The 72,089-nt window shown below is 48.3% G+C and overlaps 1 long non-coding RNA gene across 1 annotated transcript; it reads right to left on the bottom strand.

Moving 5' to 3' along the window:
* Window positions 1-17,397: 17,397 nt before the first annotated feature.
* LOC113890954 lies at window positions 17,398-64,844 on the bottom strand. The gene is made up of 3 exons (XR_003510627.1): window positions 64,659-64,844; window positions 54,303-54,403; window positions 17,398-18,488 (listed from the first exon to the last, which is right to left on the bottom strand). It is a non-coding gene; the product is annotated as an uncharacterized LOC113890954 (long non-coding RNA).
* Between the last annotated feature and the right edge of the window lie 7,245 nt (window positions 64,845-72,089).

Genomic DNA, 72,089 nt, shown 5'->3' with positions numbered 1-72,089 from the left:
CCGCGCAGGAGGCGCAGTCCGCCCGCTCCGTCAGGCTCCAGCCGTCGTCCAGCCAGACGCGGCCTGCCCTTGAGCCTGACACCGCGGCTCTCAGAAGACCTGCCAAGGCAAACAGCGCCGCCTCGGCCAGTCACAGCCTCTGCCTTCACTTCCTGTCCAACACTTATTTTTAACCTCGGACCCGCACGGCGTCGTGATCGACCAGGCTCGGCTCCGCTGCCGCGGCCGCTGCCTGAAGGCGGGGCTGAAACGGCAGCCTGCCCCAGTGTCCGCGCTACCTGTCGCTCCGGGCTCATCTCAACCGCGCCACGTGCCCCATGGAGCGGACTAAGCAGGAAATCCCACGCATAAGGGCTGTAGGAGCCGGGTCGGCTCCAGGAGACCAGGGCCCTGGACGGTCAGCGGCGTGGGACCCGAGCCTCCCCCGGGACATTCTGCTGCTCAGCTCCGCCGCACTCCCCAGATCTATTTTGACATGAAGTTACCTCCTACTCACAACAGAAAGAGCACAGGGCATGCGCATACATGTGTGTCTACAAAGGGTGTGCTTGCACACGCGCATGTTCTACAATGGGTGTTGTGTGAAGTGTGTGCAGAAAGCCTCACCCTGCTCTGTCACAAGAAGCAGGATGGTCACCTCCCCTCTCTTGCACCAGACTGACGTGTCAGGGAAAATAACTGGAGACGTCAGGATCAGGCGTGTCAAGCTTACTTCTTATACTTTCTATGCTTACTACTTAACAGTGACGAAGAAAGCAGACCAGTTACCCTTTTCTGACTAATGTAAACTGAAGAATATATGCGTAAAGCTATACACCATTTTATTTTGTAATAGTAATTTTTTTGTCTCCTGTGCCATACGGTACTTCTCTACGGGCTATTTTAAACACAGTGTGTGTTCACGTCAATCCTGAACTCACTATTCCCTCCCCTTATTCTTCCCCCAAGGTAACCGTAAGCTCTCTCTAAGTCGGTGAGTCTGTCTCTGTTCTGTAATTAAGTACATGTAGATTCCGCCTACCACAGATACCATGTATTTGTCCTCCTCTGACTTACTCCGCCTAGTATGATGATCTCCAGGCCCACCCATGTTACTGCAGATGGAATTGTTTCTTTTGTTAGTGGCTGAGTAGTAGTCCATTGTGTGTACACACCACAGCTTTCTTATCCATTCATCTGTGCACGGACATTTATTTTGCTTCCGTGTCTTGGCTACCGTAAATAGTGCTGCAGTGAACACTTGGGTACACGTATCTTTACAGATCATGTTTTTCTCCGGATATATGCCCAGCAGTGGGTTGGCTGGACCATATGGTAGCTATATTTTTTGAAGAATCCACATAAGATAGCAATTTTAAATGGCTGGGCTTCCCAGGCGGTGCAGTGGTAAAGAATCTGCCTGCCAATGCAGGAGACTCAGGAGACCTGGGTTTGATCTCCAGGTTGGGAAGATCCCCTAGAGAAGGAAGTGGCAACCTGCTCCAGTATTCCTGCCTGGAGAATTCCATGGACAGAGGAGCCTGGTGGGCTACAGTCCATGGGGTCCCAAAGAGTCAGACACAACTGAGCAACTGAGTGCACACACACACACACACACACACACACACACACACACAATGGCCGACTTAAGATCGACTTATTTTTCACAATATACGGTGAATGAGGAGTCCATGTTCTATGTTCTCTGAGGCGACTGAGTCGTAAAAATACAAAGTTTAAAATTATGCTTCCCTTCTGTAAGTTGCATGAAGGTCTATGTACTGTCTTGGCCACCACATGTACCAATGTTCACGGCGGACCTCTGCGGAATTCATGAGCACACGAACCAGCTCAGGCTCCTCCCGGGGACGGCCCCTCACTCACCCTGGTGGCCAGTCTGCTTGGCTGCTCCCAGCACAGAACCTCATTCCTCACTGTCCTGGGGGAGCATGTCCTCGAGACCTCTCTCCGGGGCTCGCAGACGGCACCCCCCCACCACTACCTCTCCACATGTGCAGCCCTGGGGTCACATCCTCTTCTCAGGGGACACCAGTCACAGCGGACTCACCTCATGTAACTTCAGCATCTCTGTGAAAGCCAGTCTCCAAGCAGAGTCACATGCTAAGTACTAAGGTCAGGACCTCAACATATGGATTTGGGGCATGATTTGGCCATAACGGGCTGGAAAACACCCTTCTCTTCCTTAGAGGTGAACTGGTACACAGAGACCTCTGGGTTCTCAAGAGTAGGGTTTGAACCACAGGTCCAGGAATCGTCCACAGTTCACAGTTAGTGATGAAAGTGGGAGAAAAATGTCAGTAAATGCTGCACTGCGGCGGGTGGGCTGGGGCTATGTGTCCAAGCACTGGACGGGATGGGACTTCACGGTGAGACGTGGAGCTGGGCTTCTGCTCCAGGGATTCCAAAATGGGAGCAGATGAGGGGAGTAAGTGCTTGGGGGAGACCCTGACACTCAGAAGGGTGGTCACGCTGGGAAAACAGAATGTTTCTACACAAAGCTTTCAAACTGTGTTGTTGGAGAAGACTGTGGAGAGTCCCTAGGACTGCAAGGAGATCAAACCAGTGAATCCTAAAGGAAATCAACCCTGAGTGTTCACTAAAAGGACAGATACTGAAGCTGAAGCTCCAATACTTTGGCCACCTAATGAGAAGTGCTGACCCATTAGAAAAGGCCCTGATGCTGGCAAAGATTAAAGGCAGGACGAGAAGGGGACAACAGAGGATGAGATGGTTGGATGGCACCACTGACTCAATGGACATGAGTTTGAGCAAACTCCAGGAGATGGTGAAGGACAGGGAACCCTGGTGTGCTGCAGTCCACGAGGTCACAAAGAGTCAGACACGACTGAGTGAATGAAGGACAACACAAAGCTGAAGTCAGGAGCGTACAGGCTGCGTCTCCACTAAGGACTCGGCATGCTTCCCGCTTCCTGGAAGAGCCGAGGCCCATGACCGCTCACAGACAGGGATCCTAGAGACAGAAGAAGGAGACTGAAAAGAGGGAGCTGTCCTGAACCACAGGCCCCAGGGGGCAGACTTACCGAGCACTGACCCTGTGAGTCAGGGCCTGGGCAGTCCACCCAGTTCTGCTGACCAAGGGTCCCCGTTCCTGCCCTCACTCAGGAGACTCTCTCCACAGACTTTCTAAATTTTATATTATCAGGTTGAATTTACTCTCTCCTCTCATTAGAAGTACTTATAAGAGAGTCTCTTCTAGTTAATACTTCTAAGTTCATGAGAGAACTAAAAATCTCTCAGTCCATGCAAAATATAATATAATTTTAATCATTTCTCAATAATTCAGCCCTTAAGAAAAAAAGAAAACCCTTGACAGTTTTCTAAACGGGAGTAATTTCTTCTTTAACAATCTTCGCTGCCATCTTTGTCCCAGGCAGGGTTGAGCATGGCCACAGGCCACATAAATACTGTTCTCACCTGACTGCCCTGCAAACAGCCAACATCACCCCCAACCCAGCGGCCCCACCCATCTCTGCACGGCTCTGTGCCGCCAGCAGACCTCATGGGAGTGCACCCCCCAACCCCGTGACCCCGAGTTTCGGGCTGAGCCACTGTGAGGGTCGGGAGACAGAGACGTAAGAAGCTGCATAAAGGGACCTCCCCCAGAGACCCCACCCCGGCACCTGCCCCCTGGCCCTGGCTAACAGCTTCCTGCTGGAGCAGCCTCCGGGGTCTGGCCCCTAAACTCCCTCAGTGCCCCCACTTAGGAAGCCCTTCACTATGGTCTCTGCATTTGCGTTCTCTGCTTCTGCCAGAACCTCATCCATAAGACACTGCCGCAGCAAACGAGGAGGCTTCATCCGACCACCGTGTTGTCGCTTCATGACAAGTAAGATGCTTTCCACGTGAAAAATGTGGCAAAGGCACCGGGGGCCTTACTAACGTGAACTCAAGAGAAGAGCCATCGCTGCTGTGGTTTAGCATCTTCAGATGGTGCGTTTCAGGTGCCCACGGCCCCCAGCACAGCCATCCTTCCATCTGGACGTCCTTAAGAAGACGGGCCTGTCACTCAGGACTCAGAGACCCGCACAGCATGGTGGCCACATAGGCTGCCTGCCCTGTGTCCACACCCCTGGGAGAGGGGTGGTCCGCAAGGGCAAATGGCCCCTGGAGCCCACTCTCTCCCCTCCTGTACCTTCATGTGGTTCCACTCCGTGGAAAGACACTGTGTCCTCTCAGGAATGGCAGATAAAAACAACGGTGTGGCCTCCAACCGAACCTCCCCGCCTTCAACTCATTCAAGGACCCCCTGAGAGCCAAGCATTTTGCTCACAGTGACTCACAAAACCAGTATCCACCAGAAAAGCCTTTCTACTTAAGGGCAGACACAAGAAGTCAATGTGTTGATTTAAAAAAATGGGAAAACGCACTTTTTAAAAATTAAACAAGTCTGATAACAGGGTGAAATAAAGAAGTCACTACTTCTGGGACCTAAAAATAGTCTCTTGGAGTAAAAAAAAACTCTCTGGCTGTTGATCTAGTAGGAAAAGAGATTTCTGTTTAAAACAGTGAGTCTCAAATTCCTGATTTCCCTGCGAATGCATCATGAATCATGGAAGACCTGCCAAGGTCTTTCTGCTCCAACCACTCATAAGCCATTCGGGGAATGGTATGCTATTGATCTTCACCGTGTGCTGAGGGTTCTCTACATTTCTTTTTGTGTTCCCATTGGAAAGACTCATCCACCATCAGAGTTTTCAGATCAGGAGCTAACTTCATTAGAGTTGGCATGGCATTATAAAATGCTCTGACACCAAAACAGAACTTCACCTGAGACCAAACATAATGTAGGCTGTGAAAGGTGCCTCCCCAGCAGAACTGGAATTTCACTCGTTAGCGGGGAGTTCTCCCAGTCGGCCCCAAAAGCATACCCTATACTCCAGAACGCCTCAGTATTTTCTCTTTGCCTGGGTCCTTTAGTCTTTTTTCCCAAGGTGTTAGATTTTGCACATTCTCACCTGGCGGAGAGAATGCTGGAGCAGAATTCCAGATATGTCAGCGTCATCTCACCTCTTTATATCTCGATTTTCTCAACTACAGAACACGGTGAGGAGCTTCCCTGGAGGGTCAGTGGCTAAGCCTTTGTGCTTCCAGCACACGAGGCACAGGTTCAGCCCTACTGCTGTTGCTGTTGTTCAGTCTTTGTGACCCATGGACTGCAGCACACCAGACTTCCATCCTTCACTGCCTCCTGGAGCTCACTCAAACTCATGTCCATTGAGTCGGTGATGCCATCCAACCATCTCCTCCTCTGTCATCCCCTTCTCCTCCTGCCCTCAATCTTTCCCAGCATCAGGGTCTTTTCCAATAAGTAAGCTCTTTGCATCAGGTGGCCAAAGTATTGCAGTTTCAGCATCAGTCCTACCAATGAATATTCAGGACTGATTTCCTTTAGGATTGAGTGGTTGGATCTACCTGCTATCCAAGGGACTCTAAGAGTCTTCTCCAACACCACAGTTTGAAAGAATTAATTCTTTGGCACTTAGCCTTCTTTATGGTCCAACCCTCACATCCATACATGACTAGTGGAAAAACCATAGCTTTGACTAGACAAACCTTTGTCTGAAAAGTGATGTCCTTGCTTTTTAATATGCTGTCTAGGTTTGTCATTGTTTTTCTTCCAAGGAGCAAGTGTCTTTTAGTTTCCTGGCTGTGGTCACCATCCACAGTGATTTTGGAGCTCAAGAAGATAAAATCTGTCACTGCTTCCACTTTTTCCCCTTCTATTTGCCATGAAGTGACAGGACCAGATGACATGACCTTAGTTGTTTGAATGCTGAGTTTTAAGCCGGCTTTTTTTTTTTTTTTGGACCCCTAGACTGAGAACTAACATTCCAAAGGCTGAGGGGCAAGGCCAAAAAATAAAAGAAATGGGACAAACGCCCCATCACCTCACAGACGCATTACACAGACATCTGCAACTCACCCAGGAGCACTTCTCATTTCTCAAAAAAGCGAGGCAGAGTAGTCACGCCTCTACTTTTAAAGCGAGGCAGAGTAGTCACGTCTCTACTTTTAAAGCTCTCATGGGCAATGTTCTCATAGTTAGAAGTGGCTTAAGGCTCTCTCTACACTTCAGATGGAGGGTGCAAAACAGGTCCACTTGGTCTCTCTGTCCTTCCCCATCCAGAAGCCAACATTCCCACCCCTCTGTCCACTCTAGTCCCTCTTGAGGTGGTAGCAGGTGTCAGTGCTATTTCTCTGAGGGTTGTTTTGTTTTTGCATTTCAATAGCAAATTATGGAAAACTTCCAGTGTGTCTTATGCTGGAATTTCAAAGTCTCTCACAGGAAGTTCAGCAGGGCTTCGGGAGTCTTTGGAGACACATTTCAGTCTACCCCAAATGCAGACACCTCTCTGCTCTGCTCCAAGGAGTCAAGCCCTTTCTAAAGAGAATGTTGTGATCCTACCCACAAAATTAAAACCTGAAAATTACACAAAATCTAAGACAGCAGTTGCTATAACAAAATCTCATAGGCTGGGCAGTTTATAAAGAACAGAAATTTATTTTTCATGGTTTTAGAGGCTGAGAATCTAATACTAAGATGTCAGTATATTCAGTGCCTGCTGAGGACCCCTTTCCTGGTTCATAGAGGGTCCTTCTCCCCATGTGCCTAAGTGGGGACGAAGGAGCAAGGAGCTCTGTGGGTTTTTTTAAATAAGGGCACTAATCTCGTTCATGAAGCTCCACCCTCATGACTGAATCACTTCTCAATGGTTCCACCTCCAACACCATCACCTGGGGGTTAGGATTCAATGGATAAACCTGTGGGGACACAGACATTCAGATCATACAAAAGGCAACATTTGGATGGAAATCTTTTCCACTGAAAGATGCCCATAGTTCCTCCTGGCTGTAAGATCCATTTGGTCTCTGGAGAAGATTTACGGCTTCATGACTTAAACCAGCTTCCATCAGTGCACCTCAGTCAACCCAGAGCGGAGCCTGTCTGCACCACTCCTATCTCTTTAAGACACTCATCAGCCCTGGAACATCCTCCAGGATAGATCACATGCTACTCTACAAAACAAGTCTCGGTAAATTTAAGAAAACTTATCAAGCATCTTTTCCAACCACAATGCTATGAGACGAGAAATCAACTAAAAGAAAAATACTGCAAAAAACACAAACATGTGGAGGCTAAAAAACAAACACATCACTGAAGAAATCAAAGAAATTTTTTTTAAATACCTGGAGACAAATGAAAATACAACAATCCAAAATCTGTGGGATGCAGCAAGGCAGTTCTAAGAGGGAGGTTTATAGCAATACAAGCCCATGTCAGGAGACAAGAAAAATCTAGAATAAATAAGCTAAACTTACACCTCGAGGAACTAGGAAAAGATGAACAAACAAAACCCAAAGTTAGTAGAAGGAAAGAAATCATAACGACTGAAACAGAAACAACAACAACAAAAAAAGAGCAATGAAACTAAGAGTTGCTTCTTTGAAAAGACAAAACAGAAATGATAAACCTTTAGCCAGACTTATTGAGAAAAAGACAGAAGGTCCAAATAGATAAAATCAGAAATGAAAGAGAAGTTACAACCATCACTACAGAAATACAAGGGATATAAGAGATTATAATAAACAATATGCACCAATAACATGAACAATCTGGAAGAAATTAATGAATTCCCAGAAATATACAGTTTCCATCTAAACTAAACTCAAACAGATTCAAAGATACGGAGAGCAAATGCATGCAGGCTAAGTCACTTCAGCCGTGTCCAGCTCTTTGTGGCTCCAAGGCCTGTAGCCCGCCAGGCTCCTCTGTCCATGGGATCCTCCAGGCAAGAATGCTGGAGTGGGTTGCTGTGCCCTCCTCCAGGGGATCTTCCCAACCCAAGGATCAAAGCAGCGTCCCTCATGTCTCCTGCACTGGCAGGTGGGTTCTTTACCCCTACTGCCACCTGGGAAGCCCTCGAGGGCACATGGGGGGTTGCCAAACGGGAAGGGAGAGGTGGACTGGGAGGGAGGTGAGACAGTTGAGGGGGATTAAGAGGCATGAATCTCCAGTTAGATAATAAAGAAGTCACGGGATATAACATACAGCATAAAGAATATGGTAGATAACATTGCAATACTTTTGTATAGGGACAGACAGTCATGTGACCTACCATAGTGATCATTTCAAAATGTAGGCAAATGTCAAATTACTATGCAGCATGCCTGGAATTAACACAATACTGTATGCAAACTATATTTGAACAAAAAATTAAAAAGCAAAAACAACAGAAGAAGACACTCATCAATCTTTAGCCTGTTCTCTGCTTCAGTGAGATTCTCTTCCAAATTCATGGAAAGCAGTTAAAAAAAATCTGACAAATAGGGTCACTAAATAAATAGTCATTGTTCTTATTAGTATTAATGCTTATTAGGCTATGGTTTTTCCAGTGGTCATGTATGCATGTGAGAGTTGGACTATAAAGAAAGCTGAGCACCGAAGAATTGATGCTTTTAACTGAGGTGTTGGAGAAGACTCTTGAGAGTCCCTTGGACTGCAAGGAGATCCAACCAGTCCATCCTAAAGGAGATCAGTCCTGGGTGTTCATTGGAAGGACTGATGTTGAGCTGAAACTCCAATACTTTGGCCACCTGATGCAAAGAGCTGACTCATTTGAAAAGACCCTGATGCTGGGAAAGATTGAAGGCGGGAGGAGAAGGGGATGACAGAGGATGAGATGGTTGGATGGCATCACCAACTCAATGGACATGGGTTTGGGTGGACTCCGGGAGCTGGTGATGGACAGGGAAGCCTGGCGTGCTGCGGTTCATGGGGTCGCAGAGAGTCGGACATGACTGAGCGACTGAACTGAACTGAATGCTTATTAGTTTTATTCTGTCAGATGAACTTTAAAACAATTTTGTCAACTAATAAAAGTAAAGAAGAGGGATTTCTATCCAATTTTTTTAATTGAATTTTTACCCCCAACAAATAACTGTGGAAAAACTGACATCTGCATAGTATTCAGTTTTCCTATGCATCAACATGGAATGCTTCTTTATTTCTTCCTATTTTCCAATAAAATAAATGATATTTCCTTCTAATAGTTTCTACACTTTTCATCTCAATATCATTATTTCAGGCAGGAATCACTGGCTTCAATAAAAAGAATTACCACTCAAGCTAAGAAGGAAAAAGAGAGATTTTACTGTTAGACTGCCTCTCGTGGAATTCAAAGACAGAAGATAACACAGACCCCATCACAGAGACTGAAACGGGGCCTTCGGGAGCCCAGGCTCTTCCTCCCACCTCCATCTCTGGAGCCAGTGGTCCCTCCTCTCTGCTCGTCGAGAATCTGCTTCATTCTTGTGCTTCTCTCTTCAGACCAACTTCTCTGCTTCCTCACAGCTTCTGTTTCCCTATAATTTTAGTCGGCACATGGCTTGGGTTTTTCATGGCCCAATTCCACCCCTAACTCTTCATGAATTTCTACCTCTGCTTCCTTCCACCAAAGAAGTCTCTGTGTCTCTTAGGTCAAATTCATAAGATATAAAATCCGGTGTGTTATCGGCTAAGTGAAAGTGAAAGTTGCTTAGTCGTGTCCGACTCCTTGTGACCCCATGGACCCCACTATACAGTCCATGGAATTCTCCAGGACAGAATACTAGAGCGGGTATCCTTTCCCTTCTCCAGGGGATCTTCCCAACCCAGGGATCGAACCCAGGTCTCCCAAGTTGCAGGCATATTCTTTACCAGCTGAGCCACCAGGGAAGCCCAAGGATACAGGAGGGGATAGCCTATAGCTTCTCCAGGGGATCTTCCCGACCCAGGAATCGAACTGAGGTCTCCTGCATGGCAGGAGGATTCTTTATCAACTGAGCTATGAGGGAAGCCTGTGTTATTGGCTCAGATCAGATCAGTCGCTCAGTCGTGTCCGACTATTTGCGACCCCATGAATCCCAGCACGCCAGGCCTACCTGTCCATCACCAACTCCCGGAGTTCACTCAGACTCACGTCCATCGAGTCAGTGATGCCATCCAGCCATCTCATCCTCTGTCATCCCCTTCTCCTCTTGCCCCCAATCCCTCCCAGCATCAGGGTTTTTTCCAATGAATCAACTCTTCCCATGAGGTGGCCAAAGTACTGGAGTTTCAGCTTTAGCATCATTCCTTCCAAAGAAATCCCAGGGCTGATCTCCTTCAGAATGGACTAGTCAGATCTCCTTGCAGTCCAAGGGACTCTCAAGAGTCTTCTCCAACACCACAGTTCAAAAGCATCAATTCTTCAGCGCTCAGCCTTCTTCACAGTCCAACTCGCACATCCATACGTGACCACAGGAAAAACCATAGCCTTGACTAGACGAACCTTTGCTGGCAAAGTAATGTCTCTACTTTTGAATATGCTATCTAGGTTAGTCATAACTTTCCTTCCAAGGAGTAAGCATCTTTTAATTTCATGGCTGCAATCACCATCTGCAGTGATTTTGGAGCCCCCTAAAATAAAGTCTGACACTGTTTCCACTGTTTCCCCATCCATTTCCCATGAAGTGGTGGGACCGGATGCCATGATCTTTGTTTTCTGAATGTTGAGCTTTAAGCCAACTTTTTCACTCTCCACTTTCACTTTCATCAAGAGGCTTTTGAGTTCCTCTTCACTTTCTGCCATAAGGGTGGTGTCATCTGCATATCTGAGGTTATTGGGATTTCTCCCGGCAATCTCGATTCCAGCTTGTGTTTCTTCCAGTCCAGCGTTTCTCATGATGTACTCTGCATAGAAGTTAAATAAACAGGGTGACAATATACAGCCTTGACGAACTCCTTTTCCTATTTGGAACCAGTCTGTTGTTCCATGTCCAGTTCTAACTGTTGCTTCCTGACCTGCATACAAATTTCTCAAAAGGCAGATCAGGTGGTCTGGTATTCCCATCTCTTGAAGAATTGTTCACAGTTTATTGTGATCCACACAGTCAAAGGCTTTGGCATAGTCAATAAAGCAGAAATAGGTGTTTTTCTGGAACTCTCTTGTTTTTTCCATGATCCAGGGGATGTTGGCAATTTGATCTCTGGTTCCTCTGCCTTTTCTAAAACCAGCTTGAACATCAGGAAGTTCACGGTTCACATATTGCTGAAGCCTGGCTTGGAGAATTTTGAGCATGACTTTACTAGCGTGTGAGATGAGTGCAATTGTGCGGTAGTTTGAGCATTCTTTGGCATTGCCTTTCTTTGGGACTGGAATGAAAACGGACCTTTTCCAGTCCTGTGGCCACTGCTGAGTTTTCCAAATTTGCTGGCATATTGAGTGCAGCACTTTCACAGCATCATCTTTCAGGATTTGGAATAGCTCAACTGGAATTCCATCACCTCCATTAGCTTTGTTCGTAGTGATGCTTTCTAAGGCCCACTTGACTTCACATTCCAGGATGTCTGGCTCTAGGTCAGTGATCACACCATCGTGATTATCTGGGTAATGAAGATCTTTTTTGTACAGTTCTTCTGTGTATTCTTGCCATCTCTTCTTAATATCTTCTGCTTCTGTTAGGTCCATACCATTTCTGTCCTTTATCGAGCCCATCTTTGCATGAAATGTTCCTTTGGTATCTCTGATTTTCTTGAAGAGATCCCTAGTCTTTCCCATTCTGTTGTTTTCCTCTATTTCTTTGCATTGATCGCTGAAGAAGGCTTTCTTATCTCTTCTTGCTATTCTTTGGAACTCTTTATTCAGATGCTTATATCTTTCCTTTTCTCCTTTGCTTTTCGCTTCTCTTCTTTTCACAGCTGTTTGTAAGGCCTCCCCAGACAGCCATTTTGCTTTTTTGCATTTCTTTTTTATGGGAATGGTCTTGATCCCTGTCTCCTGTACAATGTCAAGAACCTCATTCCATAGTTCATCAGGCACTCTATCAGATCTAGGCCCTTATATCTATTTCTCACTTCCACTGTATAATCATAAGGGATTTGATTTAGGTCATACCTGAATGGTCTAGTGGTTTTCCCTACTTTCTTCACTTTAAGTCTGAATTTGGCAATAAGGAGTTCATGGTCTGAGCCACAGTCAGCTCCTGGTCTTGTTTTTGCTGACTGTATAGAGTTTCTCCATCTTTGGCTGCAAAGAATATAATCAATCTGATTTCGGTGTTGACCATCTGGTGATGTCCATGTATAGATTCTTCTCTTGTGTTGTTGGAAGAGAGTGTTTGTTATGACCAGTGCATTTTCTTGGCAAAATTCTATTAGTCTTTGCCCTGCTTCATTCTGTATTCCAATGCCAAATTTGCCTGTTACTCCAGGTGTTTCTTGACTTCCTACTTTTACATTCCAGTCCCCTATAATGAAAAGGACATCTTTTTTGGGTGTTAGCTCTAAAAGGTCTTGTAGGTCTTCATAGAACCATTCAACTTCAGCTTCTTCAGTGTTACTGGTTGGGGCATAGAGTTGGATTACTGTGATATTCAATGGTTTACCTTGGAAACGAACAGAGATCATTCTGTCGTTTTTGAGATTGCATCCAAGTACTGCATTTCGGACTCTTTTGTTGACCATGATGGCCACTCCATTTCTTCTGAGGGATTCCTGCCCGCAGTAGTAGATATAATGGTCATCTGAGTTAAATTCACCCATTCCAGTCCATTTCAGTTTGCTGATTCCTAGAATGTCGACATTCACTCTTGCCATCTCGTTTGACCACTTCCAATTTGCCTTGATTCACGGACCTGACATTCCAGGTTCCTATGCAATATTGCTCTTTACAGCATCGGACCTTGCTTCTATCACCAGTCACATCCACAGCTGGGTATTGTTTTTGCTTTGGCTCCATCCTTTCATTCTTTCTGGAGTTATTTCTCCACTGATCTCCAGTAACATATCGGGCACCTACTGACCTGGGGAGTTTCTCTTTCAGTATCCTATCATTTTGCCTTTTCATACTGTTCCTGGAGTTCTCAAGGCAAGAATACTGAAGTGGTTTGCCATTCCCTTCTCCAGTGGAGCACGTTCTGTCAGATCTCTCCACCATGACCCGCCCATCTTGGGTTGCCCCACGGGCATGGCTTAGTTTCATTGAGTTAGACAAGGCTGTGGTCCTAGTGTGATTAGATTGACTAGTTTTCTGTTGAGTATGGTTTCAGTGTGTTTGCCCTCTGATGCCCTCTTGCAACACCTACTGTCTTACTTGGGTTTCTCTTACCTTGGGCGTGGGGAATCTCTTCACAGCTGCTCCAGCAAAGCGCAGCCATTTCTCCTTACCTTGGACGATGGGCATCTCCTCACCGCCGCCCTTCCTGACCTTCAATGTTATTGGCTAGTCAACAGCTAATTCAGATTGGCAATTTCACTCCTGAACCAATGTCACATCTTGGGTCTAAGATGGTGCAATGAGCTGAGCAAGGCAGCGAGATGTGACAAGCAGGATGGCTGTGTGCACAGCAAAGGACCAGGCCTCCACAAGCGCCCCAAGTAGGTCAGGAAACGACAGGCCTGTCCAGCGGTGCTGCTATACATTATCCACAAGTCTGCTACCATGAGCAGGGGTCGCTTTTCGTTGTATTATCCACACTCTATCCCTGTACATAGTAATAACCTTGACACTTGTGTTTTTATTATGTATCCAGCAACTTTACATATGAAATCCAATGGTTTTTAAATTATTCCTTTTAGAGTTTTCAGTTCTAACATACTGACTTATTTTTGCACTCTCTTTTTAAATTTTATTCTTCAGATCAATCGCTCAGTCATGTCCGACTCTTTGCAACCCCATGAATCTCAGCACGCCAGGCCTCCCTGTCCATCACCAACTTCCAGAGTTCACTCAGACTCACGTCCATCGAGTCAGTGATGTCATCCAGCCATCTCATCCTCTGTCGTCCCCTTCTCCTCCTGCCCCCAATCCCTCCCAGCATCAGAGTCTTTTCCAGTGAGTCAACTCCTCGCATGAGGTGGCCAAAGTACTGGAGTTTCAGCTTTAGCATCATTCCTTCCAAAGAAATCCCAGGGCCGATCTCCTTCAGAATGGACTGGTTGGATCTCCTTGCAGTCCAAGGGACTCTCAAGAGTCTTCTCCAACACCACAGTTCAAAAGCATCAATTCTTCAGCGCTCAGCCTTCTTCACAGTCCAACTCGCACATCCATACGTGACCACAGGAAAAACCACAGCCTTGACTAGACGAACCTTTGCTGACAAAGTAATGTCTCTGCTTTTGAATATGCTATCTAGGTTGGTCATAACTTCCCTTCCAAGGAGTAAGCGTCTTTTAATTTCATGGCTGCAGTCACCATCTGCAGTGATTTTGGAGCCCCCTAAAATAAAGTCTGACACTGTTTCCACTGTTACCCATCTATTTCCCATGAAGTGATGGGACCGGATTCCATGATCTTCGTTTTCTGAATGCTGAGTTTTAAGCCAACTTTTTCACTCTCCTCTTTCACTTTCATGAAGAGGCTTTTTAGTTCCTCTTCACTTTCTGCCATAAGGGTGGTGTCATCTGCATAACTGAGGTTATTGGGATTTCTCCCGGCAATTTTGATTCTAGCTTGTGTTTCTTCCAGTCCAGCGTTTCTCATGATGTACTCTGCATAGAAGTTAAATAAACAGGGTGACAATATACAGCCTTGACGAACTCCTTTTCCTATTTGGAACCAGTCTGTTGTTCCATGTCCAGTTCTAACTGTTGCTTCCTGACCTGCATACAAATTTCTCAAAAGGCAGATCAGGTGGTCTGGTATTCCCATCTCTTGAAGAATTTTTCGCAGTTTATTGTGATCCACACAGTCAAAGGCTTTGGCATAGTCAATAAAGCAGAAATAGGTGTTTTTCTGGAACTCTCTTGCTTTTTCCATGATCCAGGGGATGTTGGCAATTTGATCTCTGGTTCCTCTGCCTTTTCTAAAACCAGCTTGAACATCAGGAAGTTCACGGTTCACATATTGCTGAAGCCTGGCTTGCAGAATTTTGAGCATTACTTTACTAGCGTGTGAGATGAGTGCAATTGTGTGGTAGTTTGAGCATTCTTTGGCATTGCCTTTCTTTGGGATTGGAATGAAAACTGACCTTTATCAAGTACTCTTATCAGGTCATTTGCGATTCCTAGGATTTTCAGCTGTATGCACGTCAGGAAGCAACAGTTAGAACTGGACATGGAACAACAGACTGGTTCCAAATAGGAAAAGGAGTGCGTCAAGGCTGTATATTGTCACCCTGCTTATTTAACTTCTATGCAGAGTACATCATGAGGAATGCTGGGATGGAAGAAGCACAAGCTGGAATCAAGATTGCCAGGAGAAATCTCAATAACCTCAGATATGCAGATGACACCACCCTTATGGCAGAAAGTGAAGAGGAACTAAAAAGCCTCTTGATGAAAGTGAAAGAGGAGAGTGAAAAAGTTGACTTAAAGCGCAACATTCAGAAAATGAAGATCATGGCATCTGGTCCCATCACTTCATGGGAAATAGATGGGTAACAGTGGAAACAGTGGCTGACTTTATTTTTGGGGGGCTCCAAAATCACTGCAAATGGTGACTGCAGCCATGAAATTAAAAGATGCTTACTCCTTGGAAGGAAAGTTATGTCCAACCTAGATAGCATATTGAAAAGCAGAGACATTACTTTGCCAACAAAGGTCCGTCTAGTCAAGGCTATGGTTTTTCCAGTGGTCATGTATGGATGTGAGAGTTGGACTATGAAGAAAGCTGAGCGCCGAAGAATTGATGCTTTTGAACTGTGGTGTTGGAGAAGACTCTTGAGATTCCCTTGGACTGCAAGGAGATCCAACCAGTCCATCCTAAAGGAGATCAGTCCTGGTTGTTCATTGGAAGGACTGATGCTGAAGCTGAAACTCCAATACTTTGGCCACCTCATGAGAAGAGTTGACTCACTGGAAAAGACCCTGATGCTGGGAGGGATTGGGGGCAGAAGGAGAAGGGGACGACAGAGGATGAGATGGCTGGATGGCATCACCGACTCGGTGGACATGAGTTTGAGTGAACTCTGGGAGTTGGTGATGGACCGGGAGGCCTGGCGTGCTGCGATTCATGGGGTCGCAAATAGTCGGACACGACTGAGCAACTGAACTGAACTGAGGATTTTCAGAATAGCATGAAATAAGAATGAAACTATCGAACATTCATGTTTTTCCTATTTTTAGCAGATCTCCTCTAATGTTTTACTGTTAAATAATATGTAAGGAATTCGAAATGATCACAAATGGCTTAGAAATGTAGATGAGCAATGCTGATGCAACACAGATGTAACAGGACAAGACAGTGAGGACCAGCCTGACGCTCCCAGACCTAAGAGAAGTCCTGAGACCTGAGATGATGAAGAGGATTGAGCCAATCACGAGACAGCTCTGGAAACACCCCTGTTCACTGAGGGTGTGGGAGCGGCCACCCTGAAACCACAGGCTTCACACAACAGCCAAGCCACACAGAAAGCCTGGAGCATGGACAGGGCTCCCTCTGGGGTGGTGGTGGCCGACCCCGCTCTTCCCGATGGTGAAAGTGGCCCAGAGAGACGCATGCAAAAATCAGCCCCTGGGATGACAGTCACCTTTAAAAAATGGGGGGGAGGCAGTGGGGGGAGTTGGGAGTTGAAGGAGAGTGTGGAATGGATAAAAATAATATGCTATGAAAATATTTAATTACCCTGCCCCAGAAATCCTTACATTATATATTATTTTGAAATTGAGGGTTTTTTTGTTTTAAATTACAGCATGCTATTAGTCAAACTCCTTTCTTTTTTAAAAGCCTTTAATTTACTATGGCCAAATATCTTTATTTTGTACATGGCATTGTCAGTTTGGTTGATTATAATATGATTTAATTAGCACTATATTTCTCTATTGCCTTTCCAAATAGATTAAAATCTTGGAGCAGTAGTCATGGCTTGTACTTCTTTCATATTCTACACAACAGCTATCATTTTGCTGTAACTATGATAGGTATTCAATAAATACTTACTAAATATAGACAATATTACCAGACCACTATTGATAGCCAGGGATTCCATTTCTAACCTGGTCATTATCTCATGAACGCTTGTTATGGGTATTAAGTTCAACTGAGCACAGATGAGTGTAAACAGACTGTGCAAGCCCATTACCCACCCCAGTTTGAAAAACATCAACCTGTAACACAGCAGAAGACCAGAGAACATGAGTCTGTCAGTGTGTGTGTGTGTGTGTGTGTGTGTGCGTGCATGCATGTGTACAAATAAATGTTGATTCTTTTCCATAGGTTTTTTGTTTGGAAGAGAAACAGGGAAAGGACAGCCTCTCCAAGGCAAAGCATAAAGTTTGTAAGAGGTAACTTCAGGTTTTCACTCAAAGTGAACTCAGTTCTTCCTTTACATATAATTTTAACAGTCTGTCAAATGTTTACATTTTACAAAATATATAAAAGTGTTATTTTTTTAAAATAAAATCCAACAACATCTGTCATCTCTTGCAAGAACTGGAATATGTTTGGGGCCAGAGGTGGAATACAAACAGTGTTCTCTTGGGTTAGATTTTTATTGTTTTTAAGTAAAAACCAAACAGGCGAATGGGCATCAGACACACACATGTCAACACAAAGCTCAGGAACCCTGAGTCTGGAGGGAGGGGAGACGTGTGAGCACGCTGGCAGCCTGCCCCAGACCAGGAGAACCGAGCGGCCTGCAGCTCCTGCCGGACGTCTGCTCAGCAGCCGCAGCCTCCCACACGCGGGACCCAGGCCGCTCGGATGCACTGACCCGCCACGGTAACTCACCCAGCACAAGGTCTCGGGGGCCTGCGCTTAGATTTATGGTATCTATTATTGGGTTGTAGATCAACCTAGATATTACATGTCAGTGTAAACACCTTTTCACACTCTTCACCATATAACTTGTCATTTTTAATCTCCTACACTGATGTTAAACATCTCCTTACCATCAAACTGTAAATACAGCATGGACCGTATTTTCTATGTGACTAAAAAGAATGATTGAAGAGCTGATTGAAGAAAATATTCCTTGATTTATTTCACCTGAGGTTCCCCAGCAATATGCTATGATTTATGCCCCCGTGCAGGCTGTCTGATTAGTTCACTCTGGGCTAAAAAGGCAGACCATCTAAAAGCATTAAAATCACAACAAGAATGTGATCCGCTCGGTAAGCACAATAGTGACATCTTGTGTCTAGGAGCACAGGAGTTACCAGCAGCCCCGCCGCTCCCAGTTAAAACCCGGGCCTGGTGAATCAGCAACAGGCCCGTGCTGCGCAAGCCAAGCACGGACTGCTCCAAAGTCCGGCAAGCCCCTGGGCCTGCAAACAAACCACAGCGGTAACTCTTCTCTTAGCATACTCAGCAGGCAAACGGGGGTTCTTACAGCCTTCTTCATCATTGAGGAAAGTCTGGATGCAAGAGAATGAGCATCAGACGAAAAGCTGAGAGGCTGGCGCTCCTGGCCCAGCTCTGTTACTGACTCATCGTGCTAGTCCCTCGTCTGAAGGCAACCACACGAACAGTTTCGTGTCCATGGCTCTCACATTATGTTTATTACAAACGCTGTCAAAAGAACACAGAAAGCACACATCATTGTTACATATAACGCTTGGTATCCCTGGATTCAGACAGAGACTCCAGCCCTCCTCCACCACTGGCGACCGTCAGTTACCTACAGGCGCCACGACGCTGCATAAGGAGTACCCACGAGCTTCGGGAGCACAGCACAGGCAGGCAGCTGTCTCGCACGTCTGAAGGTCAGTGAGGGGTCAGCTGATGCAGGCTGAGTCCAGCTGAGCGGCTCAGCTCCTCTGGGGAACAGAGGCCTCCTGCACAATCCCCCCAAGCAAGGATACCTCAGGGTAGGGGCCAAGACACACGGGTCTCCAAGTGCAGGTGCTCACCGCGCCACTGCAGCTGCCACACGTCTGAACCCGCAGCTGAGGGGCAGGGAGGCAAACCTCCATCAGTGGGAGTCTGCAGAGTCATGTGACGAGCCCCATCACTTCCCTCTCTGGACAGAGAAGTGAAGACACGGGCGGAAACACCAGCATCACGCCAACGCGTGCCAGGAAAAGTGAATCAAAGACAGGGATTTCAGTCCATGCTGCTGATTTTCCTGACAGCCAGTGCTCCCACCCAGATGCTGGAACCCACTCACTTAACTTACTAAGTACCTGTCGCAAACACCTCTGAACAAGACGGGGTGGGAGGCCAGGATCACGGACCTGGTGCAACAACCCCTCAGCACCCTGAACTCAGGTCCACATACACTCACTGCCCAGGCAACACGGGCACCTGTGTGGCGCGTGAACACCACTTCTCACTACACAGGATCCTAGAAAACATGCAGAGCGTCAATGTGAGTTTCGTGCAACTGCGCTTCTGAAACACATACTCAAAACGGAAATGAACAGCAAAGAGGATTTGTAATCTGAATCAAAAAGTGAAGAATTTCCTTTTTATAAAGAACTTAGGAATAAGGACATACATGTGAGAGATTTGGGAAGAGTTTAGTCAATGGCCTGGATGTAAGATGGTTTTCAGTTTGCTGGGACTGAAGGAGCCTTTTCTCTCCCACTGCTGCAGCATTTTATCCAAGCATATCTTCGTGAACTAGATGCTCACTTATTCCGAATCCAACACATTTCACAAGTGGATTTGTGACTTGAGAGTCCCTTGGACTGCAAGGAGATCCAACCAGTCCATTCTGAAGGAGATCAGCCCTGGGATTTCTTTGGAAGGAATGATGCTAAAGCTGAAACTCTAGCACTTGGGCTACCTCATGCAGGGTTGACTCATTGGAAAAGACTCTGATGCTGGGAGGGATTGGGGGCAGGAGGAGAAGGGGACGACAGAGGATGAGATGGCTGGATGGCATCACTGACTCGATGGACGTGAGTCTGAGTGAACTCCGGGAGTCGGTGAGGGACAGGGAGGCCTGGCGTGCTCGATTCATGGGGTCGCAAAGAGTCGGACATGACTGAGCGACTGAACTGAACTGAACTGAACTGAACTGAACTAGTGTCAGAGTATAGGCCTGAGAAAACGCATTATTGGGGCCTACAAACAGTTTAAAACATTTCAGTGTCAGCTGAAGAGGAACAAATAAAACACACACTGTCCCTGGGAAGGGGGCTGAGAACGGCAGTGCTGACCTGTGGTTAACCGGACGGATGGGGGTAGGAGGCGTGGAGCGAGGGCACCACTGTGACCCCGGGCACGTGCCCCGGCTGTAACCGCCACCCGCGCGCAGCGAGGAGCAGTTACAGACGACACGGGACGGGGCCGCTGGGGAGGGACGCCATTACCCAGTGGGGCGGGCTGGCTGCAGAGCCCCAGAGCCCCTCGTGGAGGCACACACTCAGGTAGCCTTCAGTTTACATTCAGGGCCCTCACAACAGTGTCTGAGTGTCCCTTATCTCAGTCTTTAAACCTCCCTCTGTGTTTACAATGCTTCCAAACAAAACTTGAAAACAGTAAACAGATATCCAGTGGAGGACTTGTGAGAGTCAGCTTTCCAGGAGCCCTCTCAGCGCTGACAACTAACACCACAGATAAGATCTATCAACCGGGAAAACAGACAGGCTCCAGCTCAAAACCGGCTGCACGGCTTTATGAACCAGCACGACACACGGACGCAGAGCTGAGAGGAAGCCACGGGCTCCCTGGGAGCTGGGTTCAGGACGGTCCGGCCAGCTGACTGTCGGCATCCCTAAGATACCACGGTAGCAAGGGCCGCACAGGGCGAGGTGGGCACAGAGCTCATGACTCAAGCAACAAGGTCTACAGAACACTGATGATGATGCTGGAGGCCAGCGACCCCATCCCTCCTTTTGATCATAAACGCAAAAATCCCAAATAAAATAGTAGCCCATCAGTAGCGTATAAAGATAAGCTCTCGTGGCAGAGTAGGATTTAGCTTTAAGAATTTAAAATGACTCAGCATCAAAATATCTAATCAGGGCATCTACCAATTAACCCAACAGATTAGGGAAGAAAAGCCATGGAGTCACCTCAACGGATTCAGAAAAACCATTTTATAAAGTTAACAATCATTCATGTGTTTAAACCATGTAGAAATAGAAAGGAACTTCCTTAACTTGACACTCCCCCGCCCCAGAAAAAGACAAAACCTAAGGTAGGCTTCCCTCCCAACTATGATGAAAGAGCTTACAGCAAACCAGTGTTCTCACCAAGAACAAACACAAAATCTGGGGAAAACAAAATCCTGTTTGGAAGTGCCAAACAGGCGCTGGAGCGCCTCTGAGGGAACCAGGACTTAGGGGACAAGATCGTGGGGCAGGGAGATCACAGCAGAGCTGAGCTGACATCGGCAGCTTCTCCCACCAAGGCGCCGGCTGGTCCCAGTACCAGCAAGGTTCTGGAGCCCGTGCAAGGCCACAGCTAAGAGTCAGAGACACCTACCAAGGTGGCGACTGTCTTAAAAGGATGGAGCGATTGAAGCTGGAGGCGCGAGGGGCCAGGACCCCGGTGAGAGGGCAAGGGTGAAACTGGCCCCACAGCATGCCAGTCTCTCCCTCCAGAGGCCTGCTGGTGTGAGACCATGAGGGCAGGTAGCATGCAGCCAGAAAGACCCCAGGACACAGTGAGCAAAGTGCAGCCAAATGCAAAGAAATCAGGACTGGAGGCGGGGTCGGGCGGGAGGGGGTACCCCGGTGACCAATGTGGGGAGAGGGGCAGACGAGAGCCTCCCAGCCCAGCCTCACGGCAGCTCAGCCCACCAATGGATAAAGGCCGTCACACACCCTTCCAGCACAAGCAGTGTAAACCCTGCCTTGGACAAGAGGACATCACAGATTTTACAGCCGTTCATACACAACGTTCAGGAAAACAGTGACTCACACATTAAGAGACAGAGCCATCTGACCCCAGATCAAGGAAAAACACACCAACAGAAAGTGACCCACATGTGATGGAAATACTGAAATCATCAGATAAGGAACTTACAAGGGTCACGAACATGCTCAGGGAAATGATGGAGAAGATGATGAATAAAGGATAATCTCATCAGAGAACTGACATTTGTTAAAAAGGACCGAATGGAAATATTAGAACTGAAAAATACAGTAACTGAAATTAGGAATTCCAAAGATGGGTTCAGAGGGAGATGGCATTTAATAGAAGGAAAGATTCATGGACCAGAAGCAGGATGAAAAGAAAGTCTCCCAACCAGAGCATAACAAGAAAAAAGAGCGAGAGGAGATCCACATTATGTTAATATCTACATTTCTTCTTGGAATTGGAGTTCCAAGAAGAAATGGGAGTCACTGCAGGCAAAAGACAGCTGGAAGAGATAAGGACTCAAAATTCCCTAAAACCAATGGAAGACATCACCAAGCCACAGAGTTGAGAAGCCGAGCACCTTCCAAGCAGGACAGATGGGGTGGGGGTCCCCAGGGAGCCCTGCGCTCACTGGGGAGAGTCTGAAGCACGACAGAAGAGGGCAAATGAGTCGCAGCCCAAAAGAAGACTTCTGCAACCTGCAAAACCCACAGAAGATCAAAAACCACATTCCTGTTCTCAAAGGCTGACCATGCAGTTTTTAAAAGACAAGCAGATCACTCACCTTCCAAACCTTGGCACAGCAGCCAGTCCCTCGCTGAGCACTAGGCGCAGAGAGGAAGCAGCAGCTCTCGCCCAGACAGCTCTCCCGAGAGCCACAGACCCCGTGGCCACAGTCTGCCTCCTGGGCACCAGGCCATCGAGAGCAGCGCTGTGTCTCCCACGACCTAGCAAGGGCACCACACTCACAGCCTGCAAAGTCTGCTCTTCACACCTGACCACTTAGTCCGTGCACGTATTTGGGTTTTTTGTTTTTTGATTTTGCAGCAGAAACCCACCTAGAGGTTCACACTTCTAATGAGAGTCTGGCCAAGGAGACCCAAAATGCAGTGGGATAAGTAAGATGGGAGCTTATTTTTCTCTCATTTCACAACCCAGTCAGTCACTGGGTGGAAGACTATGGCATGACGTCACCCAAGGGCCCTGGCTGGCCAGCCAGCTCTGCAGGATGCACTGCAGACAGTCTCTGCACCCAGGACTGCGGCTGTCTTGGCAGGACGGCAGGGACAGTCCGGGCAGGGGACGCTCTTACTTCTGCAACCTTCGCCACCCAGACCTGGTCAGTCACACCCAGCTACCCAAGGTCTCAAAAGCGCAGCTTGAGTTTTCCAACCTCTCCAGAATAAGGAGGGTGAGGACAGGCTGCCAGCCGACCCAGAGCACCTCAGGGCCGGTTCCTGACCCCGCAGAGCACACCCCTTCCCAAGGAGGCAGGTGCCCGAGGAGAGCAGCGCTGGGCCAGTCCCACCGGGGTATCAGCCCCTCCAGACTTGGGGCCACAGCCTGGCTCCTCTGCTGTTCTCACCTCTCCTTCCACCAGGACAAACCGGTTTCAGGAACTTTGTGGGCTCTTGATCTGGACTTCACAGGTGGCTCAATGAGTAAAGAATCCACCTGCAGCACAGAAGATCAGGAGACGTGGGTTCCATCCCTGGGTCAGGAAGATCCCCTCAAGGAGGAAATGGCAATCCATTCCAGCATTCTTGCCTGGAGAATCCCATGGACAGAGGAGCCTGGCAGGCTACAGTCCATGGGGTCACAAAGAGCTGGACAGAACTTAGCAACTAAGAAACAAAAACAAGCTTTCAGTGGCCAAAAAAAAATTTTAAATAAAATAAAAATGGCTCTATGTACAGAAATAGTTGTACACCACCACAGAATCCATAAAAACGATGAGAGAGAACTCTACCAATGGACCTGGAGGGATTACTGCGTTTATTATTTGATTATCTATCATGCATTTATGAGTATATTTTTTATATATATTTATATATTTTATGTATAAGTATTTTTAAAAATCAAGATACAGGGAAACATAATATGAATTGATATAAAACAATGAACAGAAAAGCACATATGCCAAAATATGTGCTAATTATTATTAAGTAGCATGGAGAGCGTTATGAAATTATACACATCGTGTTTTTAATAATATTGTCGTAGGAGGACCCAGAGAGGACTCCAAAAGGATACGGACGTGAGAAATGACAGAAGTAACTGAACTCTGCACGAAACAGTTCCACTCAGTTAAAATCACAGGCGCCTGACTCCCGAGTGCTGAGGTCTGCTGTCACCGAGCAGAGCACATGCAGGTGAGCTTGCGTTTCCTCTGACCGTTTTACAACCTGGATGCCTTATAAAGTCATACTGTGACATAATCTCCATCTTTGGCTGCAAAGAATATAATCAGTCTGATTTTGGTGTTGACCATCTGGTGATGTCCACGTGTAGAGTCTTCTCTTGTGTTGTTGGAAGAGGGTGTTTGTTATGACCAGTGTGTTCCTCTTGGCCGCCACTCCTGACCTGGGACGTGGGGTCCTCCTCTCAGCCACTCCTGCGCCACGCACCACTTCAGCAATACGTGAACCGTGAGCTTCCAGATGTTCAAGCTGGTTTTAGAAAAGGCAGGGGAACCAGAGATCAAACTGCCAACATCCGCTGGATCATCGAAAAAGCAAGAGAGTGCCACAAAAACATCTAATTCTGCTTTATCGACTATGCCAAAGCCTTTGACTGTATGGATCACAATAAACTGTGAAAAATTCTGAAAGAGATGGGAATACCAGACCACCTGACCTGCCTCTTGAGAAACCTTTATGCAGGTCAGGAAGCACCAGTTAGAACTGGACATGGAACAACAGACTGGTTCCAAATAGGAAAAGGAGTACGTCAAGGCTGTATATTGTCACCCTGCTTATTTAACTTATATGCAGAGTACATCATGAGAAACGCTGGGCTGGAGGAAGCACAAGCTGGAATGAAGATTGCCAGGAGAAATATCAATAACCTCAGATATGCAGATGACACCACCCTTATGGCAGAAAGTGAAGAAGAACTAAAGAGCCTCTTGATGAAAGTGAAAGAAGAGAGTGAAAAAGTTGGCTTAAAACTCAACATTCTGAAAACTAAGATCATGGCATCTGGTCCCATCACTTCATGGGAAATAGATGGGGAAACAGTGGAAACAGTGACAGACTTTATTTTAGGGGGCTCCAAAATCACTACAGATGGTGACTGCAGCCATGAAATTAACGGATGCTTACTCCTTGGAAGGCAAGCTATGATCAACTTAGACAGCATATTAAAAAGCAGAGACATTACTTTGTCAACAAAAGTCCGTCTAGTCAAGGCTATGGTTTTTCTAGTGGTTATGTATGGATGTGAGAGTTGGACTATAAAGAAAGCTAAGCACCGAAGAATGGATGCTTTTGAACTGTGGTGTTGGAGAAGACTCTTGAAAGTCCCCTGGACTGCAAGGAGATCCAACGAGTCCATTCTAAAGGAGATCAGTCCTGGGTGTTCATTGGAAGGACTGATGTTAAAGATGAAACTCCAATACTTTGGCCACCTGATGAGAAGAGCTGACTCATTTGAAAAGACCCTGATGCTGGGAAAGATTGAAGGCAGGAGGAGAAGGGGACGACAGAGGATGAGATGGTTGGATGGCATCACCGACTCAATGGACATGTGTTTGGGTAAACTCCGGGAGTTGGTGATGGACAGGGAGGCCTGGCGTGCTGTGGTTCATGGGGTCACGAAGAGTCAAACATGACTGAGCGACTGAACTGAACTGAACTGAATGACGTATTCAGAAAGTAAATTACTTTGGATGATCAATGGGTATGAATCAAATAAAACCTAAAGGAAACAGAAGGAAGAACGTAATAAAGGCAAGAACTTTATAAAATAAAATAAAATAAAATAAAATAAAATAAAATAAAACTAATATCTGAGTAACAATTAGAGAAAAACCAATTTGCTTTTTGAATTACAAGTGAAAGTAATACACTGTAGGAAGAAATAGAAGAAACACAAATTTCCCGTATCAGGAATAAAAAAAAGGAGACGCCGGAAGAAATCTTACAGGTTACAAAAAGATGAGAGGGAAATATGAGGAACTACCGTATGACAACAATTTAACAATTCCAGCAGAAACGAATTTCAAGGAGCACACAAATAATAACCAACTCAAGAAATTTAAAAATGTAGAAAGACGCAAAAAAAGAAACTGATTTTGTAATTTAAAACCTTCCTATAAAAGTTTTATTTTATAAAATAATGCCTAAGGTGGGAAAGAATTTGAAGAAATAGGCATTCTTGTGTTGTTGGAAGAAACGAAAATTAACACAAGCTCTCTGGGGGGAAATTCAACAGCATACATCAATTTTTTTTAACATGTACACCTTCTCACTCGGATGAAGAGCAGGGCTGTTCTGCAAAGCCTTCCGTCTACTAACCCCAGCAGTGGACGAGCAAGAGCATTTGAGATTATCCATCATCAGGCTGTTCATATTTGCAAAAACAGAAACTGGAAACAAACTGATAAGCTATACAATTAAATTAACTAATATGAAAACAATGTAGTTAAATTAGTGTAAACCCATTACATTCTGACAATGAAATGAAATTTCTATGGTGGTGGTGATTACCTGTATTTACTGAATTCAAAATATGTTCAAAAGATATATTTGAAAGGTTATAAAGTAACATACCTGGTAAAAAATAAGTTGTGGTTTCCTTGACGGCACCTCTGTATATTTTCATGGCCAAAAATTAATCTGGAAGGGTTTTTTAACCAAGATGCTAATTATGATTATTAACAGATAGTAAGATCTGAGTGATTTTTCTTTTCTCATCTGAAGTTGTCTCTGTTGAGTATTTTGATACTGATCATACATTAATTTTTAATCTAGGGTTCAGTTCTAGATTTATTATTTTTTTTTTCAGTTCTAGATTTAAAGATACGCTTGAGTCCTTGCCTTTCCAGCATCAACCCCTTATAAAATCAGAGCCGTAAAGCCAGTTAAATTGAGCAGAAGGACCACCGCCCGTTCCCATGCATCCTTCTGTGACCACACTGATACAACAGCTGGGGACTCGGGCGCCGAGAACACTGGCTTCCCTCTCACGCTGATCTCACCCAGGCCGGCCCGCTGCCCGACGCACGAGCCGTGGTATCAGAGCTGGTGAGGACACGTCCCCCAGCGGGCAGGTGTTCAGGCAATGACAACGCGCAAGTCCACCGATGGAAGGAGGGGGAGAGGAGGAGGAGGAGGCAAGAAGGGAGGGAGAAAGGGAGGGCAGGAAGGAGGGAATTCTAAAGAGCACAGAAGGAAACAAAACCTTGGCGTGATGGTTATCTCATGAAAGCACTCAAATTCTTCACAGCCTGTTCCCTGGATGATCAAAGTCCTGCCTGTGATCACTAAACTTGGGGATAAAGTTAAGCAGGTGCCCAGCGGGACATGACGTCTCCTGGGTCATGTGACTTTTCCTCCTTGCAGAAGAGCCAAAAGTGACAGAATCTGTGTCTAGGATCCATCCAGGAGCCAGGGGAAATGTAAGCAGGCGGCTGTGGAGGCAGCGTGACAGGGTGCGAGGCCTGTGTTCAAGCACCAGTTTTATCATTTTTCATCTTGGGAGCTTAGATAAAATAAAGTACTCCCGAAAATAATTAAGGCTGTCGTTCCTCCGACTGGACCTAAAGGGCCGTAAAGGCCAAGTGTCGCCTGTAGGGTCGAAGCCACGGGTGGATGCGTGGGTCCGGGGAGGGCCGCCTTACTGGGTGGTGTGGAGGGTCCCAGTGGGCAGGGGGCTGCATCCTGCAGGGAGATGAAAGCTGGCCAGGTGGGCCTTGCCTGGCTCCTGGACACAGCCAGCGTGCTGCCCGTCAGGAACTGTAACCCGCTGAAAATGAAGACCCAGCAGCAGACACACTGCTGCTGTTTAGTCGCTCGGTCTTGTCCAATTCTCTACAACCCCATGGACAGCCCCCAGGCTCCTCTGCCCATGGGGTTCTCCAGGCAAGAATACCAGAATGGGTTGCCATGCCCTTCTCCAGGGGATCTTCCCAACCCGGGGGTGGAGCCCAGGTCTCCCGCACTAGCAGGTGGGTTCTTTATCCTTTATTCCAGGAAGTCCAGCACCCGTCATGAGCTGGACCAGCTGCAGAGCCGCATGTCTGGGAAGGTGGGGAGGGGACTGAGTGCCACGCCTGCCCTGAAACCCAGAGCCCACCTCACAAGCTCACTCAGCTCTAAGACCTATGGCCTCGCTTCCCCTTTGTTCCAGCCGACTCCACCCCACCCCAGGCCACTGGGAGCCACTCTGCAGGGTCTCTACCGTGGGTGGCCCCAACTCCTCCATACAGCGCTTTCCATCTCCCCGGACAGCAGGCTCCCAGAGATGGAGCGCCTATCATCTAACTGTTAGGTCCCTGGGGTTCACCACCGACGAAGCACATGCTCCATCCACACTCATGCACACTGCTCGAAAAGCCAGGGTAACTCGCGTATGTGTGTGCTCAGTCGCATCCGACTCTGCACTTCCATGGACTGCAGTCCCGCCAGGCTCCTCTGTCCATGGGACTCTCCAGGCAAGAATACTGGAGTGGGTTGCCATTGCCTCCTCCAGGGGATCTTCCGGCCCCAGGGATCGAACCCACGTCTCCTGCATTGGCAGGCAGATTCTTTACCATCTGAGCCTTCAGGGAAGCCCAACCCGGGTAACATTTACTGCTGTTTCACAGGAAATTACCATGGAGTGACGCTCCAGGTCTCTTCCTCCAGCACCAGGAACTTGGGTGTTGGGGGGGAGGTGCTCAGGAAGTTAGAGTTGCAGCAGGTAAGGGGCACCGGGTCCACCCCAGCCTCTCAAGGGACAGCTTTGCAGGGGGTGGGGGGGGGGGGGGCGGGGAGGGCGGATGTGTGGACATGAGAGCTGGGGCGGGCCTAAACCCAGGCCTGGTGGCCTCTCAGAGATGCCAGGCCAGGGGAGGGACAGAGGGGACCAGGGTGACTCGGCCAGAACAGGAGGAAGGTCCAAGGCCAGCTCTGAAGGTGACCCTGCCTGGGATTTATTCACGTGCAGAGGCACCTACATCTGAAATTGCCTGTAAAATCGAAATTTTTTTTTCTGACAATTTTTGCTAAATTGGGTAAAGAAAGATATTAAATCCCATTTATGATATCATAAATTTTCCAAATCTGAAGAACTACTTTCCACTCTACAAGGAGAGTGCCAGGCCCAGGAACCCAGCTGTCCCCCTCACCTGCTCCTCACAGGCACTTTCTGGTGGGAGCATCTCATTTTATGATCCCATCTTTCTAAGTGATATCCTGAATGAAGGGGTAACTCAGATAATAAATCCACTCCAATTACTGTCCATTAGAAGACGGGAAAACATTAAGCCCAACCGAAGCTGGTGGGCTGCCCTTGCAGGGGAAAACTAGCCGAACGTGACCACAGGTAACACCCCTCTCCAGGCAGCACAAGGCCTTTCTTATGGAAAGGGCAGGTTCCATTCCAGCAGCGAGCTTTCCCACAAGCTTTCCCACGGCGCTGGCGGATGGAGAAACCGTGGCGGGAGGGAAGCGCAGCCGCTCGCCTGCTCTGGCCCCCTCTCCTGTCTTTCTCGGACCTTCTCTTCTCAGCTACCTTACAGCTTGGGAGAACCTCGCACACGTCCAGACAGAAGCAGACAGGTGACTGTTTGAGGGGCGGAGGGACTCCAACTTCAGATCTCCTGGAGACCCTGATGGCAGGGCCCAGGCCAGCATCCACCCTGGTCCTGCCCCTCCAGCCTGCAGTGGCCGGAGCACATCAAACAAACAGATCTGCACCCAAGCGCACCTGGACAGGCGAGGGCCGCAGAGAAAGGGGGCTGGCTCAAAGGTCAAGGAAACGCCTCTAGAATGTGTCTACCCCAGTGGCTGTCCCTCACACTCCCCATGCTTTGGATGAAGGCTTTATGCTGACATCTGTTATGAGACCGAGAGATTTACCGGTCATCTCACAGTGACCACGAGCGTGTACTACCTCAGTCATCTACGACCGTGACGGTGCAGGCCCCGGGCAGGGACTCTGCCCAGCCCCGCCTCCTGTGGAGTCCTGACCCCCTCTCACTCCACAGGGGTGAGCAGCTACATAGCCACGATCTTGTTATTCACATTCACAACCATCGTGGGAGACTCATCAGGAACTCAGTCATTCCAAGAGGCTCTCAGAATGACTGATCAGAACCGGGAAGAAGAAACTAGCCAGACTGGTCCAAACATACTCGTCTGTCCCAGAGAATGGGGGGCTCATGCCCCCCAAGTTCACGGAGCATCTTCACGCCCAGCGCTCTCTCCTCCCGGGACGGGGCCGCCGTCGGGGCGCCTGCCTCCAGTGGGCTCCAGGTGCCTCACAGGTGACACTGATTCATGTCACTGCCGTGGACAGCAGTGGGAGCAGGAAGTACAGGTGGGTTTAAGAATGACTGGGGCAAAACAACATCCAAGCCACGAACAGCTCATGGAAGCCAGGACACATGTAACCTTTAAAGATGCTGATTTAAGGACTGATTCTGAACCCGTTCCTCCAGGCAGGATTTAACTGGGAACCACAGCAGAAGAGAAAACTCAGCAGACAGTGGGAACGGCAGGAACAGGACCCTGCAGACAGGCATGAGACACGTGTTGGGGGCAGGCAGGCCCCGCTACTGGGGAGAGACGGTGACTGCCCTCTCGGCTGGGGCGCCCGTCCTCCGGAGCCAGCGCCCAGGCCGCCTCTCCTGGAAGGCCACGGGGCCAGCACTGGACTTGAGGGCCATCCCTTGACAGCAGGGGCTCTGCTCAGGTAGCCTCAGCCCCTGCTGCACGGCGCGGGCAGCCCCAGACGCCACCCACCCTCCCCACTCAGACACTGCGGTTTCTGCTCAGGTAGCCTCAGCCCTGCCGCGTGGCGCGGGCAGCCCCAAACGCCACTCACCCTCCCCACTCAGACACTGCGGTTTGGTGCCTTTCTAATTTGGAAACTTTCTCTGATTTTAAGACACTCTTAAGGATATGAATCATTGTCACTTCTGATAAAACTGTTTCTTCTGACTTTTTTAAATTAAAAACTTTTATTTACAAAAACAATCACCTCTTCAGAAAGACCTTCCCTGAGTGGCCAGCTTGAGGAGGCCCTGGTCACCCTCGGTTACATGTTCTCCTGACTGCACTTGTCACTGCAAACAAATGTAAACACATATTCGTCTGTATTCTCTTGGGACTCGAGCGTGCTGAGGGAAGAAAGGAAGGGATGGGTTTCAAGACACCGGACCCCAAAACTTGGCACCTTGGCATCCTGACAGTTTCAAGCTGGAGGAGTCAGAACGTGCCAGAAGCAGGAAGGTTAACCTGACCTCCCCCGTCCCCCAGGTGGACTCCCAGGCTTTGCCTTCACCACCTCCGTCACCTCCTCAGCAAGAGACCCAGCATTTAACTGAGAAAAGAAACCTCGGCGTCACAGCCGACCCACCACCCTGGATTCAGCCTTCAGCTCCAGGGTCCACCGTTCTGATGAGGAAGAAGGGAAATCAGTCTGGAAACCAGCACTCAGGAAAAGACTGCTGTAGAACACGGGCTCCCAGGGTGTGGGAACTTCATCTTCACCGACCCCATCCCTGGCACACAGATAGAGCTATGTCAACATCATCATGGAAAAGGCAGTGGCAGCCCACTCCAGTACTCTTGCCTGGCAAATCCCATGGACTGAGGAGCCTGGTGGGCTGCAGTCCATGGGGTCGCTAAGAGTCCGACACGACTGAGCGACTTCACTTTCACTTTTCACTTTCACACATTGGAGAAGGAAATGGCAACCCACTCCAGTGTTCTTGCCTGGAGAATCCCAGGGACAGCAGAGCCTGGTGGGCTGCCGTATATGGGGTTGCACAGAGTCAGACACGACTGAAGCGACTTAGCAGCAACATCATCATTATTGAAGGATTCAGCTATTTTCATTGTAGCACATCAAAACACTCACTGACACTCTGGCTCACTCAAATCAAGCTGCCACACTCCGAGGATATCCGGTACGCAGGGCACACTTCTCTCTCTGAGCATCTCCTGTGTGGGGGGCACACCTCTCTCACTCTGAGCATCTCCTGTGTGGAGCACACTTCTCTCTCTGAGCATCTCCTGTGTGGGGGGCACACTTCTCTCTCTGAGCATCTCCTGTGTGCCAGGGCACACTTCCCCTTCCTAGTATCTCCTGTTTGCAGGGGCACACTTATCCTACTGTAATCCCTGCAAGAACATTCAGAGGCACAGATTAGCAGGAGGAACAAAGGAGATTAAGTGATTTGCCCAAGTTCAGAAAGCTGGTAAAGGACAGAGACGATTTTCTGATTTCAGTTAAAAGCTAAAAATGAACGACCCTTCCTGGTTAAGTCTCAGTTAACCCACCCTTTCACTGACACATGGTGTCTCGTTCCCAGAACTGACGACCTCAAGGAGACCAACAGAACCAAAGTCAGCTGGAAACACACCTCTGGAGCTGGGCCGTGAACACAGTGACTTGCATCTCCAGCCTAAGATCCGTTTGCTAGGCGGGCTCGCTGTTCCTGGGATGAGGGAGCATCCATGTCCCATCTTGCCCAGATGGGTCAAGGACAACACAGAGACAGAAGGGGTTTCAGCCCATGACACGACATGGCAGTCGGTAAACACGGTTGCCTAAAAATTTTCCTTACGACGACCCTTCTGGAGCATATGTGGTTTCACGGGCAGTGGAAACAGGAGCTCAGAAAGAATCGGACATGATGCTGACACTGAGTGTTGCTCCTCGAGCCTGCTAATGCACGATGTGACGCCTCCCCCAGCCCGTGCGAGCGCCGGCCCACAGGGGCCTGGCAGGTTCTGTGGTTCCATCAGCTCTGTGCTCGGCCTCCTCCCCAGAGGCGTCCCTCTGCTCCTTCTCCTCCATCCTTCTCCACCTCTGGCCACAGCATCCCGGCCGACGGTGTTAACTGACCAGCCGGCTCTGAGGCTGAAGCAGATAAACGCGTGTTGTGTGTAGTAGACTAGATCTTAGTCAGCTGACGTGGACTCGGGGAACAGCTTTGCTGGGAAACGTGGAGGACGCTTTACTCTGAGCCCTGGGTGGGATGGCTAACACGTCCGGGCTCCAGCTGTTCCTCAGGCGATGGTGGCCCAGAAGTGGGGGCGCATCAGCCCCCCTGTAGTCTGGGAACAGAAGCTTGGCAGGTGTGGCCTCAAGCGTGTCCCCAGGCTGCCCTGCGCCAACCGGGGTCCTGCACCCACACCCCCGGCCCCTCTGCACCAGGGACCCTGCGCCCCACGCCCAGCACCCCCTCACCCTCGACTCAGTCCTGCAAGGCGAGATCTCTCTGCTTCAGAAGCTCCCAGGCCCGACTGGCAGTGAACATCAGGATGAACGTACCACTGGCTGTTTGCTTAAGAACTTCTGATTTCCCAGCTTACACACTGGAAGCTGCACACACGCAGAAGGGTGTATATATTTTAAATTTACATAATGGAGGAAAGGAAACTTTATTTTGAAACATGAATTAAAATCTCAATTTGCTTTTAAGTGTATAAAACACATCTGGGTCCCACTTTTCATCTTATTGGCACATCTTGAAAATCAATTTAACTTTTTTTAACTTTTTATTTTGTTTTGGGGTACAGCCGATGAACAATGTTTGACAGTTTCAGGTGAGCAGCAGAAGGGCTCAGCCATACGTGTACCTGTATCCATTCTTCCCCAAAGCACCCCCTCTCCCATCTAGGCTGACACGTAACAGAAAGTCTGTTTAATTTTTAATTGCTCACTATTGACAAATAGAGACCAGGAGAATTTGTGCTGGGAAAGTCATAGCTAGACTAATAGCTGTAGGGAGCAAACCCTTGTAATTGAAGTAGAAAGCATGAATGCGGCCCACTGCAGTAGAGGTGGGCCTCCTCTCTGGAATTAATACAGCAGAGACCCATAAAAGATTAATCAAGACAAGCAATCAATAACTTCTCAAGTGCTAATAAGCACTGCCTTGTTCCGCGGCGTGTTAAGCAGTTTATCATGTTTAGCCGTACGAAGATTTATAGAAAATCCATAGTTAAAACCAAAGGATGAGGTAATGAAACACTTAGTAAATGAAGCCAAATTAAAACTGATGCCTCATACCACGCACTCCAAAGATTTGCAAAAATCAGTTTTGATTCCCCCTTCTTTTTTTAACAATTAAAAATAGTCACGTCACTTCAGCTGTGCAGTTAGGGAAATAATTTTTTAAGTATACGTTACTGAAATGACTACCTGCCTGTTTTGTGGTGGAGGGCAGGAAATGCCTTGGAAATTAATGAACTTTTTTTCTACTCTCTTTTTCATCCAAGGATCAACTTTTTCCTGGAAATTTTTTGAAAGTTCTGTAAAATATCTTTTAGGATCATTCAGGTCTCTACTCTCCATCAGCTGATGGATCAACAGGTCGTGTGAGCAGATGAGTTAATGGCTAACTAATAGTTCATAAATTGTAGGTCTGGACCAGCAGGTTACATCACTGAACTCCGCTCTGTGGCAGGCTATTAATTAAAAGTGTCAATTGTATGTTTTGTAAATTAATCTCTGAAGCAATATTATAATCACAAGGATATACCTAATCAAATAGATGGGCCACCATAAGTGTTTTCTTAAATTTAGAAACATAAACTAACCATAAGTAATTACAAACATGTGGATGCCGGGCGGAGGGGGGTGTCGAGACTCCTTCAGTGTAAACAATTGGAAAGACCAGAAAATACAAACAAGGTATCTATGAAGCTGCTAGCTGAATCAAGGTTTAAAATGAAGACATACTAAAAACGTGAAAAGCGCCAAACTTTATTAATTAAAAAAATCAAGTTTGCCCCATACCAAACTGGGAGCTTACAAAATAGAGAACGTAATAGATCCCTGAAGATGAAGAAGGCATTTCCTGAAGAAAATCCTCATGTTTATAATGTCTTCTGGCCCATTGTGAATTTTTTAAATCAGAAACTCTGGGTGCATGATGGAGCAGGAAAGCCCCACTAGGATGGCTACCACAAGTAACCACTCCACACACACGCCCACACACACGCACCCGCACACACACGCACACAAACACACGCCCACACACACGCACCCACACACACACGCACACACATGCCCACACACACGCACACACACACCAGCACACACGTACCAGCACACACGCCCACACACACGCCCACACACACGTACCCGCACACACATGCACACACACACACACCAGCACACATGCCCACACACACGCCCACACGCACCCGCACACACGCCCACACACACGCACCCGCACACATGCACCAGCACACATGCACCCACACACACGCACCTGCACACATGCACCAGCACACACGCCCACACCCTCGCTCTGCCCGGGCGCCTGCTGGGATTTACCGGAACCGCCTCTCTGCAAGCGTCCCTCCAAGTCACTTGATTGGACGGCTGTCAGTAGTGTGGGTCTCTTTCCACTCCCAGTTCAGGGGAAGCTGGGCCCGGCCAGAAACCACTCAGCAGGCAACAGGAGGTGGAGAACAGAGGGGACGTTTCTACCACGGGAAGCTGCCTGAGAAACAGCCACCCATCACCAACATCAGCGACTGCGCCTTCGCCTCCACGGAACAGGAGACTCAGCCTGCCACAGTCAGCTGGGCTCCAAAGGCCCATCCGAGGGCCCAGAGACAGCAGCAGGACCCCGACGACCTCCCTCCCACGAGGCCGCATCCCGGGCTCGGCTTCAGGCTCAGGTGGGTCCCCGCGGTGACCTGGGCTCCGTACTTCCCCCTTCGGAAGACGCCACCACAGGAGGCGAGATTTTCCTTCAGTCTTAGGAGAGGAAGAGCTTGCCCTGCAGCCCCCAGCAAATTCTAAGTGTCACTGTCCAAAGCGGGGCCACGTCCCCAGTCCTGAGCAATCCATGGGGAGACACGGCGGTGCTGTCTGGATGTCAGGTCCATGGCTAAGGCCCATCCCTCATGTGCTGCTGACCTTCCATGAGCTCCAAACAGACATGGGCAGATTCAAAACACTCCAAGCACACAGCAGAGTGGTTGCCAGTCACGGCTCAGTGGCCAGCGAGGGTCCCGGGAGTAGCTCTGCTCACACGCGGCTGCCAGAGCCCGCGCACAGGGTTTTATCGCCGTGCCCCTGCGGTTCAGTCCTTATGTGCCTGCTGTTAGTTGCCTGCCGGCCAGGCAAGATCTGGCTCATGATTTAATTACATCAGAAACTGCAAGTAATTATTAAGGCCCAGTTCAGGGTCAAAGCCTCATAATCATAAGATAATTACCTTTGCTGTGTAAATCACATCGTTTCGATGAAATACAAAAGTTGCCTGGCAAATAAACATCGAATTACACGGCACGTTCGATGTAATTCCTATTAAGGAAACTATCGGAGTATAGAACCACCACTCAGTGTGGCTGTAATGGTCAGCCGTGCTGTTGCGGAAGTTTCACTCAGCTGCTTAGGTCTCGAGAAAGGAAACGGTGTTAAAGCCACAGGGTGCTAAGAAACAGAAGCGGTGTCCCAGGGCTCTGGCTCGGGGGCTTTGTTTGTGTCGTTGTTCACGACGGTCAGCTCTTTTCTCACTGCATTTACTTTCGGCCAGGCTGCGTCTTCACTGCTGCACTCGGGCGTGCCGGCTGCCGCAGGCAGGGCCACCCTGTTTCAGCGCTCGGACTCCTCACTGCGGTGACCTTTCTTGCTGCGGAGCACAGGCTGTAGGCACGGGGGCTTCAGCAGTTGTGGTGCGCAGGCTTAGTTGCTCCGAGGCATGTGGGATCCTCCCAGACCAGGGACTGAACACTGGCAGGCAGATTCTTATCTGCTACACCACTGGAGGAGTCCTGTGGATTTTATTTTTTATCAAATAGTCTTTTCATAGGGTTCAATTCTAGGAAATTTAGGACATACACAAGAAGTCACATTGTAAGGGAGAAAACAAAAAACTAAAGGAACATGAAAAACAACGAAACCTCAGATGTAAAAAAAAGAAAAGCAGTTATGTAATCAAGGAGGCAGATTCCCAGTGATAAAGAATCCGCCTGCCAATGCAGGAGATACAGGAGATGCGGGTTCGATCCCTGGGTTGGGAAGATCCCCTGGAGAAGGAAAAGGTAACCCACTCCAGTATTGTTGCCAGGATAATCCCATGGACACCGGAGCCCAGCGGGCTACAGTCCATGGGGTTGAAAAGAGTCGGAAATGACTGAACAGACAGGCAAACAAGGAGGCGATTCAACAAGCGGCTGAAGAGGTGAGGGCTCTGACAAATGAATGGCCACTAGGCTTCTCAGAATCTCAGGATGCAAAAAACAACCTCCCAGGTCTGTCCAAGGAGCAGAGCTGGATCTTTACAAGCCTCTCTTCATTAAAATTACTTACAAAGGAAGGCTCTGGGCTGACTATCCCTACTTTCCCTACCTTCCATAAGGAGCCAAACACACGCCACGGTCACCATGGATCTGCTCTCCCATGAAGCAAGAGCAGAACACCCAACCGCCGGGACTCGGGCCCTTTCGGTCCAGGGAAAAAGGGTTCACCAGTTTGTTCTGACTGACGGCTCCCATACCCCCCGCTTTGTTTGTTTCTGTTCCTCGTCACTTTTTTCCAATTCCTTCATACGATCAGTCCCCTGTCCCTACAGATATCATACATGTCAGCTCTCATCGACCTGGACCCCAGAAGTTTCATACGTTAGAACTCAAACGCTCAGGGCTGCACACACGTCCACCAACACGGTTTCACCACCTCACCCTCGACTGTTTTCAGGCTCCTTCTCCATGAAACAGATCTGGACCACAAGGATGCACGTTCAGCTTCTTCTCTGAAATCTTGCTGAACTTACCATCTGCATACAGTTGGGATCTCCCTAAGTACAGAGCCGTACTACTGCATCACTGTCTCATGTATTTTGTCTCCACCAATGAAATGGTTAAGCTAAAGTTTATTTTTCATTATTCTCATTGCAAGGAGATCAAATGAGTCAACCCTAAAGGAAATCAGTCCTGAATATTCACTGGAAGGACTGATGCTGAAGCTGAAACTCCAATACTTTGGCCACCTGATGCGAAGAACTGACTCATTGGAAAAGACCCTGATGCTGGGAAAGATTGAAGGCAGGAGGAGAAGGGGACGACAGAGGATGAGATGGTTGGATGGCATCACTGACTCAATGGTCATGAGTTTGAGCAAGCTCTGGGAATTGGTGATGGACAGGAAAGTCTGGTGGAGAAGGAAATGGCAACCCACTCCAGTGTTCTTGCCTGGGGAATCTCAGGGATGGGGGAGCTCAGTGGGCTGCCGTCTATGGGGTCACACAGAGTCGGACACGACTGAAGTGACTTAGCAGCAGCAACAGCAGGAAGGTCTGGTGTGCTGCAGTCCATGGGGTCGCCAAGAGTTGGATACAACTGAGCGACTGAACTGATTCTTACTACTGAATATATAGTGGGTATATAATAGCTATTAAACACTATTTGATTCATGCAACAAATATTTCTAGAGACTTGCCAGGTCACCAATGTTATGTTGAGATACAAGGGTGCACGAGGAAGACGTGACCCCCCACTAAGAGGTTTCAATCCAATGAGTGAGTTCCAAGGTAAGCAGTCACAGCTGATCCCTGTGTGGACGCTATGACAGGGACGCCTCTGCACGGTGGGGGCCGGGATGGGGGACACCTGGCCTGGAGAGACTGCAACCCAGACACAGGCAACACCCCAGAGCCAAGAGATCTTCCCATCACCATCTCAGCATCAAGAAACCACCTGCCCCCCTCCAGCAACTGCTCCCCAGCTTTTATAAACTCCTCTTTCAGCAAGTCTGATCACTGGTGTAAGAGACATCTAAGGTTAACAGTCAAAATGCACAATGGTCATGTCAATTTTCATGCACAATTTTGAAAATCAGAAATACAATCAAGTAAAATGTCATGATTTTTTCTTTTGACTTTTCGAAATCTCCAGATCTGTATCTCTTCAGTCTGGAATATTTGCAGTGAAACACAAATAACAGCAGTCACAGCACAAACCACGGGGTCGCAACCACGCTCAGTCACGCCTGGGCTGAGCGCTCACTTCTGCTTCCGTGGGTGACTCACCAGGACCACGGATTTTCGGAAGCATAAATGGAATCCAGCCACACAGTCCCTAAAACACTAAGAGAAGCCACACCAAGCCAGCAGCGAGATTCTGACGGAGTTTACAAAGTGAAGGCCAAGTTCTGCTGCAGCGCCTCGGTGACATCAAGGTCTGCTGCACAGCGTCCGACGGGAAGGGGTGGGGCTGCTTCTGAAAAACGTCACCTGCATCGTGGGTGAGCTGGAAAGCTGTGCCTCCTCCACAAGCACAAACGTCCTCAGACACAGCTTACGCAGCGTAAACCGACCGAGCCTGTGCACCTGCGAGTTAAGTCACCTGCGCTGTGCGACTCTGCAAATGGTATTTTCCTCCACAGTGCCTATCTCAACTCAACTAAAACCATCTGCACAGTCTTCCCAGGATCGCTGTCTTCTAGATCGGAACCCAGACCCCACAGTTTGGGACCACTTCTTCCTGCTCATCACGTCACTGCCCAGTGCCCAGCATGCTAATCTGCGCTGACTAAAAACCACAAGTGTGCCACGTTTCATGGCGGTAGGGGGGAGGTGGCATTTAGAGAAATATAACACAGCATCCTTGTAGCCAAGGAGCTACAGATGGCTGGACAGACAGAACGTCACCATGTCACAAGGTAATTCACAGAGTAGACAGTGTAAGATAAGTGACGAATGGCTTAGATACTAACCCCAACAGACACTGCACACAGAGTACTACAGTACACAACTTTGTGCTCAAAGCCGTTTCGTGCAGAATTACATTCTTATGTGATATTTCCAGAATTGGGCTCAGACGGTAAAGCGTCTGCCTGCAATGCGGGAGACCTGGGTTCGATCCCTGGGTCGGGAAGATCCCCTAGAGAAGGAAAAGGCTACCCACTCCAGTATTCTTGCCTGGAAAATTCCATGGATGGAGGAGCCTGGTAGGCTACAGTCCATGGGATAGCAAAGAGTTGGACACGACTGAGCAACTTCACTGGTTCAATTTCACTGGCTAGTATTCTGTAGAAAAATAACATTAATCCACTTTTTGCAAAAAGAAAAAAAAATAATAATATAAAAATGGTAATATTCAGAATATCCTAAACAAACTTCCAGGTTTCAAATGCTTGTAAGGTATTTTAATAGGAAAATTATCTAAATGTATGAAGCAGCAGACACAGATAAAGGACTTGAAAACAAGTCCTTCCTCATATGTCCAACTGTTATAAAGGACATTAATAAAAAGTCAGTCACTGCTATTATCCCAACACGTAAGAGCTCAGAAGTTGCTCCTCCTGTCCCGACAGCAAGGAAAACGTTTACTGAACGGAAAATCAGTCACCTTTTTTGGCTCCATCAGAAACTGGGGTCACAGGGCAAACCACTGCCCAGAGAACTGGAGACAGAAGAGTCAGACAGTCATGGAGAGATTTTACCTGAAACAGAAGCAGTGCAGCCGTAACCGGCAGGGACTTGGGAGTGGAGGTGTGGGTGCTGGGGTTATGGGTGGACACGCTGGAGAGATTCCTGGGGCCACAGTCTCCGGGGAACCCTACACAGTCACACTAAACCTCTAGGAACACCTCCAGATTCTCAGGTGAGCAGCCAAGAAAAATCCTCCTCTGTTTCTGGCAGAAAAGGAAAAGAATCATTCTGTAAAGATACCTGGGGCGCTCGCTGTCACAAAGGTCTACTCAGTGGGGAAAGACCCATCCAACCTGGATCACTGTCCAGCCCGTCCCACCTTCCTCTCACCTGAGGAACACGGCAGAGGTCAGAAGCCACTCACAGCTCTACTTACAGAGAGGCAGAGCATCAGAGAAGGAATAAACGAAAAAAGTACAATAATTTTATCCTTATTCTTAATTCATGTCACAGACAAGTGTTTGTGGGAAGTCATCACAGTAAGGATGTAGCAGGCGATTACAGTCCTGGGGTACAGGCAGTGAACGGCAGCAATGTTAGAAGGGGGTGGGCGGGGGCATCAGGGGACTGGGGTGCCTAGTTAAAAGGTAGCTGGAAGTGAACTTAGATTAGCTGCAAACATATGTTGCATACTGTCCACAGTCACTAATGAAAAATTTAGAAGTAGGTATAACTGACGTGCTAAGAGGACAGAAAGTGGGACAGTACAATATTTGGTCATAGACCATCAATTAAAACCAAAGAACCACTATCTAACCCCAACAGAGAAAGGTACGCCCTGTTAAGCAAAGCCTTCAAAGGAATCCCATCCGAGGGATCCTATCTCCCCTTCCAGAAGTAACGACACTCAACCCGCATGCTCTTTGGTGCCCAGCCCGAAGATGCGGCTGGATGTCTGGAGCAGACAGTCTCAGCAGCCCAGCCTGGGGTGGTCCCAGGGCAAAGACACGGATGCCAGCCCGAGCATCAGGAAATCGGGCTCTGGGTCTCACCTCCTGCTGATGAGCTAACAATTAGTCTACACCAGTTTCTTCACTCCTCCAGCCTCATTTCTATCATCTTTAAGGTGAGCTAACATAGTCTAAACACAGTAAGTTCCCTACATACGAAACTTCAAGTTTCGAACTTTCAGAGATGCAAACGCGTGTTCCATCAACAACAGGCATGAGAGGAACTGCAGCTTGCCTTCTGTCTCCTATTGCTGACAGCCCTTCAGCTCTACCATCTGTACCTCCTCGCCCTCCCCAAGTCAGTGACTCTTCTTGCCTGTTCACGTGATGCCAGCCCGTGTGCCAGCTGCTGTATGCTTGCAGTGTTGTTGCTGTTCAGTCACTAAGTCATGTCTGACTCTTTACAACCCCATTGACTGCAGCACACCAGGCTTCCCTGTTCTTCATCATGTCCTGGAGTTTACTAAAACCCATGTCCATGGAGTCAGTGATGCCATCCAGCCATCTCATCCTCTGTCATACCCTTCTCCTCCCGCCTTCAATCTTTCCCAGCATCAGGGTCTTTTCCAATGAGTCAGCTCTTGGCATCAGGTGGTCAATTATTGTAGCTTCAGCATCAGCCCTTTCAATGAATATTCAGGACTGATTTCCTTCAGGATTGACTGGTTGGATCTCCTTGCAGTCCAAGGGACTCTTAAGAGTCTTCTCCAACACCACAGTTCAAAAGCATCAGTTCTTCAGCGCTCAGCTTTCTTTATGGTCCAACTCTCACATCCATAGGTAACTACTGGAAAAACCATAGCTTTGACTATATGGACCATTGTTGGCAAAGTAATGTCTCTGCTTTTTAATATACTGTCTAGGTTTGTCATAGCTTTTCCTCCAAGGAGCAAGTATCTTATAATTTCATGGCTGCAGTCACTATCTGCAGTGATTTTGGAGCCCAAGAAAATAGCCTATCACTGTTTCCATTGTTTCCCCATCTATTTGCTATGAAGTGATGGGACCAGACGCCACAATCTTAGTTTTTTGAATGTTGAGTTTTAAGCCAACTTTTTTACTCTCCTCTTTCATCTTCATCAAGAGAGTCTTTAGTTCCTCTTCCTTTTCTGCCATAAGGGTGGTGTCATCTGCATATTTGAGGTTATTGGTATTTCTCCCAGCAATCTTGATTCCAGCTTGTGCTTCATGCAGCCCAGCGTTTCTCATGACGTGCTCTGCATGTAAGTTAAATAAGCACTGCTGTACTTTTCCAGGTACTGTAAGAGTTAAAATGTTTTTTTGTTTTTCTATGTATTGCTTGTGTGAAAAGTATTATAAGCCTATTACAATATGGTACTACATAGCTGATTACATTAGTTGGGCACCTAGGCTAACCTTGTTGGATTTACGAACAAACTGGGCCTATTCATGCTCTCAGAATGAAACTCATTCGTATGTAGGGGACTTACTGTAATAGCTAACGGTCTTTCCAAATTCACAATTCTTGAATTCTAAATTGATAAAAATAATACAATAGCTACTAAATGTATACAAGTATACTGTGCAATTCTAGACTGTACGTGACTGTGCATACAGACAACACAAAATACGGCAAGGTAAATCTCCACTATTAACATTGCCAACAACGCCTTCATTGTTTCATCATTTGAAAGCCAACTGGTGATTCTTGTTTATCAAATGTAAACACAATGTACATAAAAACAGCCCATTCCACACCAGATTCATTACCTCTCTTCACTTCTAAACTTACTTCAGTTTTAATTAACACCATGTTTCTTGATGAAGAGACAACTTTGAGACTTCTCCACTCATTTGTCCTGAATTCTTGATTCTTGATTTTGCTGGTTTAAAGAATCCCATGACATCACCACAGTACCAAGACCACAGGTACCATCTGTGACTATACTCTGCACTGTATTCAAAGGATGTATTACATACAGCCCTTCATTTACTCCTCATGATAGACCTATGGTGTAGGTACCATCCGTATTTAATCCACAGAGAAACTGAGTCTCAGAGAAGTCAGGTAACTTGACACTTGACACATTAGTACCTTTCAGGGTCGAATTCAACTCAGATCTGACTCACCCCATGTTCTCGCCACCATATCAGAGTTTTTAAATATCTTTAGTAACAGGGCCCCTTTCTGGAGAAAAATGTACACGGAATCTCAATATACAAAACAAATCACTGGACTCCAAGCCATGCCATGCTTCTCAGTCATGTCCAACTCTTTGTGACCCACTGGACTGCACCCTGGCAGGCTTCTCTGTCCATGGAACTGTCTAGGCAAGAATACTAGGGTGGGTTGCCATTTACCACTCCAGGGCATCTTCCCAACCCTGGGCTTGAACCCGTGCCTCTATGTCTCCTGCACGGGCAGGCCGATTCCTTACCACTGCGCCACCTGGGAAGCCCACTCATAAATACTGGACCCATAAATCACAAATAAATATATTCACGCCCCATTATAAAGTAAATCAATGAGCATAATAATGAATTCTGATGAGCATGTGAAATCAGCCATTACTGTTATGGTAGCGATTTTTTCAGGCTCTGCATCAATTTACTCTTGTATTTTGTTTCCATTGCACAGCACTCAACACAGCTGAAAAGCAATGGGTTATTAACATTTTTTATGTTGCAGTCACAAGCTACTCTTCAATTCAAAGTGATCCACAAGTCTGAAGGAAGGGGAATAGGAAACTATAAAAATAAGAAGCCCCAGGACTTACAATACACACTACACCAAGGTAAAGCACAAGAGCACGACTCCGAGATGCCCACACACCTGGCCTCAGCCTGCAGGCTGACAGGCTCTCCCAGGTCATGTCCAGATCAACACTCCAAAGCCTGCCGCACGTTGCACGGAGCCAGCAGACAGTACAGACACGGTTACACACGCTTGGGTAGCATGATCTTTTCTAGGAATCACAAGCCTGAATTTTTCTTTGAAAAAGGGGGAAAAAGGATCATTTAAGAGACAAAATTTTTAAAATTAACAATAAAGCTACAGAGTTATAAGAAATGCCCCCAATGGCAAGATGTTCCTTAAAGTTTTCCCAAAAGAATTAATCTGGAAGCATAAATCAACATTCTAATGGCTTTTTATATCTTTCAATGTATTAAAATACAGAATATTTTGTATTTGAGGATGTTAATTTTCCCACTATTTAAAAAAAAAAAAAAGAGGAGCTTAAGAAAGAAATTCACAGGCATAGAACAGAAAATGAACTTACAGTTATCAAAGAACAAAGGGGAAGGGGAGGGATAAACTAGGAGTTTGGGATTAACATATACACAAGCCTATACACAAAGCAGATAACCAGCAAGGACCTAGTGTAGCACAGGGAGCTATACTCAATATTTTGTAATAACCTATAAGGGGAAAGAATCTGAAAAGCATATGTATATAAAAAATATATCTGTAACTGAATCATATATATAAAAAATACATATTAAGAGAATTTGTGTATGCATTATTGGGTCACTGCCCTGTACACCTGAACCATAACACTGTGAATCCACTATACTCCAGTCTTTCATAAAAGAGTTTAAATTTATATGAAGATAATATCCTATTCACAGCATGAATGCACCCTGCCTTGGCGTGTGGAGGTGGTCCTGACTGGAACACGCACAAAAGGGCATCTAACTCCAAATGCTCAATACGACTGTCAGGATGTAATGAGCTCCTCAAACCAAAGCAGTGACCTTGTTCTATCGGTTCCTCTCCTCACTGGGAAGACAGCACAGCGCTGCTGCACTGGGTATTCCTTCCATGCTCCCTTCGGAGGTGCAGAGCTAAACTGATCTTTGTAGGCTCTCAATGGTTTGCCAAGTGTCACAAGTAAAACAGTAGAGTAATCGGTTCCAAGAATTTTCTTAAATAATATATGGTCTTAGTGCTGAGTAATTTATTAACACAACTACTAATGCCTAAAATGTTTTTGTCAAGTTTTGCAGAGATGGCATAAATGTTTCAGATGCCATCCACCCAGGCTGACTGCCAGCAGAAAGCAGCCCCGTTGCAGAGGACTTCATGGAATATTTATAAGATCCAACTTAAAACAACCCCAGGCACTTGGCCAAAAGTGCAAGATACTTGCTTCATAGTTATAATTTAAGAGTTTTATGAAATTCAACAAAACAGAAGAGAATCTGAACAATCTTAGGTGTCCCATTACACTCTATACACACTCTTCTTGAGACTGTGCAACACACTCGCACATACAGTCTGGATAGCCATCCACTTCCTCCCAAAGAACCCCTGAGCTGTCTTATGAACCTACTTAGGCTGCAAAAAAATACTTGGTCCTTGATGGATCTTTTGACCAACATGTGGAAGAAAGCAGAGGGCTGGTATGAGGAGTGTTCCAGGATGCAGACGCTGGGGTTATTAGACCATTAGACAAACTCTCTATGTGAAAAGTTACTGTGGACAAAGTCCACAAACAGGATGGCCCTGCACTGCCCAGTCAGGGGGCACCACGATCAGCCTGACTTCTAGTTTTGAGTAAGACGAGGTGTCTCTTGGAAGTGGTGCATCCGGAGATGGGAAGTCACACCTGAGTAAGGAGGAGGGGTGCTGATGCTTCTCTGGGGGAAAGTACAGACTAAACGAACTTCAGGAACTGTTCATGTGGCCTCACTCACTCCAGGCCAGTTGAAGCGGTGTCACTTACTTAGTAAAACAAAAATGGTACCCTGATGAGGCCTACTTCCAGGGATTTGGGGGGCGGAACTAATGAAAACAGGACAACTCCCACTATATTACATGGAGAACTAGTTTAAAATACAACATTCAGGAAACTACATAGCTGAGTGCAACAGAAAGAATAGAAAACACCAGAAGCTAAGAGTAAAAAGAGAAGGATGTTGTCAGCAGGACTTTGGTGCCCCGAGGCCCTGGGAACCGGAGACAGGGCTGCCCCCCTCAGCTTCTGAGCATGCGGCCTGAGTCTGGAGTGGGAGCACAGACCCTGCAAGGGATGAACGCTGAACCACCAAAGGCACCGGGGACAGACGCAGGGTAAAGATGCCGGCTGTCTCCACGGGGTCTGGAGAGGCAAGATTATCCACAAGACACGGAGGACCAGCCGCAGCACAGGAGGCTGGGGCGTGAACGTGAGCGCCGGGAGGGACCTGGGACTCCAGGCAGAGAGCCCCCTTTACACGCGCCAGAGCCACCGCGCCTGCATCCAGCCCCGCAAAGAGCCAAGAGGCAGATGGTCTGGTTGGATAGGTGCAAACCAGGCCAGAGGGAGGTCACGCACCCACCCACACCCCACACACACACTCACACACACTCTCACATAACCACACACACACCACATACACACACCATAAGTAAACTCTCACATACACACCACACACCATATACACACACCATACACAAACTCTCACATACACACCACACACACACACACCACATACATACATACTCACATGTACCATATACACACACACTCACATACACACAATCACACACACCATATACACACACTATATACACTCTCACACACTTACATACACACACACACACCATATACACACACCATACACACACGCACACACTCACACACACCATATATACACCCCTTACACATCCCATACACACACTCACATACACACTCACACACATCATATACACACACTCACATATGCACACACACACCATATACACACACCATACACATACACTCACATATGCACACTCACATATGCACACTCACACACACCATATACACACACTCACATACACACCACACACCATATAGACACACCATATACACACTCTCACATACACACACTCTCACAGACACACATTCTCTCACACACCACATACACACACACACCACACACTCTCAAATACACACCACAAACACATGCACACCATATATAAACTCCCACATATACACCACACACACCATATACACACACCATACACACACACTCTCTCTCACACACACACACACACACACCACACCCAGACCAGTTCAGAAGACTGTGTCACGGAGGAATTATGTAATTTCCCACTGTCAAGAGCTACTAAATAAAACAGCTGGTATGTGAACCCAGGCAGTGTGGTCACAGAGCCATTAACACGCAGTAGTAAAGTCCAGGATTCAACCTCTGCAGTGCTGCCCTAGCAGCTGAAGCAGGTAGGAGGGAAATGTATCTGGGCCGGCAGGGGATGCTCTGAAAAGAAACGACAGATTCTGAACCAAATGCAGGGGAACGTGATACAAACCTTGGAAACGGCTCCCATGGCACCTGAAGGAAAACATTCACCTTATGTGCATGGATGAGAAAAAGTTACAAATTAATAACCAAGAGTCCAGCCTAAGCTTGTAAATCCTGAGGAGAGGACACTGACATGAATGTCTGTGTCCCAGAGGACTTACAGGCTGATGCCATGACCCCCAGCATGGCCACATTTGGAGATGAGGCCCCGAAGGAGATAAAGGTTAAATGAGGTCACAAGGGAAGGACCCCCAGTCCAACAGGATTAGTGTCCTCACAGGAGCAGATGCCAGACAGCCCCCTGACCCTCACTGAGGGAAAGCCCACAGAGGTCACGGGGAGAGGTCGGCCTCTGCAACCCAAGCGAGGGCGGCCTTCCCCAGAGCCTGACCTCACTGGCAGCCTGGGCTCAGAGGTCCAGCCTCCAGAACTGGGAGATGCAGACGCCTGCTGACGAAGCCGCCCGGTCAGCGGTACTTGGTCACGTCAGGCTGAGCTGACTGACACAGAAGGAAATGAAGGATCACGACACGGAAAACCGTGAGGCGAGATGCTGTTCTACAGCTCGGGCCTTTGTCGACGATGCCGAGTGTTCACAGACAGGCCGTTCTCCAACTATTTCCTCTCTTAAAAATCGCCTCCCGGCTTCCCTGGTGGCTCAGTGGTAAAGACTCTGCCTGCCGATGCAGGAGACTCGGTCCGATCCTGGTTCAGAAGAGCCATGTGTCACAGCCACCGAGGCTGAGCTCTGGAGCCCATGCTCCACAACGAGAGAACCCACCCCGAAAGGCCTGCGCACCGCAGGAGAGTCGCCCGCTCGCAGCAGCTAGACACAGCCGTAAACAATTAAACATGTTAAAACTGCCTTCACGCCTCTTGGCCGTTTTCATTTTCATACAAATTCTTTAATCAGCCTATCAGTCTCCATAAACACTGCACAATTTTTATTGGAACTCCACTGAATCTACAGATGTATTTGTGATGACATTTTTACAAAAAAGTGTTTTCTAATCATTGATACAGCAAGTCTCTTCACATAGAAGGATCTTTATTTCAACCAAGTTTTACACTTTTCCGTATGGAGACCCTGCACTTTGTTCAGTAGATTAACCGTCAGCCATTTCATCTTTGTGATGCTACAAGTAATTTATTAAGATTTTGTTTCTAATTATCTAATGACAGTGTATAGAAGTGCAAGTACTAACCGTGAAAACTTGACCCACCAATTCTAATATTCACCTGTAGATTCTTCGGATTTTCTATGTATACTACTCAATAACATCTGAGCACACTGAATCTGAATCAAACACTGGAACTATTTTCTATCTGCTGAATGGTTTCTTCGGTAGCAGTGTGACTCTGTGTTTTAAAGGAATGTTTAGGAATTATGCTTCCAGGTTACTTAGATTTCAGCCCATTAGCAGAATTGAACTCTTCCCCACCCACCCCCATCCTCAGCCCAGGATGAGCCAAGCGCCCTTTACTCTGGGCGTGGACCACACCCTGTGTCAACATCCACGTCTCTAAAATGCTTCTTAGATGACACCATCTTCTCCTCCCTTGTCTCTCTCTTGTCCTGAAAACAAGGCCTGTCTTCTTCAATTCTGTATCCCCAACACCAACTGTAACATAAGAAGCTCTCTATAAATATCTATGGAACCAAAGGGCCAAGCTAGGTTATTTGAGTCCAGTAATGGCCAAGAGTTTCACTAACTGATCTTAATCTTTGTGAAAGCAGGTGTAATTAATAACCAGCTTACAGGAAACTCTGGGTCAAAACAGAGGTTAAGCAGGAACTGTCCACAGTGACTAGCCTGGTGTGGGCAGATTCAGTGGGCACACGCACTTCCCCTTCTGGTGGGCTGGGTCCATACACACAAGAAAACACTGAGAGCATGACCCCAGGGTGAGGTTTCTGTGGGGTGTGCACATGTTTCAGACACGCATTACCGCCTCTGCATCTGCCTCTCACACCCAGGTCCTCAGGAACAAAGGATCTCTACAGCAAATAAGAGCTTCAACTCTTAATAATATTTTAAACTAATCATAACCAGTGCATGCTTGCGTGTGCTAAGTCGCTTCAGTCATGTCTGATTCTTTGCAACCCCATGGACTGCAGCTCATCAGGCTTCTCTGTCCTGGGGATTCTCCAGGCAAGAATACTGGAGTGGGTACCCTTTCCCTTCTCCAGGGGATCTTCCCAACCCAAGGATCAAACCCAGCTCTCTCGCATTGTGGACGGATTCTTTACCATCTGAGCCACCAAGGAAGCCCAAGAGTACTCGAGTGGGTAGCCTATCCCTTCTCCAGCAGATCTTCCCAACCCAGGAATAGAACCGGGGTCTCCTGCACTGCAGGCGGACTCTTTACCAGCTGAGCCACCAGGGAAGCCTCGTTCTTTACCACTAGCACTACCCAGCCAGGCTCCGTGTCAAATCTCCAGATCGCTACAGTCACAGTGGGCTGTCAGCCACAAAATTCTTGTGTTGAAGCCCTAACCCCAAATGTGACCGTTTTCAGAGATGGGGCCTTTGGAGAAGCAATTCAGGTTAAATGAGGTTACGAGGGTAAGGCCCTGATCCAACAGGAGACCAGGGAGAAACCCCAGGAATCTGACAAGAGAAGAGGCCACAAGACCCAGCAAAAAGCCGAGGAGAGGCCTTGGGAGAAACCCTACCTGCTGGCCCCTTGAGCTCGGGCCTCCAGCCCCCCGACTGTGCGAGGACACACGTCTGGGGCTGAGCCAGCCAGACCAGGTGCTTTGTTACAGCTGCACGAGCTGACTAATACACGGGCCCCACACGCAGCTGTCGGACGAAGGCCCTCCTGTGTGTCTGCACCTGCCCTGTCCTTCCCCCACCCATCACTTCCAGGCCCCAGCAAACTGCAGAGCACAGGTCTCCCCCGACGTGTCTTCCCCAGGAGACCCTGCACTGGATCTGGGGAAGATTCCCACCCTCAACCCCAAAGGACCCACCCCATGGGTACAGCCTTCCGCGGGGACACACAGACGTGGGCAGCCACAGCAATGGAGCAGAACTCACCTAGCACACGGCGGGGCGGGGGGCACCTGACCCTTTCACACGATGGAAGAGGAGAGGCCACGCCAAGGGAGGGGATGCTCGGCCTGGCCCGACTCCAGGCCGACTCATGGTTTACCCGGTGCAGTGGTGGAGTAAGCGAGGCAGAGAGGCACGCGGCTGTGAGATTTATCGCCCATAAAGCCCTGTGACCCGCCCCAGGAGAAGCAACAGGGCTGCTGTACCCAGTAAGTCTGTGTCAACATACTTGTGCTTACATGTTTATGGAAAACTCTAAATTTCTATAAACACTTAAATTCCTACAGAAGATTTCACTCCTTTGCTGCTTCTCTTGACTTCTCCGAGGTCCCCACCAACCACCCTCTTTGTGGCAACCTCAGTGCGACCATCCTGGGGGCAGATGAGGCTCATGTCTCCAGTGCCTCTGGCTCGCAGACCGCAGCAGCACGAGAAGGGGTCTGCAGCTCTGCTGCGGGGCTGGAGGCACAGAGGACGGGCAGTCGCCTTCCAGCGTGAGGACCACATTCTGCTCCTAGAATCTGAGCCGCGCACGAGCCTCACACCTTGTCCCCACTACATCCAAGCCAGTGACATCCAGCAACGTCTGCAGCTGGGTTAACACAGCTGTACCCGTGGTGATTTCTTAGGTGTTTTTCTCCGCTTTGATAATTACAGGATGGTTCTGTGTTCACATTAGAGGGGACCTGGTAAAAGATACACACAAATCTGTGGTATTTAGCAACTCGGCTCTAAGTCTAAAATCATCTCAAAATAAAAGCTTGAGAAAAACAAAACACTGGCTTTGGATTTGACCTGGAGGTGAATGAGTGGAGGAGATACGTGGTCGCCGGCTCTCTGGTTCAGGACTGGACAGATGGTGGTCCCCCCCAACTGCGAACAAGACCCTCTATTTACTAAGACAACACCAGCATCTGTAACAAGCAGTCCCCAGCACTTCTGAAGCTGCCTCCAAGGCCAGCCGGCTCTTGGTCTTCAGTCTGTGGTGCTGGGGTCTCTCACATGGCAGCGTCAGTGGCCGGAGAGAGAAGTGAGGCACTGGCCCTGGGTTTCATGGCCAGACAGGAAGCAAACCCATCACTTCTGCTCAAAGTCTGTTGTTACCACCAAGTCACGTGGTCACACCCAAGTCACAGAAAGGAAGTTTTTCTGTGAGTCCAAGATGAAGCCGAGGTGATGTGACCGGCACTGGTGGCCCTGACTCTGACCTCTGACCCCGGGAGTCACTTACCAGCCATCACAGCCTCACCCAGGTGCAGGTGGAAATGTTCAGCACCCTGACCTCTGAGACCTTCCCTGGGCCTCAGTAGCCAGAGGTTGCCGAGATGGGTTGCTGTCACCCCAGGAGGTGACTAGTCTGAAGCTGTGGTTGGGGTCAAGGGTCAGCAGTCAGGACACTGCAGAGCCTTAATGAGCCGTGCTTGGCAGCTGCTCTGCTCTAGTGGGTCAAGAGCGAGAGAGGAGAGGCCTCAGCTCTGGACTCGGCTTGCAGGAGGCCAGCCCCAGTAAATGGAGGGACGAAGCCCCATGGCACCCTAGGGCTAGGCCTGTGCCAGGTGTGGACACATCGGGACCTGGCATCACACTCACGCCCACCCTGTGACTCCAGCATGGACACGTCCATTCCAGGGCTGTGGAGTCTGAGGTCACACGTCCCCAGAATCCACAATACAGTGTCTGGCGGCGGGGCCTCACATGCGGGGCTTCCAGAGGCCACGTGTACTGTCCAGAGCTGGTAGCCCCCACCCACACCCACCCAGAGACCCGGCTCCACCCCCAAGGGGCCTGGCCTCCTTCAGGTGCAGCAGCCCCAGCGCAAGCGTCCATCCCGAGTGACTCAGCCTTCCCCTCGGGGCACCTCGTCCGAGGTCCCCATGAGAGATGCTAAAGACCTGTTGGACCTCTGGACATCAGGACATGCCCCTGGTCGTTACTCTGAACTCTTTTTGGTGAACCCTAACTTTTGACAGCTAACATCCCAAATCCCAAACTTTACTTACTGAGGTAACTTCCTTAAAAAGAAACAAACAAAAAACAACAAAAACACACCCCACTGAATGGGAAAGAAGCTCTGTGTCCACATAACATGCTTCCAGCCGGGCTTGCTCGCATCTCTGTGAGGCCCAGGCGGCTGTTTTCACCGCCATGGTCAGCATTCAATCCCTGGTTGGGGAACTAAGATCCTACAAGTTTGCACAGCACACCCCCTCAAAAAAGGATGTCCTCTTTCAGGGGCCCCATAAGCCCCCATCAGTCCCCCATCAGTTCCCCCACCAGCTCCCCCAACCAGCCCCCAACAGCCCCTCATCAGTCCCCACCAGCCCCGCCATCAGCCCCCATCATTGCCCCATCAACTCCCCTTTCGGCCACCATCAGCCACATCAGCCCCCACCAGTGCCCCCATCGGCCCATCAACCCCCTTATGAGCCCCAGACCATGAGCTGGACAAGCTCCCTCTGCTCATCTGTGCTGACAGTGAGATCATAGCCATCACCAGCCAGGGGCTGGGCCCCTGATGTGCCACCAGCCCCTCACCAAGCAGGACTGCTTCATCACAAGTGCTCAGACCCTGAAAGCGCTCCCATTCCCAAGTAATATTTGCTCCTCTGCTAACTCTATCTTGGAAAAACCAGGTTTCCCTCCCAAGAAGTGCAAGTGAGAGAGGAAAAGCAAGTTTTTAGCCAAAATAAGTGGGAAGTAGAGTCTAACTCGGTCTTGACTCGTTTCACAGATTTTCTGATTTAGGGATCTGAAGAGGCCCGCCGCTTCTCTCGTCTGCCCCTGTGACTTCACACAAACCCAGCTGACAACGACAAAGCGCTTTCTTTGTCTCCACATCAGTTCATTTAAAGGGGACATGTTTACCAGCAGCTTAATCTGTTTAGTGCAAATACTCTTACATTCTTTTCCTCCATCAGAAACAAAGCCCTTCAAAAATCGCAGGGAAACTTGAAAGTCACAAACTGGCCTTCGAGGCCACGTGACAGTCGTGTGCATCTCAGCTGCACACACACGCCTCGCTCAGCTCTCCCAACTTCCTCCCTTTGTGAAAAGTTAAGACCAGAAGCTGGCTTTCTGAGTGCTGGTCTCCATTTTTACAACTTTGTGTCACACAAACAATACAGCCCAATAAAAGACTGCTTTGATCCAAAGAAGCCCGCTCCTCTGGGAATTAGCAGAAAGGGAAGCGACTTGTATGTCTGGCAATAAACTTAATTAGATCTGACATATTTAATAAGGGAACAATTGCTTGGCATTTCACAAACAGAATAAACCAAGATGCTTTTCTTTGGCTATTACGTAGTTATATCAGGAAACATTTGATGCTACCAAAGTAACCAGCTGCCTGGAAGTTTTAATATCAGATTTGCAAAAGATGTAGAGTATAATTGTAATACTGTACTTGCTTATATTTTACTTTAAATATAGAGTAATCTTTAAATTGAATTTAACTATAAAACTTCCATAAAATAAAAATGCATGATCTCATAAAATCAAATCAGTCTTTAATTGTAATAATAAAAATTACATTTAAGTAATGCTGTCTCTGAGTTAATAGCTCCATAAAAGAGCAGCTGAAGAGCCAATCTGTGCTACCTGAGCAACTATTTCTTCAACATTTCTGTAAGTAAAAGATGAGGTTTTGATACACTGTGCCCCGATTTGGCAGAACTCTTTGGAGGGAATTCCCAAGGGAACCCACCTGGAAGTGGTGAAAGATGGCAGAGCAAAGACGACTTCTGTTGTTCTCCAAAGGGGTTATTCATTTTAACCAGATTCCAGAGTAAAATGGCAACATTAAATCTGGAAACATTAAGAAAAAAATCAGTGCCAGTTATTACACGTATTAATAAAGATGGAAGTAAATTTTGCTGTTGTTATTCACTGAACAATGAGTAATATTTTCCCAGTATTATACACTAATTTTCTAATTTGTGGACTATGTGGTTTAAAAGTCTGATCTTCATTTTTTAATGCATTATGAAGCTAACTAATAAGAATATTCTACTTCACCAATGAACTTTATTTTCAAGAAAGGCCCCCACTTGTTTATCTTCAAAGTAACACATGTTACTTCTGTGTCTCAGAGAATATCTGAAGAGTTTAAAGGCAGCTGATGGGACAGCAGAATATATTTGCAAATCATTTATGCCTCATCAGGGACTTAGATCCATAATATACAAAGAACTCCTAAAAGTCAACAACAAAAACAACCCAATTCCAAATGAGCACACGATGTAGCTTGTCCACTAAAAGCTTAACTTACCTTTCCAAGGTTTCAATCCTTTTATCCACCCAATTATTAAGCAAAATTACTTGCAAAAAACAGGAGTGACTAGTGACTCTGACTTAAATCAACAGCAGAAGACTGGCCTCTGAACTACCTGGTCCTACAGCCAGCGGATGCTTTCTCAGTTACTGAAACTAAAGGGACAACATGATGAGCCTTGGGCAGGGAGCCCAGGGACACCAAGTCTTGCCCTCAGGCCCCCTGAGGCCTTGAGGGGTGAACATGGGAAACACCCTCCAGGCCATGTGGAACTTCAGGCGTCTCCGGCCGCTGGCCCCAACCCCAGTGCACAACCCAGTCAACTGGACTGGTAAATGCCTTGTTTCCCAAGCCAGTTGGGAACAGACGACTTTAGAGCCTTGAAACACCAGGTGGCTTCTTCACTCTCCACGTTCACGCTCGGCACCCCCACCGTCAGCTGTGGGGCCGCAGCTCTGACCTCATCACCGGTCGGGTTACCACCTGTGCGGTCAGGACAGCAGGCTGCCTGCCCCCGGCGCATCCTCGCCCCCGGCGCACCCTCGCCCCCGCTAACACGGCCTGACGCCTGCTCCGTCCGCACTTAGCGCCCAGGGGTGGCGTCTCCACCCTCCCTGGAAACGAAGCACTAAGCCCCGGGCGCGGATGCACGCCAGCCGAACCGTGAGAGGCCTCGCGCAGCTAGAAAGGGCCTCCTCCTTGTTCTGTGTTCCTCTCCTTCCTGGGCCGGATTTACCTAGACAGCTGGGTCTTCAGGCGCTATTTTAAGCCAGGACCACGACCTTGAGGACGTAAGCCCCTCCGGCCAAGAGCGGAAGACTGCTCTGCGGAGCCGCCAGAGCGGGCCGTGTGCGGTGACGACACGCAGAGCGCCGCCACCGCAGCGACGGGGGGCCCGCGAGGTCCCCGCCCCGCCCCACGAGGGAAGCGGGGACGGAGCCCACCCGACCCACCCGGCTTGTGAGGCGGATGCCGGGGGTGGGGGTCGGGGGTACCCAGGGGCCATGTGGCCGCCCGGCCCCGAGCCGCTCCGGGAGAACGCCGAGTTTGTCACTGACTCCACTCACCTCACCTGCGGGGCCGTCTTCACTGGCTGGAAGGAAGCCATTTTTTCAAAGTGCGGGAAATGCTGATAAACGTCTCGTGCGGCGACCTCTGAGGAGAACGTCCTCTGAAGACCGGCCTCCGAGAACAACCCAGAGGTTCAGGAGGCTGGAGGTGAGGCCCGGGACACGCGCACGCACGCTCAAGCCCCGCCCCCCACCCCTGACGTCCCCTCGCGTCACGCCTGGCCCGTGACGTCACCAAGCGTGTGCGGCTCCCACGCGGAAGTCCCTGGATCGGCCTGTTTCCGCCGGCAGCTCCACTGCCTCGGTGAGGACGGCGCACGGGGGTCGTCTCCCCGCAGGTGACTTTTTAACCCTTCACAGGTGACATCCGTGAGCATGGAGCAAGCATCTTTTCTCTCACTTGCAGCTTCTCTTTAGAGCCCTACAGTAACCCGGAGTTAGCCCCCATTGGGAGCTCCTGTGTGCCCAGCACAGGTGTGTGCAGGTGTGTGCAGGTCTGCCCTGGGCATCTGCACGGGCACGGAGCCAGGTGACCGGTGGGCACATGACACGCCACAGTCAACACAGCGTTCCCTGGGTGCCGCCAGGGACAAACACGGGGGTGCGGGCACCCTGAGGAGCAGGTGCCTGTCCTGGGAGGAGCCACACGTGACTGATGCCCAAGCCAGCCTGGCAGAGGGGAGAGAACGGGCACACGGGGACCTGCCCTGGCCGAGGGGCCCGCTTCAGGGATGACCACAGCCAGAGCACAAGACCACGTGAGGTGCCGGGCAAGGTGGCTGGACAGTAGGCCTGGGCCTTCATCCTCAGGGCAGTGAGTGTCATCATGGGGATGACCAGATGATCAGGATGCCTCTTCCGGTTTTATTTCTTTTCTTTTTAAATTAATTGTATTGGCCTATAGTTGCTTTCCAATGCAGTGTTAGTTTCTATTGTACAGTGAAATGAATCAGCCACACCTGTGTGGATCACAATAAACTGTGGAAAATTCTGAAAGAGATGGGAATACCAGACCACCTGACCTGCCTCTTGAGAAATCTGTATGCAGGTCAGGAAGCAACAGTTAGAACTGGACATGGAACAACAGACTGGTTCCAAATAGGAAAAGGAGTACATCAAGGCTGTATATTGTCACCCTGCTTATTTAACTTATATGCAGAGTACATCATGAGAAATGCTGGGCTGGAGGAAGCACAAGCTGGAATCAAGATTGCCGGGAGAAACATCAATAACCTCAGATATGCAGATGACACCACCCTTATGGCAGAAAGTGAAGAAGAACTAAAGAGCCTCTTGATGAAAGTGAAAGAGAGGAGTGAAAAAGTTGGCTTAAAGCTCAACATTCAGAAAACGAAGATCATGGCATCCGGTCCCATCACTTCATGGCAAACAGATGGGGAAACAGTGGAAACAGTGGCTGACTTTATTTTTGGGGGCTCCAAAATCACTTCAGATGGTGACTGCAGCCATGAAATTAAAAGTTGCTTACTCCTTGAAAGGAAAGTTATAACCAACCTAGATAGCATATTAAAAGGCAGAAACATTACTTTGCCAACAAAGGTTTGTCTAATCAAGGCTATGGTTTTTCCAGTGGTCATGTATGGATGTGAGAGTTGGACTGTAAAGAAAACTGAGTGCCAAAGAATTGATGCTTTTGAACTGTGGTGTTGGAGAAGACTCTTGAGAGCCCCTTGGACTGCAAGGAGATCCAACCAGTCCATCCTAAAGGAGATCAGTCCTGGGTGTTCATTGGAAGGACTGATTTTGAGCTGAAACTCCAATACTTTGGCCACCTCATGTGAAGAGTTGACTCATTGGAAAAGACTCTGATGCTGGGAGGGATTGGGGGCAGGAGGAGAAGGGGACGACAGAGGATGAGATGTTTGATGGCATCCCGACTCGATGGACACGGGTTTGGGTGGACTCCGGGAGTTGGTGATGGACAGGGAGGCCTGGCCTGCTGCGGTTCGTGGGGTTACAAAGAGTCTGACACGACTGAGCAACTGAACTGACTGAGGCGTGTATCCCTTCCTTCTTGGATTTCCTTCCCATTTAGGTCACCATAGAGCACTGAGTAGAGTTCCCGGTGCTATACAATAGGTTCTCATTAGTAATCTGTTCTATATATACTGTCAATACTGTACATGGGTCAATCCCAGTCTCCCAGTTCCTCCCACCACCACCCCTTTCCCCCTTGGTGTGCATATATTTGCCTGTAGAGATGTGGATGGACCTAGAGGCTGTCAGATAGAGAAAGACAGATACTGTATACTAACACAAAAATCTGGATTAAAAAAAGTATATATATATATATATATATTATCTCATGCTGCAAAGCAGAAACAGAGACACAGCCGTAGAGAACACCTGCATTTGTAGAAGATTCTTCCCAGAATTAAGAAGAAAGGCTGCGGAGGGAAGGAGGTGTGGGGCAGGCCGACCCCAGCTTCCACAAGGTCAGCGCCGTCTCCACGGGGCAAGAACGGCACCGGTGCCGGGGGCAGGCGCAGAAGCAAAGGTGGATGCAGGTGGGAAGGTCTGTGTGGAGGCCCTGCTGGGACAGAGGGCGGCCTGACCAAGGGTCCTGCCCCACAGGAGCCAGAGGGTGTGAGGAAGGAAAGCAGATGCTGAGCGGCGCCAGCACTCACGGGGTCAGCGGCTCTGCCCAGCGCCCAGTGAGGTGGGAGTGGGCTTGGGACATGAGTCCCAGAGACGGGGCTGTGGTGTCCAAGGAGCCGGGATTCAGCCTAGTTGAAGTCAGTTCAGCCACGTTTATCGCTGCCCTCGCTGTTTTCCTTGGGGAACCCTGAGTCTAGCAGAGGTGCTGCCGCCTACACTCGCTGAGACACCAGTGCCAAGAGCTGGGGCAGTCATAGAGCAGGGAGGCAGGTGGCTGAGCAGTCTCATGAGAAGAGGCAGCTCTGCGACTCAAAAGATGAGGACTTGTTGGGGGCGACACAGCCCCTCGGGGGGCAGTTCTGACCGTAGCTGCTTTGGAATGGGCTGCTCCCAGACTTCTTGGTTCACTGAGTCCGCAGTGGCCCAAGAATTTGCCTTTCTGTCGGATTCCCACCTGACCCGAAGTCACTGATCTCGGGACCAAGCCCAGGAAACACAGGGGCACAAGGGTGGGCACGAGCCAAGGCAGAGGGCCCCGCGACAGGAAGGACTGCTGGGTACAGGTGCCCGGGCCCCACCCCAAAGGCCTGTAAAACTCCCAGGGGACCATGAAGTGCACCCGAGGTGACACCCGGGGACCCTGGTCAGGGCGTGAGCTGCCTCTCCCTGCCTCGTGTCACTGTTGATGCACGGATATTCTTTTTGTCCTAGCTTTTTATTCTAGGTGGGAGTCCAGGTGATTAACCACATCACAGCAGAGTGATTCAGTCATATGTGTGTCTAGTCTTTCCCACTTAGATTGTTACATAGTATTGAACAGAGTTCCCTACGCTTTCCAGTCGGTCCTTATTGGTTACCTATCTTAAATACAGGAGGGTATGCGTGTCAGCCCCAAACTTCCTGACTGTCCCTCTCCCACCCATCCCCTCTGGGAACCATAATTCCCCATCAAGGCCACTGATGAGATTTGAACAAGCTGGAGTCAGGAAACACAGCATCAGATTTGTCCTCCCAGTTTACACCAGCTCCTTCACAGGTATCACACGGGCCCTGGGCGTGGGCCTCGGCCCCGCCCACCTCACACTGCACAGGCGAGGACCTCGGGCAGCTCCGTCGTCTCCAGCAGCTCAGCCCGTTGTGCCGCCAGCACCGGCACCTGCAGGCCCTCAGTGTGGCATTTACTGAGAGATACCTGGGAGCCGTTAAAATCCTGCCCGTGGGGAATGTCATGGCAGAGTGTGCATTTTAGGTAGATCCTCAGACAGATTTAAGCAGGAAATGAGAGATCTTTTTTGCATAGTGGTGATCCTGGTAAAGATAAAGAGAATGTTGGAAGGCAAGGAGAGATGCGAGTTTTAAACCGGAGGTAAGAGCTGCAGGACTCAATGATAGGAAGCTAGGCGTATGGCTTTCTTTGGAGAGCATCTGTTGACTCTTAACTTACCAGGGTGTCCTCAACTGTCTGACTGACAGGTTACAGAGACAGCTTCAGGCCTCTCCGTTCTGCCTTTCCCTGTGTCTCCTGTCTTTCTCTTTCTCTTCATCATGAACTGCGTGTTGTCTGACCCCAGTGCCATGAAATCGGGCCGACACAGCAGCTCTCTGTCTTCATGTTGAGGAGACAAGCACTAGATCAGACCCACACAGACTCCTGGAAGTGCATGTGTGCTCGGGGCACGAGCATCCAGTTCCTGCCCCTCAGCAGCTCACCCCTCACCAGTGGCCTCAGGAAGGAGCGCCCGGGACCAGCTGAGTCAGGAATAGAATGCGGAGACCTCGCGTGTGAACGGCTGTGTGCGACGGCCTGCTGGTACCTCCCAAAAGTGGGCAGCAGGAGCCCCTGGCCCCACGCAGGCTGCTCTGAAGAGCCGCGGTTGAGGGGATCCACCCAGCAGGCAGGACTTCAGGGCCAGCGTCCATTCATTCTACTTGGAAGGAAGCGCAGCTGAGCTTCCCCGAGAGGCGTTGTTGCTGGGCTGGGTGGTCAGAGATTTGAAAGGAAACAGGTGGAGAGTCGACCACGAGGTGTGAGGAGGCCCGTGGAGAGACCTCTGGACTGGACACAGAAGGAGAGGATCCAGGTCCCATGGAAAGCTTCCAAACGGCAGCCTTGTCCGAGAAGGACGGGTTTGTGAGCATCCGAGGCCTCCTTCCCAGCCACCACGGCCATGTGGATGGACTCTCGAAAAGAGTGGCTACAGCAACGGGGATAGAGCCTGGGCTGGGGCTCCTCGGTGTCAGTGTCCACTCACAGAGGCCACTGTGGCTATGCCACCCTGAGCCACACGCTGCCAGCAGCAGATGCCAGTGCTGAGTCCTCAGGTGGTTCCAGCCCGCAGGGCAACCAGCTGCCCCTGACAGCGGGTGGACAGCGTCACCGTCGTGGGAGAGGCGGGCCTGTCTGTTCTCCAGAACAGACAGGGGCTCCAGAAAGAGATTCGCTTTCTCTGCCCACAATGCTTTTGCCAAAATTGCCATCCATAGAATGATGCAATACCCTTTTCATCAACCGATATTCCTTGTAACACTGCTTCTGGACAGGGAGACTCATCTTGTGGCAAGCCAGCTCCTGTCTGTGCAAGTCCCCGCCCTCAGCACGTCCTCCTTTCCCTGCCTGGCCACAGGACCAGGGACACAGGGCGCCACGCAGGGCTGGGGCAGTGTCCTCCCAGCTGTGCTGGATGCTCTGAATCCATGACCAAGGAAGGTCCAGCATTCAGCTCAGAAGTCTTTCCTGAGTCAGACGGGCCCAGATGTACATGTCCCTGGACTGAACAGGGTTCTTGCAAATCTCCTTCTAACCCTTTATCATGATCATTACCGCACTTGACTAACATCATCCGCCTACATGTTTGCCCCCCTACCTGAAAATCTAAAATGCCCAGGGACGTGGTGCCTGTCACATGCACATTTGAGGAAGGGAAGTGAAAGTTGCTCAGTCGTGTCCAACTCTGCGACCCCTTGGACTGCAGCACGCCAGGCTTCCCTGCATATTATATCTCAGGATAGTCTTCATCATATCCTGGAGTTTGCTCCAACTTGTGTCCATTGGGTCAGTGATGCCATCCAACCGTCTCATCCTCTGTTTCCCCCTTCTCTTCTTGCCCTCAGTCTTTCCAGCATCAGGGTGTCCTCCAAAGAGTCGACTCTTCACATAAGGTGGCCAAAGTATTGGAGCTTCAGCATCAGTCCTTCAAATGAATATTCAGGGTTGATTTCCTTTAGAATTGACTGGTTTGATCTCCTTGCAATCCAAGGGACTCTCAAGAGTCTTCTCCAGTACCACAGTTCAAAAGCATCAGTTCTTTGGCACTCAGCCTTCTCTGTGGTCCAACTCTCACATATGTATATGACTCCTGGAAAAACCATAGCTTTGACTACATGGACCTTTGTCATCTAAAGAAAAGGTAAGTGACATTATATAAATGGAAAAAGAAGACATGATCAGGGATTTCACAGAAGAGGAAATAACAAAGTTATAAGAAGTCAACCTACAAGAATCATATTTCTGTATATAAGCAATAAACAATTAGAAAAAAATGTAAATAGTAAATATTTACAGTAGCTCCAAAAATCATACATTTAGGTATAAATGCTAAACATATTCTGAGAACTGTAAAACCTTGATTAAAGAAAGGAAGGAAGATATAAATTAGATGGAGAGACATACAATGTTCATGGATTATAAAACACTCTTCAACCGTGGTACAGGTTTAATGAAATTCCAATGAACATTCCAGCAGAACTTTTGTCTGTGCATTCAAGCTGATTCAAAAACCAATAGGGAGGACTTCCCTGGTGGTTCAGTGGATAAGCGTCTGCCTGCCAATGCAGGGGACATGGGTTTGATCCTGGGTCCAGGAAGATCCCACACACTGAGGAGCAACTAAGCCCGTGAGCCACAACGACTGAGCCCAAGTGCTGCAACTGCTGCAGCCTGTGTGCCTAGAGCTGGGCTCCGAGACAGGAAGAGCCGCCATGGGGAGACACTGTGCACCACAGCGGAGTGCAGCGCCTGCTCGCCACAACCAGGGCAAGCCGGGGGGCAGGGAAGGCCCAGCGCAGCCAGGAGTCAGTAAATAAACAAGCTTTAAAAAAAATAGGGCAAGACAAAGTAGCCAAAATAGCCAAACAACTGTGGAAAAGAACAGCAAACTTGGAGGACTCCCAGTAACCAATTTTAAGGAGGGGGGGGGGGGGTGTAGCGGAGAATATTTGTAAGTCACTTATCCACCAGAAGACTTGTATCCAGAAACCACGATGGATTCAAGCAATGCTTTTTTAAAATTTTTTTTAGTTTGTTGAATGTTAAGTTTTGTTTTGTTAATTTTTATTGCTAGATATTTGCTTTACAATGCTGTACTGGTTTCTGCCATACATCGACGTGAATCAGCCACAGGTATATGTATAAATAGGCATGTGTGTATTTATAGGTATGTGTGTATACAGGTATGTGTGTGTACAGGTATGTGTGTGTATACAGGTACGTGTATATATTGGGCTTCCGCTGTCTCAGCTAGTAAAGAACCCGCCGACAATGCAGGAGACCTGGGTTCAATCCCTGGGTTCGGAAGATCCCCTGGAGAAGGGAAAGGCTAGCGACTCCAGTATTCTGGCCAGGAGAATCCCATGGACTGTGTGGGCCACGGGGTCAGACACGACTGAGCGACTTTCACTTATGTATACACCACACGCATTGGGACGCTGCGAGGAGGACCGGCAAGCCTGCAGCACCCGGTGCTGGGGAGGAAGTGACGTGGCGGGGACTCGCTGACAGCATCCTGTGAAGCTGCGCATGCTCCGCACCAGACCCCCACTCTTAGATATCGATCTAAGAAAGGTGAACACGCGTGATCACACAGAAAGCAGTAGATGAATGTTTATAGGGGCTTTATCCCTAGTTGCCAAAAACTAAGATCAACCCAAATGCCCATTAAGCTGTGAGTGGTGAGGCACACTCCCCAAATGGAATGTGTCTCAGCAGTAAAAAAGGAACTTGGCTTGCATGTCGCAACACGGATGAATCTCAGCCACATCACGCCTAGGCCAGACCCAAGAGGTCACATACGGTGTGACTACGTGTACAGGACACACTAGAGTGGGCAAAGCTGCAGGGACAGAAAGCAGCTGCGTGGCTGCCAGGGGCTGGGGACAAGGGGAAGGAATTGGTTACAATGGACGGAAGGAGATGTTTATGATGATGGGTTGTATGTCTTGATTTTGGTGCTGGTTACGTGATTGTTTGTGTTCATCAAAATGCATGGAACTGTACAATCAAAAAGGCATGTGTATTTTTTACCTTGATATATTTAACTTTATAAATATTCCAGGTGTAGAAATATAAATTTAAAGGAATAGTATTGCTTCAAAGAGGAGACAAAGGGAATGTCAAAAAATAATGGTGTGCCTGGGTAAATTCTGGTACACCCATACCACGGATTATTTTGCAGCTATTAATTATATTTGTAATAGACAAGCTTGAATTTCCTACCAATAATTAACTCTACAAATGCAGCTTGAAGAGCAGAGCTAAATTTCTTTTATGAGAATCGTAATCTAGAAGAGTTACGAGTTAAGCATACCCAAATGTCCCCTGTCCCACTCCTCCCTCCTTCACCTTTTTATTGATTTGAGCCATTGCTTGTTAAAACCTGAGAGGAAATAGAAGAACAGGGCATCCCAGAAAACAATTAATTTATCTCCCAATATAATCAACACAGGCTCAATAAAAAGAATCTGAAACCAAATGTTCAGATGAAGATTACATGCCTTTGTTTTCCATCCAGTTTTTATGGTGTTGAAACAAGGATTTTTTTTAAAGCCTTGACTTTCAAAAGGTCACATGAGCACCGTTTCCCTAAATCTTTGTCTGGTCTCACAACAAGGCGAGTTTCCTTAATGCTGCCGCCCATCAGGTAAAAGCCAGGCCGAGGGGAAAGTTAAATAAAAAGCTATCTCAAATAGCATTTTTAAAAGGCAAACATCAACCTTGTAAGTATTAAAAGCACGTTCTGAAATCCGCTCTGATGACAGTTTAAGAAAGCTGCTTTTATGTGCGGGGAGCCCTGCGGTGCAAGGCCTTTTAAATGCGAGTGTTTACCTGAAGGACCGGCAAGGGCCGGGAGCTGGCCTTGAAGAGGCGCCGGCAGTGGCAGCCGGGGAGCTCAGCCTTGAACTAATAAACTGTCCCGCACCTTTGTCTCGCCGAGAAAGACCGGCCTGCTCTCTCACAAGAACGTACAAGCCTCTTTAAAGGGCTTGGGTTTTTCACTCTGCGTCTCTGTACTTGTTGACTTAGAGTTTCTGTGAGTGACAGTGTACATCACTTGGTTTTTTTCTAACTCTGTCATCTGTGCTACTGAGTGTACTTTGACTCAGATCAAAGTTGAAAGCTTCTAGAAAGATACACAAACCACAGGGTGACAAATAGCATGCTGTGTTTGACCCGGCAAACAATAAATTACTTTCATCAATCCTGGTAAAGAATCCCATGTTTTCAATGCTAATTCTGAGGTCTGAAATGATAGAACTTGACTACATTCTCAAAGAACGAAGAGCTTTAAATAATAAGGAAAAGATATAAATAAAACTCCCATACTACAAGTACTGAAATTTCCATTGTTCAGAGAACTGTGATTTCAATCTGCTCTTGTCTGAAATCCAGTCGTAAAGTTTAAACTAAGTAGCATAAGTTCCAATAAAACGTGTTAATTTGCCTCTCTTTTCATTGTTGTTGGTTGATCAGTCACGTCTGACTCCTTGCAGCCCCGTGGACTGTAGCTCACCGTCCTCCTCTGTCCATGGGATTCTCCAGGCAAGAACACTGGAGTGGGTAGCCATGCCCTCCTCCAGGGGATCTTCCCAACCCAGAGACCAAAACTGTGTCTCCTGCGTTGCAGGCAGATTCTTTACTAGCTGAGCCACCAGGGAAGCCCTCTCTTTTCATAGTTGAAAATAATTTGTAGTTTATCTATGGCCACTCAGATGGCATGGAACCACGCAACCTGCTCTCACCTTGTGGACTCACCAGGGATGCTCCGATCAGGAATGGTCGTCAAATAATATGGGAAGAGGAACACCCGCTCAGCCGGCTCGTACCTCACGCCACCTGTAACCACTAATCGCAGCAAAAACACCAACCGTCCACAAGCACGAGCTACCTACAGGCACTGGGGGAGCGCTCTACACACACTCCCTCAGTGATCCTACAGAAGTCCCTCACAGTGTGCATACACCCCCTCACTTAATCTAATGCAGACTTGACTACTCCCATTCGCTGAGGGAGGAAGCCAAGGCACAGGAAGTTGGCTGTGCTGCCCAAGACCACACACACCTCGTAAGTGACAGAGCCTGGACTCCAACCGAAGTCTTTTCACTTCTAAAACCCAAATCTTACTGCACTGCAGTAAGAACAGTTTATCCTAATATTTACCGTGTGTGCTCAGTCGCTGGAGTCACGTCCAATTCTTTGCGACTCCGTGGACTGTAGCCCGCCAGGCTCCTCTGTCCATGGGATTCTCCAGGCAATACTGGAGCGGGTTGCCATGCCCTCCTCCAGGGGATCTTCCTCACCCAGGGATCAAACCAGCATCTCCTATGTCTCCTGCACTGCAGGCGGATTCTTTACCGCTGAGCCACCAGGGAAGCCCAATGAACAGTCTCTATACCTGTTTAAGAATTGACACGCAGATCTTTTATTTCAAAATCCTTCCAGAATCAAAGAAAAAAGTCCTTCTTTTTTATCCCTAACTGAAGGTTTAAATTACATGGCTATTCCAGCTTGGAGAAGGATGAAGTCCACACTGGGTTGCTGGGTGCCTGCTGTGGGTGGGTTACTGAGCTGCATGCTGGGAACACCACAGTGAAGAAAATCAAGTAAAACAATTTTCAGTTCCATCAGACTTCTTGTTTTGATTTTTTTTAATGTAGTTTTGGATTCAGATGTCCTGCCAGAATCTGCTGCTGCTAAGTCGCTTCAGTCGTGTCCGACTCTGTGCAACCCCATAGACGGCAGCCCACCAGGCTCTCCTGCCCCTGGAATTCTCCAGGCAAGAACACTGGAGTGGGTTGCCATTTTCTTCTCCAATGCATAAAAGTGAAAAATGAAAGTAAAGTCGCTCAGTCGTGTCTGACTCTTAGCGACCCCGTGGACTGCAGCCCACCAGGCTCCTCCGTCCGTGGGATTTTCCAGGCAAGAGTACTGGAATGGGGTGCCATTGCCCTCTCCACCTGCCAGAATCTAAAACCCAGTAAATTCAAACTGGAGCTAACATTTTAAATTTTGAATAATCCTTGTATTCTCTACAACTACCCAGAAAAATTAGGTGACACAATTTGGGCGACAATTGATAATCAGAGAACAAAAATAGGGAAGTTGCAAACTGTGGAATGAAAGCGGCTGGCCCATTTCCGTGAGATCAGAAGTGATGAAACACGCAGGAAGCCCTGAGCCGTAGAAACGCCAGAAGTGACAGCAAGGAGCCGCTTTCACGCTTCGCTCTCAAGCAAAGTGGACTCACTGGCCGTGCTTAGTGACGCTTAGTTTCTTGGCCGTCGACATCTTTTGTTAAAGTTATTATGGAAATCCCTACAGGAAAAAATAAGCCTTGATTATGGAGCTAAAGCTTTCTTCTTTCCCACATTGAAACCATTTCTAATGAGTCGTGATGGTGTGAGGCCACACAGGTAAACCTGGCATTGTGCACTGAACGTTCTCTCCTGCGCCTCCACAAACCTGCTCCCCGAGCTCCAGGGTACCTGGCCCCTCATGGCTATCCTGGGGGTCCCATAGGGCCACCTCCTGGCCACCGGCGCCCCTGACACCGCATCCCTTCCCCAAAGCCCCCCCCCCGCCCCTCCCCCAACCCAGGCTCTCCTATCTGAGCACCTGGGCGGGACCCCTGCCGCCCGACTCCTCCCAGCACGGGGCCACCAGGCCTGCCCTCAAGCTGCACCTCCAGCCCTCCCCTTCCCACCCCGCTCTCTGCAAGCCTGTCCCCCCTCCCCTCCTGCCACACCCGAGCCTGCTCTCCCGGGCCCTGGACACACGCCTGCCCCAGCTGCTCACCTGTGTGGCTCCTTTCAGGACCTTGCTCTGCACATGCTGCTCAGGTTGCTTTGTCTCTTCTGGCCCACTTCCCCTCAGGTCTTCTCTGATCTTGCATTCTCACCCCAAACCCTTGTCATCACTGCCCCCCCCAGCTCCCCCGCCCTAGCTTATCCCTCCTCCTCCAAGAGTGGACGGCAGCTCTTTTTATCTTAATGCCAGTTCTTCACGTGCATGGTTTCTTCTCTTTCTAAACAATAATCTCCTTGAGGGCAGGACTCTGAACTGATTTCACTTCGATGTCACTGGAGTTCCTGGCATCATACTTTCATAGACTAAGCGTTTCATAAATATTAGTTTAATGACTAGGCAATCAAACATGTATTTAGAAATAATGGCCACGTAAATTAGTTATGCTGAGAACAGCACAGGAACAAACTTTATTTAAAATATACTATACATGAAAATACTTCCAAACCAAGCCACTCAGAGGATTATCATATAATAGATCAACTTTAGAAAAAGAGAACTCATTTTTTATGTACTGTCTTTTATTTAGGAGTTTCTTTTTGTATCTCTACTGACACAAGACTACCTCTTTTTCTGTTAAAGGCGTTTAAGCTTCGTAAAAGTTCTCAACATGGCATTTGTTCCAACGTGGTGTTTATTTCCTGCTCGACACTGTCACAACAGAGGCAGCTGGACCCTTTCAGTATTCAACTTCATGCATTGTTGTGCACACAAAACGTGACGTCTTCTTACAAAATTCACACACCTGCTGTACTTAAATATACTCTAAACTCACTTTCTTTATGATTCATTTTAAGGGCAATAAAGAGACAGTGACAGTTATTATAATAGGATTTAATATGAATGAAAAGTATAACCTGTGTGTAAGACCGTTGCTACCTAAAGGCTCAGAACTAAGAAACTGAGTGCAGTTGGCAAAAAAAAATCATGGATACTTCATATAGAAACTTCTAGAGGATTTCAGTAACAGTGAGAATAAATACCACATGTATGACATGTATGACACTGAATTGTCACAAAACATTTACTTCCAAATTATCTCTGAAGAAACACACAGGCAACTGCATAAAAGTAGTTTAATGGACTCGTTCTAAATAATTTCTTGATTAATTAATAAATTCTGGCCCATGAGCTAAGATTTCACTTAAAAACTAGTAATGATACGTTTCGCACGTGTAAACGAATGAACTACGGTCAATGAGGCTGTCTTCCCGGACAGCTTCACTTCCCCGGACAAAGCACACGCTGTGGCCCCGCACAGGGGCCGTGGAGGGGCGGCCGGAGGGGCGCAGAGTCGGGCGAAGCGCTCCCCACAGCCTGGCCCGCCCCGTCCTCGCGCACCCACGGTCTCCCAGGCGCTCCAGGGTGCCACCCTCTGATCCGGGCCCCGGCCTGGACCTGCTCTGGCTGTCAGCGCAGCCGCACACGGCACACACAGCCCCGAGCAGCCCCGCGGAGAACACGCCTGGGCCGGCCTGAGCGGCAGTGCTCTGGCGGCAGGACTGAGTGACCCCAGTTGCCGAGGCCACCAAGCCCACTTGAATGAGAGCGCTTTTCGGTTTCTTCCTGAGTAAGTTGCCTGTTGGTGTAAGAAGTCATCCCTGCTGAGGCCTCCGGCTAAGCCCAGCTAAAATCCCCAACCTGTGGACTTACTCACAGCCCGGATGAGTCTTACTGCTTGAAACCTGCTGAGTCTGGGGTGGAGAGGGGCTGTGATGGGTCATTACTGTAGCCACAGACAACGGACATGGAATCATGGACGGACTGAGCTTACAGAGAGACAACAGCCAGACCGTATGTGATAACAGAATACTGACCCACAGTCTGGCAGCAAGCAGCCAGGAAGCCAGCCCATCGCCTCTGCAGCCACCAGGCCAGGCAGTCAGGATTGATCCACTCCAGCTTTGGCGTGTTTTATCCATCCTGTCAAGTCAGGGCAAAGCAGAAAAGCTAAGTGTGCCCCAAACCAGGCACACCAGATGTCCCCATCTCCAGCTTCCCTGTGCCCACGGCCTCCCGCAGGGCACACTGAGCCTTTCCCCTTTCACTCCTGCCCGTCTTCGAGGCTCTGCTGAACAGGAGTGCTGGTGGCCAAGGCCCCCTTGATAGAAAACCCTTAATCAATAGCACGTCTTCCTGGTCGGTCTTTCTTTACTTCCACTGCACGAGGGAGCAGAGGCGTGTAGACGTCATTACCGGCTCTGACAGAGGTATAACCAGGAGCCAAATCATGATGTAAATAAAAGCGCCTGGTCAAAAACCTGTGTTTTCACATCCTTTCGCTTCAGCTTTGCCTTTTACAGCAGAGTCTTTCGTCGCAGATGACTTGAGACATTCCTCACGGTGTGCCTAGGAGCTTCTCTTAACCCTTCAGCCTCAAAGCCTTTCTCCTCTGAAGCCCCTTTCCTGGTGATCATCCTTGTCCATCTCCTCTAAAGTCACCACCTAGTCTGAATCCACCAGATCTTCAATCAGCAATGGCTTTTCCCACGAGGCCATTTCCATCAGCTACAGTACGTCGTGATGCTCACAAGATCTGTAATCTTAGCTTTGCAATCCTTTGCCTCATGTTCTTAAAGTGTACAGTGTCCGCCCTCGGTCAGAGGTGGACGGAGGAGCTGCGGCACAGCTGACAGTGGAGCGTGGAGGGGACGTCTCTCTAGAGCTAGTTCTGTAGGCGCTTTGGTAGATCAATTTCGATCATGACGCCAGGACAGCGATACTTCACTGCTTTCATAACCTTCTTATGTTTTAGAAAGGCCTTTTGGAAACAAAAACATTCTAGTAAAAAATTTTATCTAAAAACAACCCTCAATACTTTTTATTTTTTAAATAGCATGTCAAGTGTGATTCCCTTGATCACACATTCATTTTCACAGTCTCTCGCTTTGTATACATGCATTGGAGAGATGGCTAAATGGTGTTCACCAAATGTTCATGATGACTACTCCTTGTGGTGGGGCCTTAAGTCTGTCCACGTAGGTTTATACATGTGTGTGTGTGTTCACTTTCTTCTTTGTACAGTTATATATTACTAGAAGTTGTTTAAAAGGGTCTATGATTTTACAAAACAGTGACGTTTTTCTTTTTGAAAACCCAAAACTTGAAAGTATACAAATAAACATCTATTTATTCAATAACTTACTGATAATTTATGAAAGTAAAAAACAATCAGGGAAGAGTTTAGAAACATATATATACCAAATAAATAGTAGATACAAGAGAGCTAAGGGAGAAAGTAAAAAAATTCAGGGATCATATAAACTAAAAGGTTAAAAAACTAAAAGATAATGAGGGAGGGGCAAAGAAAAATTACCCAATGAAAGGGAATGAAAGAAAGTAACCCAAGAAGAAGACAGTTATATGGGGAAAAAAACAAGACAAAACATCTAGACTCACAATGCTGACTTTTACTTTGACACGTAAATAGCTTGCAGACATCACTCCCATACTCACAAGGAAAGAGCTGAAAAAATCAACAACTTTTCTTAGGATGACCAGAGATTAGGATCAGAGGGCAAACCATCACGCAAGAAACAGACCTGGCTCTCTAATCACTGGCGCGAGGACCAGCTTAAGAGCTGAAAGCCAAGTTTCTTAAAAATTTTGCTTTTGCTTATTTAATTTTGAATAAAAGCTAAATTCATAATACTTTTTTCTTAATTATTAGGTCAATGTCAAAAAAAGAACATGAGTTTTCTGTACTGTTTTGTGTTATGAGATGTAAATAATACAGCTTTCAAAATAAAAAAAAAAAAAAAAAAGAGCTGAAAGCCACTGGGAGGCCAGGTCTTCTGCGAGTTTCACCACCAGGAGTTTCACCAGGTTCTCATGGTGAATCTTGCAGGAAGACTCCCCTCCGCGGGGTCCATGGCAGTGGGAGGGAACACGCAAAGGAAGCGGCATTTTGAAACACACACGGAGCTTTCTCTTCTTTGCCCAGAGACCTGCCCTCATGGGAAACTTCGCTGTTGCAGCCAGGGACCTGGGGAGAGGACAGGTGGGTGAGTCGATCCCCAGCTATTCTTCCTGTCTCATACGAGGGAGGCGAGGAAGGCTGACGGACTCTTGTCAAGTTCACAGCCCGTGGACACTGGCCCGTTAAAAAGTGAAGATTTATCCTAAGATTATAGAATGCTTCTCCTGCCCCATACCCAGCCACCACATCAGCAGGGCTCCAGGATAATCAGAGTGGATTACGACTAAGACAGATGAGGCAGAGCATCTATCTAAGAGTTTCAGGGGAAATCCAATGGCAGTAGGGGAAAGAAGAACAAAGACCGCAGTGGAAATGGAAGCGTTGGTGCCTCCAGCTACAGCAAGGATTAAACACAGCACAGCTCCTCACCAGAGAAGCAAAGAACACTACACTCAAGGTCTACTTACCTCACTTCCTATCACCCAAAACATGCCTGGCTCCCACCAAAAATAAGACATACAAAAGGCACTTTAAAA

This window comes from Bos indicus x Bos taurus, chromosome 4, assembly GCF_003369695.1.
Source record: "Bos indicus x Bos taurus breed Angus x Brahman F1 hybrid chromosome 4, Bos_hybrid_MaternalHap_v2.0, whole genome shotgun sequence".
Lineage (NCBI taxonomy): Eukaryota > Metazoa > Chordata > Mammalia > Artiodactyla > Bovidae > Bos > Bos indicus x Bos taurus.
This window is presented reverse-complemented; position numbering and strand designations above follow the sequence as displayed.